The 72,089-nt window shown below is 45.2% G+C and overlaps 1 protein-coding gene across 1 annotated transcript; it reads right to left on the bottom strand.

Annotated features, from left to right (window-relative positions):
* Positions 1-36,712: 36,712 nt before the first annotated feature.
* LOC116570201 (tubulin alpha chain-like) lies at positions 36,713-48,980 on the bottom strand. Its single transcript, XM_032306961.1, has 3 exons — positions 48,971-48,980; positions 48,869-48,871; positions 36,713-37,072 (listed from the first exon to the last, which is right to left on the bottom strand). Exons 1-3 carry the CDS (start codon positions 48,971-48,973, stop codon positions 36,713-36,715), a joined length of 366 nt encoding a protein of 121 aa, XP_032162852.1. The 5' UTR covers positions 48,974-48,980.
* Positions 48,981-72,089: the final 23,109 nt, after the last annotated feature.

Here is a 72,089-nt window from a genome sequence, read left to right as displayed (position 1 = left end):
CTTTACAGTTCCTGGTAGAAAAGAGCAGGACTCATGGTGAGTCAAGAGGAGAGATACATTTAAGACTTATGTGGGGTGCTGTAGCTCAGGCAAATGAGCAGAACTCTGGGCTGGTTTTTAGGATGTCTGTGTTCCATTCTCAGTATGGTGCCTCACTAACTATGGGACCTTGGGCAAGTCCCTGTCACTCTCTGGGATCCTTGACCCTCCCCTCTCCACCCCTGTTTATACAGCCCTTGAATGAATTCAGTGGTGCTCAGCCCTGGCTGCATAGGAGAATTGTCTGGAGAGCTTTAAAAAGTACAAATGATCAGGCCCTCACCCCCTGAAGATTTAGATTCAATTGGACTAGGGTGGAACCTACACAATGGCTTTTTTTTTTTTTTTTTTAAGTTCTCCAGGTAATTTGTAAATGCAGCCAGATTGAGAACTACTTGGTCAGATGATGTTGGAGACTTTTCACCCCAGGCAGTCTGACCTGAGAATGGCCCTGTTTGGCCCCCAGGGGTCTCCAGGTTTGAGCTGCCTCCGATCTCTGTATCCTAAGTCACTTGTACCTTAGAGTCCTGGCCTTGAACCTGGGCTCTGGGGCAGCGGCAGGGGAGGCTGTTTGCAGCTGAGGCTGGGAAGCAGAAATGCAGTCTGTGGAGAGAAGGGGGGGATGGGGCAGGAGTTCTATGAGGAGGAACAGATTGAAGCCATTAACATTTGATCAGTTTGGTATTGTTCTTCTGGAGACCACAGCTTATGAGGCTGCTTAATAAATGTCTGGTTGGGGGCCAATCCAAAGCCGCCACATGGGTGTTGCTATGGTTTCTGAGGAGGTTGTTCCCCACACAAGTTACTGCTTCCCACCCCGAGCTGTGAGAGACTGTGTCTTCCCTCCACTCCTCAACCCCGTCCTTTCCCAGATGAGCCTGGGGCGGGTGAACATCTGCCTGAGGCTGGGGCCACACACTGGTCCCGTTGGGACCGGCTTTGTGCATCCCCACTCTCCCCTCTCCCACAGGGCCCCAGTGCTCAGCTGGTGTCCCCTCCGGGCCCCTGGGGGTGTCCCTGCTGCCCCTGCTGCCCCTGGGCCAGGGAGAGGAGTGGCGGGTGAGGACTGGGGCTAGCAGACAGTGAGTGTGCGTGTATGTGGGTTTTGTCCACCTGAGTGAGTGTGTGGGTCCTCGTGACTGATTACGTGTAGGTGAATGTGTGAATGTTTGTGACTGGTGTGTGGATGTGTCAGTCCTGGAGCATACCTGTCATTGGGGGAGTGTGTGCAGTGTGTGTGTGTGCAAATGGCAAGAACTGGGAGTGAGCACCAGGCAATGCTAAGTCTTCAAAAAATGTATTATGACACATGCAAGACAAATGAACACTTATAAAGTCCAACGTAAAAACAGCCATATAAATACCACCCAGCCGAAGAGATGAAACTTACAAAATGCATCGGAACCTTTCTGTGCACTCTTTCCTGACTGTCATCCCTCCAATTCCCGGAGCTAACCCTGTGGTAAATTTGTGGTTTATCCTTCCACGCTGATAGTTAACCCCGGTTTGTTTCGATAGGTTGGCTTCCTCCACTCTTGAGTCCTTTATAAAACCTAAGTGTGCATAAGCACTGTGTTGGGTTAGGGTTCTAAGGATGGGACAGGAGGTAGGGGGAAGACTGGAGAAACCTTGTGAATCAGAAACACTTTACAGTGCACAGTGACACCTAGGTATGTGAGGGAAGGTGAGCTTCCCAACCTCTCCCAGCCTCTTTCCCATCTATGAAAGGAGATGAGGATGAAATGATAGGCTATGATCTATGCCAAAAGAAATGGCACCTAGTTAGAACCTGATCATCTTTAATTAAAAAAGATTTTTTTTTAACTATTGAAGAGGAGGCAAGAAGGTCAGGCAACTTTGCAGAAGGAAATAAACAGACACACAAACAAATGTTTAGATCTAGATTATTCAGGATGATTAGAAGTATGCTAGATCTTTGTGCCTCCCATTTTTTCCTTTTCTCCCTCTCTCCGTCCCTCCCTTCTTTTTCTTTTTGAGTTCCTGGAGTGTTTTCCTCTTTTGGGGTGGTTCTGGTTCTGTGTCTGTGCAGTGGGAAATTCAAATAGGGGCAGTTTTTGCCCTAGTAAAGGACTTTAGTTGAAGGTCCCCTGTCTGCTTACTAAGAAAAATAAAACCTCAGGTAAAGATCATTTGAGATGGGGCTGATCTTGGATATATAACCAATGTAAGTGAGATTTCAAACAAACCCTGTCAGACAATACCTGAGCTAGAATAAAACCAGACAATCAAAGCCATGATCCAGCCCTCAGATCCTATAAGGGAACAGGAGGCCTTTGGTAGTTTGTTCATCCATCCACTCCTTTACCCAGTTGTATCCTGGGCTTATAAAGGTGAAAGGGATCCTTCTAGTAGGAGAGAAAGGCAAGTACAAAGGTAAAGATAAGACATTTGCTGGTGTCACTGGAAATATACAACATGGCCAGCATTCCCTTAATGCTGTTCTGCGTGTCTCTGCATGTCAGACGGTACTAGACACCATACTAGATACCATGAAGAACTGGAAACCAGAAGACGTGAAGTGCCAACAAGGTAGTATAAAGACAGGACAAATGTGAATAAGTGGCCGGCTGAGGGGGCAGAAAGACACTGCCATTTATTGAGCACTTATTTTGGGGGAGCCCTGTTGGGCACTTGGCCTATAGTAATTCTGTTATCCCACTTTACAGGTGGATAAACTGAGTCTTAGAGAGGTTCATGTATTTGCTTGGTAAATATCAGAGCAGAGAGTCAAACTCGGGTCTTTCTGACTTTCCAGCTCAGTGCTACTTTTTGAAAATAATCCTGTGGCAAGAACTATAATATGACTAGTCTAAGGTAGTTTCCAGTGAATAAGAAAGCAAGAATCTGATCCTGACTGGAGTATAGAGAAAATCCAGCATAAGATAAAATATTTTGGTTAGCATTTGTCTCAGAAAGCTTTGGAAACAAGTTGTATATTTGATTTTGAAGGAGTGGTCCTTTCGTATTCCAGGAACTTTAGCTTTTTTGTTTTCTGAGGCTGTGGTTTAAATCATATATTCCTGGTGTGATGTAGAGGGAAGATTTCTAAGACAAAAGAAAGAGGGAAATAATATAATCGGTGATGGTAGAGGAGTTGAAGTCCAGGTTTTATAATCCTTTCTAAACAGTTCTGAGCTCTTATGACTTGCTAGAATCACAGAAAGACTTAATGTAGCCCAAGTGGGGAGAGAAATGCCTTGATTGCTAAGACTGCAAAGAGATTTTTCAATTACCTTTTAGTGTTGTTGTTTTTTTTTAATTAAAAATTTTTTTGAGCCCTACATGATCTCCACAGTTTCCTTAGAAGGGATTAGACATGAGTTTCAAGTTTTCAAAGTTCAACTGGTTTGGAGTTTCCTGTGTCCTAAAAATGTCTTCAATTATAAGCAAGAAAAAAATGTATTTTTTTTTCATGCTCATCAAACTAAAAAATGGCTGAAGGGATTTTATTCAAACTTTCCCCCAAAATTCACCTTTTGCCAAGACCCAGCATGGAAAATTTCAGCCCAAAAGGATCACTCTTTGGCAAGTTACCCGAGCTAATGAAAACAGAGGGGCATAAAGGAAGTCTGTGTGTAGCTCCAACTATAGTGGTCACTAGAGCCCACATTGTATGAGAAGAAGGGCCCCATTCAATAGCCCACTTTTAAGTCTTTCTTATCATCAATATGGATGAGACTTGGATTTGAAGTGGTCACCAAACAGAAAGCACTTACTTTGTGAAGACAGTCTGGGTTGTGACATTATTTCAAGTGGTTTTGCTCACTTGTGATTGACTTTAGAAAAACTTATTGTACATGGAAAAGGTAAGAATTGTTCTTAGCTGTGTTGGTTGATGATCAATTGATTCATTCAGTCATTTCCTCACTTAATTTACAAGTGTTTTTTGAGGGCCTGCAATGTGTGTTGCACTTTAATAGATGCTGGGTATGCTATGGTAGGGAAATAGATGTGGCTCCTGGGCTCCTGAATTTATAGGAAAGGGAAAGGAAACACATTCTAGAGGCAACAGAATGGGTGTTGAGATAGACAGAATCAGGACTGGTGGTGATAGGGGGCCTGTACCGGTGGGGAGGCTAGTGGAGGTCCAATACACATTCATTGACTATTTTTTTAAAAAAAGATTTTATTTATTTATTTGACAGACAAGAGAGCACAAATAGGTAGAGAGGCAGGCAGAGAGAGGGGGAAGCAGGCTCCCTCCTGAGCAGAGAGCCCGATGTGGGACTCGATCCCAGGACCCTGAGATCATGACCTGAGCGGAAGGCAGAGGCTTTAACCCACTGAGCCACCCAGGCGCCCCTCATTGCCTATTTAGTAAACCTCATTGCCTATTTAGTAAACATTTGCGAGCAGCCATCATGCCCCCAGTCCTCAGTGGAAGTACAGAGATGAACCAGATCTTGACTGTCTTCAAGGCACTCCCAGCCCCCAGACGGAGCAGGCAGGTAAGCAGTGTGTGACTGGCGCTCTAATGCAGTCACGTGTAGTCATGTGCGGTGTCCGTGGGAGGGTTGGGAGGAGAGCGGGATATACCAGGCTGGCAGTGGTCAAAGAAGGCTTCAGGAGGAACAGTTCAACACACGTTTGTGCGAGGAGATGTTGGGAAAGATGGGAATACAGAGATGAAGGAGATCTGAGGCTGCCCTCAGGGAGCCTCCAGTGAGTGCAGTCCTGCTTCCTGACTCACCTGCGTGAGGATCTGGAGCCTGAAGGTGTCTGATCCACCTTTCCAGTAGCAAGCATGGAACCTGAGTTGGAGGGAATGCTTAGTAAATGGTGGGTTCCTTTCTCTGATGTCTCATTGGGGCACGTCCTTGGATTAGCCTGCTAAGGGCGTGGCTTTTGGGGTCAGACTGCCTGGGTTCAAATTCTGATGCTGGTACCTCCTAGACTGTGTTACTTTGGGAGGGTAACTCTCTGTGCGGTAGTTTCCCTCTGTGCAAGGCAGTGGTCTTGGTGATGCCTACCTCCGGGGGCTGGTACTGCTGTAAAGACTAAATGTCATCATGTTTCTATAATCCCTAAACGTGTGAGCAGTTCCTGTCACCTGGATGGGCCACTGAGTGTTGCCCCTCGCTTTCCCACCACCCATTGTTCATTCTCTCTGACAGTTACGTGTTGAGCATTTCCCATGTCAGGCACTGTGCTGGGTGGGGATTTAGCCGTGACTATACCAGACCCTGGGGTCTCCACATGGGTGGTTAAATTCCTGAATCTCTCTAAATGGAAGTCCTTTGCCTCTTCCAACCCAGAAAAATAGCTATTTGTTATCTCTGTAATGCCAAAAAAATTAGGGGTGAGTGTTGATTCATTTTTCGTCAGCACATCTGGCTTTTAGGTGAAAAGCTCTGCCAGAAATTTTGAAATATCTTGTTACTCTAAACATCAGAAGGCTCGGAGATTTCCCATTATTAATTGGAAATAAAAACTTCTTTGTGGTCCAGAGCAAGGGCAAAATTGTGATTTCACAGGTCAGCAGAAAGCTCACCATCACTGTTTTTGCTTGGTATTAATTTTGAGGGAGTAGGAGGAACAGAAGGAAGGTGGTTTCCAGAATGATAAATCAACGTGGCCATGTAAATGCAGTCAAGGGAGGCAACTGATGTGGTGGAGAACATTGCTCAAGTGTGGGCTTGGGCAATCATTTCATCTTTGTGAGCCTCAGTTTCCCTGTCTGTAAAGCTAGACTAATAGAACTACAGTGTGGTGCAGTTTGAGGTTTAAGAGCGAGCAAGAAAATGGAAACCAGTTAGTACTGTCCAGGGTAAAGTGCCGTTCATCATGGTGTGTTCCCGAGACCAGGGATGTGCACTTATCCAGGGGACAGGGAGACTTCCTCCTTTTCTATGTTCTGGGTCCCTTCATAGGTCAGAGGTGGTGGCAGTGGTCAGGGGCTCCCAGGAAACCTGTAGGCGGCTGGGCAGCATGCTACTTGGGAAATCTATATTCTCTCTGAAATTGCCAGATATTTGCGAGGATTTTCCCCCATTTTCTTTGATGAGCTAATTCTTGTTTCTAGTTTGCAGATCTTTGCAATGCGCTGTTAATTCCAGGGAATAAAGGGTATGGACAGGGGAGACTTGATTTGAGTGTGTGCTTGCCGCTATGTACAGTGGTGTGGAGACTGGGGGCCTTGCTGGTGGCAGCTTTTTGTGGCGGCATTTTGGTGTGTGCCTAACTCCCTGCCTGGCACCAGGCTCCGGGCCACCCTCCGTCTGCCGACACATAACTTCCTCCCCATCTCCAGCGAGGCAGAACGCAGAACCCAGGCCCGGCCGGCGCGCTGCAGCCAGGCCGCCGGCGACCAGCCTGGCCTGGCCCTCTGTGAGGCTCCGGGAGGATCGGAGGGCCTGGGTGCTGGGCCCCGGGGCCCAAGGTCGCTGGTGCTGGCACTGGCCCTGGCCCCTGTGCACTCAGGAGCGCGCCGCCAGCCGGCCTCGGGAACTGACCAGGCCGCGTGTGAGCGCCGGGATTCCTGCTCCGGCCTTAAATATGCCGGTTATTTTTATCTCCCTACGTCAGGCGGCGAAGGCCATCCCACCAGTGGCTGCGGCGGCTGCTACACAATGTTTCCCTTTAGTCGGGAGGGGAAATGGAGGGAGGCCAGACTTCCTGATCACATGGTGCTGAAGTCAATGAAAAAAAATTAAGGGGGACCCCTCCCTTTTTCTGCGATGCCCGATCCAGGCCCCCCACCCGCTCCCCCCACCCAGCCCCGTTGGGCTCCGTGCGTCGGGAGCAGCACAGGCTCCAGGCCGAGGGCCAGAGAGGCAGGAGAGAGAAAACATAAACATGAGATTGTTGCAGTAATTGGTGGCTCCGAAAACACTGAGGAAATGAGAGGCTTGTACGAAACATCAGCAGACAAGAAACGGGGTGATGTCAGACAGCCTTCCAGGATTAGAAACCCTTAAAAGCTCCGAGCCCGCGGCCGCTTGCGGAAAGGCGCTCGGCGCTCTCTGGGTAGGAAGCCGGATTTCGCCGGACTCCAGGCTGGCGCTTGCCTGGCCGGCGCTGGCTGTCCCCTCTTCCTCTCCCTGTCTCTGACTCCCCTCCTCTCCTTGTCCTTCCTTCTTACTCTTCTTCCTTCTCTTTCTCTTTTTCTCTTTTATATCCTCTCCCTTCTCTATTAGAAAGAAAAAGAGAGTCCATATCAAATGACTTGCATTTCTAACATACCTGGTCCTTTTAAATCTTTCCCTTACTTTGAAACACGAAACCAGACTCAACGCCCCACACCCCCCACAGGGGCAAATGACACTGGTTGTCCCCTGCCCTCTGAGTTTGCTCTTTCTCTTCTCAGTTCTCGCCTGGACACCCTTTTCTGGGTTAGCCCTATACGCGGCAATAAGGCACAAACATGTGCAAAGGCTGGGAATACACAGGCGCATTTATTAAGGACAAATTCACCAAGAAAATGGGATTAAATCCTTGCAAAAATCTGGCAGTTTCGGAGCAGAATGTAGATTCCCCAGTAAATTGTCACTCAGCCACCCTGTGAATAACCCACTTCTGGGACCTCACTTTCTTTTCATGGGATGATAGACATTAAGAAGAAGACACACACAGCGTGTACACACACACACACACACACACACACACACGCACGCATGCCACCCATCCACCCCTTACTCTCCCCTGTGCTTTCCCAGTCCCAGGGCAGCATAGCTAAAGCCAGTGAACAGGGTCTCTTGCCAGGTCCACTTGGAACCTTCCTGTGTCTTTAAGTTGGAGGCCAAGTCTCATCTGTTCAGTAACACTAAAGGTGCAGCCTCTATGGCTTTCTCTTCTGGTGTTTGCCAGGATTAATGAGGTGATGTTTGGAAAGAGCTTGAGCCCCTACAACCAAAGGCACCCATGACACCTTTTCAAAGAATGATTTATGTCCAGCTTTACCCAAATAGGAACCAAAAGAGAGTTCTCTATTTTCTCATCTTTAGAGCAGATGAATTCAACACCTGGGTCCTTGGTTTGGGGCATTTCAGAAGCTTTAGAATCTGCCTTATTAATTGCTCTGTCACCCTATACCACGAGGGCCAGTTCCCTCTACCCCCCTTCCTGAGATGCAGAAAAAAGTGTCACATCAAGGTCAAGTCTGTACACCTTTGGAGGAGTGGGACTGCTTCCAGAGACTTGGGTTCTCCTTACCGCGGCTCATGGTGAGAACAGCATTCCTTAACCCAAGCCTCTTCCCTACACTCCCATAAATCTTGTGATTTAACCCCCCCTCCCCCATTCTTGATGCTTCTAAGCTGTAGTAATTTGACCCAAGTGTACTTTTTGGTCTGATCCAATATACCTGTGGCTATACCACCCACCAAGAGGTAGATAACAGCCCTGCTTTCCAGTTCTCATGGGCACATTTTCTATCTTCGATGTTCCCTTATGCTCTGCACATCCCAGTGGGAAGCCTTATGTCTCCTTCCCAGTCTTCTCCTGATGTCCCTGTGTGAGGTAATGGTGTCCCCACGCCCTCTATTTCTCAACCCAGCAAGCTTGGGGGCTTCCTTTTCTATTCTTTCTTCCTCCCCATACATTTCAAGGTCAACAGAACCTGCTGTTTATTCCCAGAAAATCTCAGGTTCTCCGATGTTCCTCCTCAAGTCCTGGAATGAAAACCAGCAAAGGGCCGCTGTGGCGGAGGGCTTCTGGGGGGGCATGGACCTGGGCCTTTCACAGTTTCAGTTTAAATCCCAGATTTGCTGCTTAGCAGCTTCACAACTTCAGGCAAGTTACTTTGTCTCTATGAGCCTCAGTTTTGTCACCTATAAAGTGGGGATAATGACAGGCCCATCTCATAGGCTTATTGTGAAGATTGAATCAGATAAAACATGTAAAAGACTAAGCCCAGTGCCCGCCACAAAGTAGGTGTTCCATAGGCAGGAGCCGTTCATTACTATACTCTATGCTAGTGCTTCTCACGCTGCACCTTGCTGCAGAGTCATCTGGTAAAACACAGATTCCTGGGCATGACTCCATAGCTCTTGATTCAGTGGCTGCAGGGTGGTGCCTGAGAATCTGCATTTCTAACAAGCTCCTGGTGCTGCTGCTGCTGGCTTACAGAGCACACTGAACTGCAGTGTGGAAAATTCAGGTCTGCTTCTGTCTCTGGCTCCCTTTGTCCATGCTCCTGACCCAACTCACCTCTCTAGCCTACTCACACCAAACTTCTCCCCGTTTGCTCTGTTCACACCCCATAGCCTCTCCACTGAAATGTCCCTTCCCTTTCTTCACTGCCGTGTGAGCTTCTCCTCCTCCAGGCCTAGATGCAAGCCTTCCTCTTCTCTGAGGCCTTTGCTGCTTTTCTTCTCAGGGACAGCTGCCTCCGTCCTCTGTGCTCTGCTGTCTGCTTAAACTTCACTGGACTTTAAGCAGTGATCCGTGGATGTGCCTGCCTCTCCCACTGGTTAGTGGGCTCCTCCAGGCGGGGTCTTGCTGTTTGTCTTTGTTTCCCAGGTATGCATGGCTCCCCATTATGGAGTGGTCTCAATGTCTGTAAAATGAATAAGAGAATGAATGAAGCAACAGCCCATCCTCTGTGGAAACCACAGTCCATCCGACATGTTTGTGAGGTGCTCTGGGCCCTCAGAGATGTCCCCCAGCTCTGAGCCTCCAGGACTCCTTCCTTCCCTGTCCCTGACATGAAGAGAAAATGCAGTTACTAATATAATCCTATGCTTGCTTGACATCACTGAGTCATCCTACATTATTCTCCCTGCTCACCAGAGGGTGATCGAGCCTGGGGGAGAGGAAGTGACTAGCAGAGGTTTTGTAGCCAGGAGTGAGAGGGCTAGGCTCAGGTTAGCCTGGACACAAAGATACCCCGACCCCACCAAAAACACATGTGTACGTACGTGCGTGTGCGTGCGCACATGCACACACACACACATCTGCAGATTATCTTCTTATAGAGGTTAATGCCAGCAGCCTGGTCTAGAAGGGCCTTGGCCAGAATGTTCCCTTATGGCAGTTGAAGTTGGTTTGGTTACTTGTCCAGAGTTCAGCTCTTGGCTTGGAGTTAGAGCATCTTCCTAGTCTCAGCTCAACCCAAGAAGCCCAGAAAGCAGCAGAAGAGCTTCTCCTAAGTCAGCCCTGGAGACCTAGGAAGGAGATCAAAGGGAGCAGCATAACCTGTAGGAAGATTTGGTGGAACTGCGTTTGAGCTGCCATTCATGTGGAATAAATTGAGGGCTAAGAGCCTCTGGTAATAATGATTTATTTGGGTGCTTTTCACATACCTGCCACTGTGTCCTGGACTCTGCATACATATGACTCTATTTAACTCTCATCTAATCCAATAATATGGATATTGCTATTGTTCCAGTGTATGGATGAGGGAACTCAGGCTCAGAGAGGTTAGATGATTTGCTCAAAGTCACACAGCTTAGCAGGAAAAGCTAAGTAGGAAATACACCTCCTTACTGCCATCTTATTGATGTGGCAAGCAAAGAAACCCAGCCTTAGGAAGCAGCAGGGTGAGAAGTCTTAGACTCCCGGCACCCAGCTTCATCCCATCTCCGTGCATCATTTCAGACAAGACAACATGGAAAGACTAGGCCAGCATCTTTGTCAAACCTGCTTTGCCCCCGTGTTGCTGGGTTGAGGCACAGAGAGGGCTTGATATGCGTCTAACGTCACGCAGCTTGTGAGTGAGCATCTGAGCTGGGCCTTCAATCCAGGCAGAGCTTCCTCCTTCCCTTTTCCTGCAAAAGTTTGTTGTAGTACCTGCACTAGGCCAGGAACTCATTGTTTTGAGATCATTTTCTGCTTGACCCTTTTGGCTATAAGACCCTGAAGTAAGAACTTCTACTACGAGTTCATTGAGACATCAGTGGAGGGGTGAGGTGGGCAGGTGCCCTGACACAAGCTCAGCAATTGCTGTATTGTCTGTACTTATCCTCTGGCTGGTAGCAAAGGCAGGGGTGGATTTTGACCTTTGGCAGGAATGACATTTCTTGGGCATTCTTGTCACCTCCAGGTGACCCGTAGCTGGGCATCGTCACCAGGGTCACCCTCTGCTCATACTTTAGAACTTAGGGAAATTGAGTAGCCTCATTTGGTATGCCAGTTACTAGCTGAGTAGGTCTAGCAAATGATACAACTCTCTGAGCCTCCATATACCCATCTGTAAAATGGGGATAAATGAAGAACTTCCCATGTCTGCTTCATCAGCCTTTTGATATGAGTCAGATGGGTCTGTATATGAAGGAGGGCTTTGTGAGCCATGATCACATATAGGTTGTTAATGTGACCATTACTGGCTTTGGGCCAGCAGGAAGCAGCCCACTGAGGCCAGATTCCCAGGATGGGGAATGAGGCAAGATGGTGACAGAGGCAGAGGAGAGGGAAACCACATGTCTACACTTGCTGGGCACCCTGTGCCTGGCATTCTACCAGGCACCTTCTGTTGGTGACCATAGGATGTATATATATATAGGTGTTTGTAGTGCATTCTGTGTTGGCCCCCACAAGAGATGCCAATGTCTCAATCTGGGACCTATGAATATTACCTGACTTAAAAAAAAGGGTCTTTGCAAAATATAATTAAGTTGAGGATATTGAGATGAGATCATTGATCATCAGGTGGCTCCTAGATGCAGATGAGTGATGTTCGTGTAAGAGGCCCATGGTTAGAGGAGAAGAAAGCTGTGTGTAGATGGAGGCAGAGAGATGAATGAGGTAGGGAAGCCAAGGCACACCAACAAGCAGTTGGCAGAGGCAGGGAAGGATTCCCCACCGAGCCTTCAGCAGGAGCGCAACCTTGCTAACACTTTGATTTTGGACTCTTGGCCTTCACAACTGGGAAAGACCATTTCCGTTTTTTAAGCCACCAGCTCGTGTTCTTTTGTTATGACAGCCCTGGGAAGCTAAGAGCATTATCTTTGCCCCATTTTACAAACGAGGACATTGGATCAGAGAGGTTAACGCCTTCTTCAGTGCTGTCCAGCGAACAAGGAGCCCCAGTTTGAGTGCAGGCTCGTGGGATTCCAAAGCCAGCACTCAGGCCCGCATTGAGTGACCAGTGGGGGCGCTCATGAGCACAGCTGCCAGCCTTTTAGGAGGAGAAAACTGGACTCCCTAAGCCAAGGAAAGATGGGAAGGGGTCCTCTTAGTTCCAAGGCAGATCTTTCCCGCCAGAGAATTCCTTAAGAGAAACGACTCTGCCACAAATCCAACACAGGTGGTAAGGGGAGGGATTTAAGGGGAATTTTGGTGGTTGGATTTTTAGAGATGGTTCTGGAGCCCATGGTTTTGAGAAGCACTGGTTGAGCAGCTTATTCCCAGGGGGGCTTGGGCAGCACTCTGCCAGCCCGACCGAGCTTGGAAAAACACAGATTTCTTTTTCTCCCCACTTTCTTTCTTTTTTAACAGAAGCCAGGCTGGGAGGGGCCTCCATAAGGAAGGAAATCAATGGGAAATGCCTTTAGAAAATGAGATTTTTCAGAAAGCATGTCATGTCATCATTCTGATGCAAAGGCTTGGGCCCTGCAATTTGAAACAGGAAATCAGAGAAATCAAAGGCAGCCAATGAGAGGGCAGTGTGCAGGCCTCCTCTGCTCAGAAGCCAGCTGTGGCGAGAAGGCTGGCAGCTGTGGGTGTGGAGCCAAGTCACATGGAGGCCAGTCGAGTGAACAGGGGATGTCACACTGGAGAAGCACACAAAAGTCCTCTTTACACAATTGAAGGGCTGTTGTGGGGCAGAGGACCCAAGGTGAGGCACTAAAACTCTTGGGCTGGGTACATCACAGGAAGCGATTAGAACAAAGAAGAAACCCTCCAGAGCCAAGGGCTCAAATGCCAATCTCATCTCTTACTAAGTTGGTCCTCGTTTAAGCTTTCTGGGCCTCTGTTTCTTCATATTCTTTATCTGTGAAATGGGAGTAATAGTCATACTTTCCTTGTAGAGTTATTGAGAGGATTAAATTTTATTAAATAAATTCTTAGAACAGTACCCAGAATAGAGTAAGCACCCTATAGATGTTAACTGTTTTTATTTCTCCTTGGAGAGGTGAAGGAAGGCTTTCTAGAGGACGCTGTGTGGTATTTAAAAGATGGGGGTAGGCATTTGATACCTGGAGGCAGTGGGCAAGGGCACGCCAGACAGAGGGACAGCGAGCACAGAGATGAGAAGACACCCACCTTGGTGTGTTTGTTCCATGTGCTGTAGGATTCTGCAGGGAGAGCAGTGAGAGATAGGTCTAGAGGGATTGATGGGGCCAGTGCATTGAAGGCTGGGGTGTCTGTATTAGGAGCTTGGACATTGTCCTGTGAGTGTGGTTCTCAAACGTGAGCCTGCTGCAGGATCACCTGGAGGGCTCACTCTGTAGAACACGCATGGCTGGGCCCCTCCCCCAGAGATTCTGTTCCAGTAGGTCTAGCATAGGGCCTGAGAGTTTGCATTTCTGATGAGTTCCCAGATGTTGCTGTGGCTGGTGCAGGGACCACGCTTTGAGAATCACTGTTCTAGACGGTAGGCTGGGGTGGGTGGGCAAATTGGAGAATTGAGGAGGGTTTCAAGGTGGGGTTTAAGAACAGTTTTCAGGGGGGAAATGGACAAATCTCATTGGCTTTGAGGTCATACCAGTGGCCACCTGAGACCAGAGTAGGAGATTATTGGAATCAGGGTATCAGGAGCTGGCATCTGTTCTCCAAGGACAGCTGCAGCCTGAGGCTGGCCAGCCTGGGGGAAGGAGCGTGCAGGAGGCCTGGTCCCTCCGCAGGCAGTCGGTATCGCTGGCTGGCTGCCATTCCAGGCAGCTTCACACTTTGCCTTCCTCTACTGAGGGTGGCCCAGGGATGGGTGACCTACTTCCTGGGGATCCCAGGGGTATAGAGAGCAAAATCCAGAGAGCAGAGGAAAGCCTCACTACTGCGCTCCCTCCAGACCCACTGCTGCCGCCCACCTGGGGCTCTGTCAGTAATTGCTGGGGCTGCACGCGGTTTCCTGGGGTCGCTGAGGAAGGGAGGACAATTATGGAGGCCGCATCCCACCCCCTCTCTGTCAGTGCTGGGGGAAAAACAATATTTAGCTAGTTAAACACCCGGCTACAGTTTCGTTTGAAAAGCTGGCTTTGATTAGGAGGCGGCAGGGATTGATTTATGAGGACAGATGAAAAAAAGAGCAAGCATAAATATGTAGAACTCACCCAAATGATGACTAAGGGGACACAAAATATACAGAGTCCTCCCAAGTGGAGACGGTAATGACTTAGGAAATTCTTTGGTCCCAACTCGGCTTCATGCAGTCAGAGTTCCTGATGGTATTCTCTCATGCTCTTTGTCTAGACTGGTTGGAAATCCGGGGCTGCGTCGATCAGAGGTTGAAGAGCACCCTTCTGCGTGATTCTCACTACTGAAAATAAGTTTTTCCCTAATATGCACACGTACATGTTTCATATAGGCATATATGTGTATATGTATGAAATAAAAAATAATACATATGACATAATAGTTTGCTTTCTGGTGACAGGTTTGTGAAGGGATGCTCACTAGAGCTTTGCTTGAACACGAAAAACTGGAAGCAGTGTATGGTGTCCATTGATGAGGGCTTGAATAGATAATCCCTCACTCCCCCAGACCTTGGAATTTTATGGGGGGTGGCGGTTACAGAGAAGTTGGTGTTTCTGCCATGTGTGTATGTGCAGCCATCTCAAATAGTAAGATTGAGAAGTGTGAATGGTTGATTCCTTTCCTACAAAACCACACCCACAGATGCATATTTCCCCTGTGAACATATTACGGATACAAACTCACAGACAAAGGCTTGGAAGGATGTCTATCAAAATGAGCCTCTGGGGAGGGTAGTAGGATGGGGTGGATAGCAAGGGAGGTTTCTGCTTTGTCTGTCATATTTGCATTGTTGGCATTGAGAACATATTGACGCAGTACTAGGGTAATAAAAACATCATTAGAAACACAACCGAGTCCTCACTGAGAGCTCCTATGAGGAGAGTGTGCAGAACTATAGCCTTGCCCTTCCTGCCTTTTCTCAGGGACCTGGGCAGTGTCCTCCAGCTCTTCAGTTCCTTGGTAGCCATCTCTTTTTTTTTTTTTTTTTTAAAGGCTTATTTATTTGAGAGAGAGAGAGAGTGAGAGAGATCACAGAAGGAGAGAGAAAAGCAGACCCACAACTGAGCAGAGAGCCTGGTGTGGGGCTCGATCCCAGGACCTGGGATTATGACCCAAGCTGAAGGCAGACGCTTCACTGACTGAGCCACCCAGGTGCCCTGGTATCTGCCTCTTGTCTTGGGGCCCTGTTGGTGTTCCCTGCCCTGTGTGTACCTGCTCTACACCTGTGTCTCTCCTGAGATTGCCCCCCAAGACTTAACCTTGCCTCAGTGTTACCCTTGTGGCTGGTGATGCCTTGTCTCAATTGCCCTGAGGATATCTGTCCCCGGAGCCCTGTGTCTGAGAGAGGCCCTGTGCTATGGTTCTCCATTTGCCACACCCCCCTCTCTGTCTCTCCTCCTTCCTCTTTTATGCTGGGGTAGGGGTGTGACACTATGAGCCACGCTGCCATAGTAGGGGATACTCCAAAGGGCCCGGCCAGATCTCTGCATAGAACCACCTGGTTCTCTCTTCCCTCAAGATGGAGCCCTCTTCCCCCCTGGCCTACTGCCTAGAAGGTTCTGGGTAGTTGTTATTTCTGCACTGATTCCAGAGTCTCATTCCTGGGAGGTCTGGCCTGGTGATGCCCACAAGCCCATGGTGGGCACCCAGGACAGGTCTCCTTCTGAGACACTCACGGGATCATGTTTTTCCACTGCCCTAAGTAACTTAGCCAAGGAACACGCTAGCTAAAAGCGCCTCAGTTTTCTAAATTGTAAATTGAGAAGATTGGTTTCAATGGTTTCTGAGCTTGCTCCCAGCATCAACGTCCCGTGTTTCATTACATGCCTTTGTTGACACTCACCTCTCCTATGTGGCCCTTGGACCATCTTATTCCATTTCCACAAGTCTGTGGAATATACAGGGCAGCTCGTATTTCCTCTGTTTTATAACCTAGGAAAACAGGGCTCCGAGATGGCGAGGATGGCCAAGCTTGTTCAGCTGGCATTGAGTCCTGAGCAGGTGTTTGCATGTACAACATTTGCAAGGAGACTCACCAGGAATAAGAGCTTTTCTGCTAGATAAGAGGAAGAGTCTTTTCAGCAGAGGGCAGAGGGTGGAGGGCAGAGGGCAGAGGGTGGAGGGCAGAGGGCAGAGGGTGGAGGGCAGAGGGCAGAGGGCGGAGGGCAGAGGGCAGAGGAGCATATAGAGGATGAGTGGAGTTGCGCCTTGATTTGCACAACGAGGCTGGAACAGGGGGTGTGGGAAGGAAGTAGAAGGGGCGGAGGGCACCTTTCTATCCCCTTAGAAATGAGTGCCTCAAGTACTTCCTCTTCTGGGCAGTCCTCTGGGCCATGACATGTGGGTAAATGTTAAACAATAGTCCAAACAAAGAAACAAACAAACAAACACTCAACAGCAACCACCTTCATTTACAGCTGTTACCAACTACTCCCACCATCGCAGATTGATTTCAAGTTCAGTGTGGTCACCGAATGCTTGGTTAGGAAGAGAGGGCTCTGGGAAGCTGAAGAGCTACCTCCAGCACACCATTGGTTTACTGATTTTTCTCTCTGCTCTTAAACATCTGGTTGCCCCTCTGACTTAGCAGTGATCACTTTGCTGAAATTGTCTGTAACTAAATCTCTTATCCTGGACTGTGCCAGTTTTTCAAGGGCAGTGTCCATGTTTGATTAATGATTTACCGATGATTAAGTGAATTAAGTCTACTATAAAGCATGTAAACACACATAAAGTACTTGGAATAGTGCTGGCACTTGGAAGTGCTGTATTAGTGAAAGCTGTGCCTGCTAGCTGTCATCTCTCTTCCCGTTCCCTAGGGAGCACTGACATCTGTTGAAGGGATGATGAGCTCCTAACCCAAATGGGCACACAGGGCCCCATTTTTAAGATTCAGCTTGTCTTTATAGACTACCACTTAACCCACACTTATTTAAAATCCTATGTAACCTTTTGGTTTCATGTGGGAAAACCCTCCATTCAATCCTTTTGGACTGCAAGGGGCCTCCAGGTCTATTCTGTTGATGCTTGGCATGACTGAGGCTGTTGAGACAGTGTGGTGAGTTGGGTTTGGTTCCAATGGGGGAGGGCTCCACCATTTTTTTTTTTTTAGCTGAGTTTCTTTTTTTCTTTTCTTTCTTTCTTTCTTTCTTTTTTTTTTTTTAAAAAGATTTTATTTATTTGACACAAAGAGACAGCAAGAGAGGAAATACAAGCAGGTTCAGTGGGAGAGGGAGAAGCAGGCTTCCTGCTGAACAGGGAGCCCAGTGTGGGGCTCAAACACAGGACCCTGGGATCATGACATGAGTCGAAGGCAGATGCTTAATGACTAAGTCACCTGGGCACCCTTCTTTTTTTTTTTTTTTTAAAGATTTTATTTATTTATTTGACAGAGAAAGAGAACACAAGCAGGGGGAGTGGCAGGCAGAGGGAGAGGGAGAAGCAGACTCGCCACAGAGCAGGGGGAGCCGGATGTGGGACTCAATCCCAGGATCCCGGGATCATGACCTGAGCCAAAGGCAGTCGGTTAACCAACTGAGCCACGCAGGCATCCTTTAGCTGAGTTTCTAATGATTTACTGCACCTCACTGCACCAAATTCCATCGTCTTGAAAAAAGAACATCATGACTCCCACTTTCTTAGGGTTAATGAGACCAGTTAAATGAATTTGTGTGCCTAGACTGCTGTTCTGTTTGCTCTCTCGCCAAGTTCACGATCCTTGGCTCTATCTTCTTGGTGACCAGGAGGCTGACTGTGATAGCACTCTTTGCCCTCCACCTTCCTCTGGAGCTTAGCCAGTGGGAAGTCATGGCAGAAGATTGAATGGCATGTGGGGTGAGTTGTGTGTGTGGGGGTGTTCCCCTAACTGCTTGCCCTGCTTTTGCTTGGTTCTTGGCCAATAGTGCATGCCTCACTCCACACTGTACCTCCAGCTCTCATAGGTGATGGCCAGCACCCTTGGACTCTAGCTTTCAGCAAAGGCTGGGTAGCAGGGGTCGGGGTGGGGGGTGTGAAAATTAGGGCCTTAATGTTGTTAGTTCCTGGGTATCTCAAAATCCGTCATAATTCCCCCTCATCCTACCCAGACCTCAACAAATAGTCTTTTTGTTTATTTATTTTATTTTTAAAAAGATGTTATTTGTTTATTTGACAGACCGAGAGAGAGAGAGAGAGAGAATATACAAGCAGGGGAAGCAGGAGAGGGAGAAGCAGGCCTCCCACGGAGCAGGGAGCCCGACGCGGGGCTCGATTCCAGGAGACTGGGATCATGACTTGAGCTGAAGGCAGACGCCCAACAACTGAGCCACACAGGTGCCCCCAAATAGTCTTTTTAATAAAATGTATTTTGAGTGTGTCATCTGCTTCCCTGTGCCAGCATTCAGACAATGTCAAGCTTAGTACCTGGGCACAGAAAAGAGGCTTAATAATATTAGCAGCCAGCATTTATTAAGGGCTTAGCCTGGGCTGGGCACTGTGCCAAGTTTGTTTTTTTCTTTTTCCACATGTATTATGTCATTTAATCCTCACGATGACTGCAGGTAGAAGGTACTAATTATTATACCCATTTTGCAGTTGAGAAAAGTAGAGCTTAAAGTTGCTAGTGATTTGCCAAGTCACCCAGCTAATAAGTGGGGGAGGCAGGATTCAAATTAATTAATGTTAATTGCACTATTATTTGGCGAGCAGCGACCAAGTCTTAGACCTTCTCTGAAGAGTTGAGTACCAGGAAGTGCTCCACCAACACTTGCTGGGGGATAACGGCCCCTTAGTTTGGAGGCCTACAATCTTTTTTATCATCTCTCCTGGGAGCTCTCCCTCTGGAATCCGGGCCACTCTTGCTTCCACAGACCCTTGCCTCTGGTGCAGAGAGTGTCACTGGCCTCCCTTCTGTTCCCAAACAAGCCCCAGTGAATGGAGTTTCCTTCGTCACCTCTTGCCCATATTTCTCCCGGCTCTGAGCGGCTGGAGCAGGCCATTGTGGCCCCTCCACCCTCCTGGTCACCCACACCCACTGGTGTTTACAACATGTCTCCAGCATCTGTGAAGTTCATTAGAACCAGAGCTACACCCTCTTCCTGCTCATCGGTGCAGACTGTGCATGAGGCCAGACTGAACACGGCTCCCCAGGGTGCCTGCCAGACACTTCCACCATTCTCCAGGCACCCCTCCCCTCCACCAAGCTCTAATCCAGGTGTTTCTGTGGGAGAAACATTCCCAGTGGGTTACCAAAGCCTCATTCTGTTGTAGTTTATGGCTACAGTAAGCACATTTTGGGCAGTGGCTGAGAAGGAGCATTAGTTCTGGAGTTGGGAACACCTGCCTCTTAGTAGCTCTGTGATCTTGGTCCAGTTGCCTAACTTCTCTGAGCCTGATCTGTACAACTGAAGATAAATGTTGCTGAGGATGGGGTTATTGAATAGAAAGCATCTTTTTATCATCTTTTCTGGGAGCTCTCCACGTTAGGTGCAAAATTCTCTCTCTCTTTCTCTCCTAAACACCATTTTGAGGGTACCAAAGACCAAATAGTGTAGAGTACCTTTGTCATCTATTGTTTTATTTTTGGAGTGCTCTCTCCTAGGTGTTGTCAGAGGTTATAAAGATAATTATGCTCATTTTATAGAGGAATATTCTAAGCTTCAGAGAGTTCAGTTTTCTCATGGTCACCCAAATAACAGATTGGGTTTGCAGTAAACTCTAATTTAAGCTGAATCTTTATTTTCAGTTTTCTCTTGTCATTTTTTTTTTCCACAATGAAAATAAACAACCAAGTGGTATGAGCCAAAATGAAATCACTTGTATTTCTTGTAAAAAGATAGTTGCCTTTGCTCTTTGTGCTTACTCTTTTTCTATCCAGAGATTCTCTTGCCAAAGCAGGTGTCATTTATGACTCGGTGACCTCATTACCCCGTTCTGTCTGCTCCTTGGGTGAATGGAGCTTTCTCAACCCTACTTGAGGTATCATCTAATAAGGGTGGGATGCCGGAAGCTGCCCTGACAGTGGCTGATACCCGAGAGTTTCTTCCAGAGGAAGTCAGTCAGGAGTTGGGGCTGAAGATGATGATGACCTGGATGACAAAATGAGTCTGAAGGCCATTGTCATTATCATGCATTTTCTTTTTATTAGGCCCAGAAGTTCACAGATGTTTAAAATTATTTTTTCCTATGTCGTCTTTTTATTGAGAATAAGAAAAAATGGAAGCTTTGGGCTGTGAACTTGCACTCACCACCATGTTGTGAGCTCCCTGTGGCACGCTGGGTCTCCCTGATCTCTGAACCTTTTGTGGTCCTTTCCCGTCATGGTTTGCACACAACTGTGGGCAAACATGAATGAGCAAACATTGATTGAACACTCTGTTTGTTCTCTGTATTATGCTGGGTGCTTTCACATGAGAAAACTGAAAATTACTTGTCATAGGCCATGCCAGTGGTGGAGGCTGGCTGTGAACCCAGGTGGACCTTCTGACTCCATGTTTGGTGTTCTTGCCTGTACGTCTCAGCTGTCGTTTAATATCGCCATCGGGGATGGTTGTTGAGCAAGATTTCAAAGTCTTTTCTTTTAAAGGTTGCCAGCAGTCTTGTATATGCTGTTGGGGGGAAGGAGGGTGAATGAAGAAGGCCTGATCCCTCTTCATAGAAAGGATTATAATGAGCCTCAGCTGTCTGGGTGGTTCACTTGCCATGTGACAGTAAGAGGATCAAAGAAGCCAGTATGTCGCCATGGGAACTGTCCCAGTTTTATAATCTTCAGTTTTCAAAGGACTGAATATGAACACATGGAAAGCAGGGAAAATTCACTGAATGGGAAGGGATACAGGCTAATGATTTAAATATAAGTTTCGAAGAAGGAAATCAGAATGGAGGAGGAGTTTGAGTAGATTTATAAATAACTGCTCCACTCACTTTTCCAAGATGAATAACAATTGACTGCAGGTGAGAAGAATTATGGTTCTGACTTTGGAAAAGATGTTTGAGATTGTGCTCCTTGACCCAAAGATATTGCAACAGACTTGCTCAAGGAGAAGTGGAGGAGACTTGGATAGCCACCCCCTGAGTGGGAGATGCCTGGAAGGGCTTCTGGAAGGCCATAGGACTAGAGTTAAGATTGTCAAGGGACTCTGTCAAATTGCAAAAAATGGTCACGACTTACTTTCCACCCTGTAGGCATAGCCCTTTGCATATGACTGCAGTTTCCCTCCTCAGGAGTTAGGACCTCCAACCCTGGAATCTGGACTTGGTTTGGTTAGTGAGATACTAGCAAGTATGATGTAGTCGTCCGAGGCTTCAAAAATTCGTCACATTAGGGATAGCCCCCTCTGGCTGCTCTTAGTTGTTCGAAGTATAACCTAGTCAGCATACTAGGTGATGAGAGACATGGCTCCTTTACTTCCATCACCCCTGCTTGCCAGCCTGCCAGACGTGTGTGAGGCTGTCGATGGGCAGCTGACCTCAGATATGTGAGTGGGCTCAGTCAATCCCAGATGGAGTAGAGCTGGGCTGTCTTAGCCGATTCAAGCACAAACTTCTGACTCTTAGAATCTTAAATGAACAAATGGTTATTCTTTTTGGTTGCTAAGTTTTGAGATGCTTTGTTATACAGCAAAAACTAATTATTACAAGCTATATGTGACAGATTGCAAACACCAAGTAGGAAAAGGAAAATGCACTTTTGATGTGGGTGGAGAATATGGGTTGGCAAGCTACTGCCCAGGAGCCAAATTCAGCGTACAACCTATTTTTGTAAATAAAGTTTTAATGGAACACAGCCAAACTCATTTGTTAACATAGTTTAACTGCTTTTGTTCTACAACACAGGAGTTTTGTAGTTATAATGAAGACTGTCCAGCCGACAAAATCTGAGGTATTTACTCTCTGGCTCTTTACAGAAAAAAATTAATGTAGGTTATAACAGTAAATGGGGCTTTAACTATAAACTATCATTTGCATACAGGTAGAATAGCACATCTTTTAAGAATCCCCAGATAAATATTATTGATAACCTAGTTATTAAAGAATGACACAGGATCAGTATAGAAAATGTAGGCACTATGGAAAAGCATAATAAGAGAATGAAGGTTATCTGTACTTTACAATTTAGAAATAACCTCTTGAAACTTTGAAACCTGTCCTTTCAAACATTTTTCTTTTCTGTATATCTTTTTCTTAAAGAGAGTTTGAACTAATCATACTTTTTTCCATTTAATGTTATTAATATCCATATTAACAATTATGGTACCGTGCCATCATTCTTAGTGTCTGTGTTCTATAAACTGTCATACGTTGATTACCTGGTCCACTGCTTAACAGTTTGCTTTCAGTTTTTTAAAAACTTAATTAATTAATTTTAAAATTAGTTTCAGAGGTAGAATTTAGTGATTCTTCAGTTGCATATAACACCAAGCACTCATTACATTAATTGCTCTCCTTAAAGCCCATCGGCCAATTATCCCTCCCCCCGGCACTGACCTCCCCTCTAGCAACCCTCAGTTTGTTTCCTAGAGTTAGCATCGCTTATGGTTTGCCTCCCTCTCAATTTTCATCTTATTTTTTCCTTCCCCTATGTTCATCTGTTTTGTTTCTTAAATTCCACATATGAGTGAAATCATATGGTATTTGTCTTTCTCTGACTGACTTATTTCGCTTAGCATAATACCCTCTAGTTCCTTCCAGGTCATTGCAAATGGCAAGATTTCATTCTTTTTGAATGGCTGAGTAATATTCCACTTCATATGTGTATGTACACACACACACACACACACACCCCACATCTTTTTAATCTCTTCATCTGTCGATGGACATCTGGGCTCTTTCCATAGTTTGGCTCTTGTGGACATTTAGCTATAAATATTGTGGTGCAGGTGCCCTGTCAAATCACTATGTTTTTATCCTTTGGATAAATACTTAGTAGTGCAATTGCTAGGTCATAGGGTAGCTCTATTTTTAACTTCTTTGAGGAAATTCCATCCTGTTTTCCAGAAATGGCTGCTCCAGTTTGCATTCCTACCAACATGCAAGAGGGTTGCCCTTTCTCCACAACCTCACCAACATTGGTTGTTTCCTGAGTTGTTAATTGTAGCCATTCTGGTGTAAGGTGGTATCTCACTGTGGTTTTGATTTATATTTCCCTGATAAGCGATATTAAACATTTTTTCGTGTCTCGTGGCCGTTTTTTTTGTTGTCTTTGGAGAAATGTCTGTTAATGTCTTCTGCCCATTTCTTGACCAGATTTTTTGTTTCTGGGTGTTGGGTTTGATAACTTCTTTATAGATTTTGGATACTAGCCCTTTATCTGGTAAGACATTTGCAGATATCTTCTTCCATTCTGTAGGTTGCCTGTCAGTTTTGTTGACTGTTTCCTCTGCTGTGTGAAGGCTTTTTATCTTGATGAAGTCCCAGTTGTTCATTTTTGCTTTTGTTTCTTTTGCCTCTGGAGATGTGTCTAGTTTGCTTCCAATTTTTAATCATCTTAAACACTGTGATGATTAATAATGAACATACACAGATATATAAGATGCTTCTAGGAAGTTATACTTAAAAAATTTTTTTAAAGATTTTATTTATTTATTTGACAGAGTGCATAAGCAGGGGGAACACAGGCAGAGGGAGAGGGAAAAGAAGACACCCCACTGAGTAGGGATCCCAATGTGGGGCTCAATCCCAGGGCCCTGGGATCATGACCTGAGCTGAAGGCAGGGGTTTAACTGACTGAGCCACCCAGGCACCCCTCTAGGAAGTTATCCTTAAAGTCAAGTTACAGAATTAAGATAATGCATGATGAGACATATGTAGAAGCGCAGTTTTAGTTTCAAAGGTTATCTACATTTAATGTTTATTTGCACATCTTCTGGTTGCCTTCCTGAAATTCTGTATCAGCCTTCATTCCTACCAGTAATGGACTGGAGATAAAATACACTTTTGACTTGCAGAGTAGTCCATTTCATCTAGCAGGGCATAGAGAGAGCAGCTCAGGGAATCCATCTAAATTTGTTCTATGAGGAGGAACTGGGATAGCCTTGAGAGAAAATGACCATGTCATTTCAGAATTCTCAGTTGTTCAGGGGGACAACAAAGGCCCTGGTTGGGTGACTCAGGCTCATAAAGCTCTTTACAGGCTGAAAAGATGAGGCCAGTGTAGGCTGATGAAATGTCAATGGAGATAGATGGCAAATCTTGGACCTGGACCCCAGTAATCTAGCATCCCCATGTGGGTAGCTTAACAACCAGCCATGTGTGAAAAAGACCAGGAAGCTCCATGTAGATCAACACTGAGGTGTGGTGCCATCAGTGCTAATCTGGAAGTGAGTGGCATTACACTCTGGGCAGGACAGATCACATCTACACTACAGTATGTTCTGTTCTTGCTACTGTGCTTAAGGGGGATCTAGGTAACCTGGAGGTAGGGGCTTTTGAAGAAAGGAGAGGCTCCATTTCCTTTCATCTAAAGAAATATTGAAGGACTTGGGAAGGCTTAGCTGAAAAACAAAGTTAAGAGGAACATTTAAAGTGTTTTTCAGGTATTTTCAGAATAAAAATACCTCTTTTATTTTTTAAAGATTTTATTTATTTATTTGACAGACAGAGATCACAAGTAGGCAGAGAGGCAGGCAGAGAGAGAGGAAGGGAAGCAGGCTCCCTGCTGAGCAGAGAGACTGATGCAATGTGGGGCTTGATCCCAGCACCCTGGAATCATGACCTGAGCCAAAGGCAGAGGCTTTAACCCACTGAGCCACCCAGGCGCTCCACCTTTTTTGTTTTTTAAATTATAAAATTATAGATACTTAATGCAAAAAGGTGAGCACAACCAAAGAGGATAAAGAAGAAAGGAAAATCACCCTGAACTGTATTATCTAAGAGGAGTGCCATTAATGTCCTAATGAACATGCTCTAGAGACTTTGCAAACACATAACAATATGCATACACTTTTACATAAAAGCTATAATAGTAATCTTTTTCTCATGAAACACTATGTAATGGGCATATTTCTGTCAACTAGGTCATCATATTTAATGCCTGTTTAGAAATTCATTGCATGGTTTTAGCATATTTTATGTAGTTTTACTACTATTTTTTGTTGGTAGAAATTTAGTTTATTAAATATATTTGTTGTTATAAACACCTATTTTAATCAATATCCTTGTCTTGTATGATTGTCCATTTGGCTAATTATCTTCTTAGGATAAATTCCTGGAAGTAGAACTTCTGGGTCAGCAGAGTTTCAAAGTTAAAATTTTGGTATTATTAAATTGTCCTTCAGAAAGATTGAAAAACAGCATTCTGAGATTATCTCTTTTTTACTTACATTCCTTAGATTACTTTGGTGCATTTGAATATTTGTTCAGATGTTTGTTACTGTTGCATCTATTATAATTTGCCGGTCAATATCTTTTGCTCATTTTTCTTTTGAATAAATTTATGAGTTCCTTGTATGTGTAATATAACACCTTAACTCTTATACCTGTCACACATATTTTCTCCCCCAGTGTGCCAGGTAAACTTCTTTATGGTGGTTTGCTTATTTTTGTTGGTTGTTTTGCTAACTGACTTTTAAGGTTTTTATGTAGCCAGTTCTACTCATTTCTTCCATCTTTCCATATTTTTAATGGTTGTCACATGGAAGAGGATTAAACATTTACTCAGTGTATGAAGAAGACAGAACCAGCCCAATGGGAGAAAAGTTGCAGCGTGGCAGACTTCAGCTAAACATAATAAACAACTTTCTTCCGATTAGAACTGTCAAATGTAGAATGTGCTGCCTTGAAGGTAGTGAGATCACTCATAATTAGGGACTTTTGAGATGGAGTGCATGACCATCTGACAGTGATGCTGTGTGGGTGAGAGTAGATTGCTTCTGGCATCTTTAATTATTTACAAGGCAGATTTTTTAATGGGATAACAATAATTTAATTCTCATTTTTTCCAAAAGAATTTTTCTCAAAACTGTGATACCATCTAAAATTTGGGCTTTCCAAGAACAACTGGACCAAAGTTGATGTAGCAGAGCTGGCAGCAACGAATTAAAATAGTTCTGAACCACTGATTGTTTTAAGAAAGCATACCAGGGGAATGTTAGGGGTCACATGTTGTCATTCATGAGTTTTATTTCATCACCATGCATTACCTCGCAGCCACAGATTTTCCACAAAACCAGATGAAGCCATAGTAGCTGATCTTCCACAGATGGGAATGCAGTTGGGTCTAAGCAGAGCTAACTTCCTAACACGGGTTGAGCTAACTTCCTAACACGGCCTGGCTAAGTCCTGTGAAGGTGCGGAGCAATGGTACCAGGCAAGGTTATAGAATTACTCTGGTATGATGCTGCTATTGTGCAACTGGTGAAATTAAGTTACAGAGGGAGGGTTGGATATCCCAACAAATAACTCCAAGAACAGTAGAGAATTTGTACCCTCTTAATCCATTTGATGTACAGGGTCTTCCCTTTTTGATCTTACCAGGTTTCGGTAGACCCGATGGGTGAGGAACAGTTAGGGTTCAACTTAGATTTGGAAGAATGCTGTTAGTTTCCATCCATCCATTCATTTACCTGTATTTCATGAAGTCCTATTATGTGCAAGGCATTGGGAATTCTGCAGCGAACCGGAAAGATAGCAGCTCACAGCCTGGAGGGGAAGACGGCTTGAAACTATTAATGACCACATAGGGTGTTGGAAGGTCTGAGGTATATGGAGCTTTGGTTTCTCATGACCACAACATCAAAACTTGTTCAGAGAATGAGAAAAGGCCTTTTGGAAAGACTAAAATTAAAGTTGAGATCTAAAGAAGGAAGAGGAATTCGTCATGAGGATGCGAGATGGGAGGAGAGAAAAGTTGGTGGTTGTGTAGTGTGGTTCAGGGCAAGGAAGAGCATATGCAAGGGACCAAAGCCAGAGACAAATTTAGATTTACACATCTCTGGAGTTGTGTAGGACTGTTTCTGATGCGCGTGATGTAGTGGAAGGAACCAAAAAAAAATAATAATAAAATAAGGGGTCAGGTGTTTGGCCCCAGCCTTGCCAGTTCCTGGCTACATGACCTTAACAAATAGCATAATCTGTCTTAACCTTAGTTATCTCATCTGCCAAATGGTGGTAAGAATACTTACTTCTCGGGGCGCCTGGGTGGCTCAGTGGGTTAAAGCCTCTGCCTTCGGCTCAGGTCATGATCTCAGGGTCTTGGAATCGAGCCCCACATCGGGCTCTCTGCTCAGCGGGGAGCCTGCTTCCCCCTCTCTCTCTGCCTGCCTCTTTGCCTACTTGTGATCTCTGTCTGTTAAATAAATAAATAAAATATTAAAAAACAGAGAATATTTCTCAGGATTATTCTGAGAATGGGATGAGCTAATGGATATAAAATTGGCCAGCATGGCACTAGGTTTTATATATCTTCTTATTGAAGCTGTCAGTGACCAAAATTGATTGATTTTACCTAGCCCAGATCATTCTTGCTGTTGTCGACACATGCTGACTGCATCAGCTCAGCAAGTGTTTACTTTCTCATTCAGGTCAGTATGGATTCAGGTACCGTGAGAATATGAAGGAGGCGTGAGGCAGGGATCTAAACTGGGAATTTAGTTGGGAAAAGAAGGTTAGTCAGAGGTGGTGTCTGTCTTCTATACGGTCTGTCTGTCTCCATCTCTTTCTAGTCCATGGGTTTTACAGGGCATATAAAATAGGTCATCTCCTTATTCCCAGTGATAAGATTTCCAAGTGCCTCACTAAGTAAGTGTTCAGCACATACCAGTTAGACAGAACCAAAGTTTGAGAGCTTAGAGAAGAATTTAAAGAGCAGTAAACTCATGATGTAGATCAGAAAGATTATGGAAGGAAAACCTGGTAGGTCGGGGGAAGTGAGTTTGGAACGTTCAGCTTTTGTGGATGTGGCCAAAGAATCTTCGGAGTGGTTGTACTGTTTTCTGCTTCCACTGGTGATGTATGAAAAATCCAGTTACGCTACCTCCTTACTTGATATTGACGGTCTTTTTGATTTTAGCCTTTCTGGTGGGAGAGCAGTGCTATTTCATTGTTGTTTTATTTTGCATTTCCCTAATGACTAATGATTTTGAGCACCTTTTTATATGATTACTAGCCATTTGAATATCCTTTTGGTTAGTGCCTATTCAACTCACTTTCTCATTTAAAAGTCACTTGTTCTCATCGGTTTGGGGGAGTCCTTTATATATTATGGACTTTATAAGTCTTTTTTTGGATATACATACTGCAGTTCTCCTCTCTGGGTCTGTAACTTGCCATCTTCCTCTTCATGGTTTCTTCTGATGAAAGAAATTCTCAATTTTAATGAAAATCAGTGTATCAGTTTCTTTTTCCTTAAGGTTAGTTTTTGTGTATGTGTGTGCTGTTTAAGAAATCTTTACCTACTCCAAGGTGATGAAGATGTTCTCCTATTTGTTTCTTTTCCTTTTTTTTTTTTTTTTTCCTTTAAAAGACTGTATTTATTGGGACGCCTGGGTGGCTCAGTTGGTTAAGCGGCTGCTTTCGGCTCAGGTCATGATCCCAGCGTCCTGGGATCGAGTCCCACATCGGGCTCCTTGCTTGGCAGGGAGCCTGCTTCTCCCTCTGCCTCTGCCTGTGCTTGCTCTCGCTTCTCTCTCTATGACAAATAAATAAATAAAATCTTAAAAAAAAAAAAAAAAAAATAAAAGACTGTATTTATTTATTTGACAGACAGCACAAGTAGGCAGAAAGGCAGGCGGAGAGAGGGGAGGGGAAGCAGCCTCCCTTGCTGAGCAGTTAGCACGATGCGGGGCTCGAACCCAGGACCCTGGGATCATGAACTGAGCTGAAAGCAGAGGCTTTAACCCACTGAGCCACCCAGGCACCCCCTATTTGTTTATTTTCTAGAAGCTTTTCATAAAATTTTTATTTTGAAACATTTTCAAACCAGCAGCAAAGTTGCAAGAATATAGTATAATGCATTATGTATGTCTTTCACTTAAATTCATCAATTAAGAATTTTTTGATAACTGTTTTTTTTTTAAATAACTGCTTTTTTTTCCCCCTAAAGAAATGCCTGCATGTGGTTAAAAAAATCCAAGGGGTCTGAAGGATAATGAAATGGCAAGTGAATCTTCTAATTGCCCTGACCATGTTTTCCTCCACTAAGGCAACCATATTACACTTTCTTACACATGCTTATAGATTGCTTACACATGCTTATGCTTTTCCATAGATATATATCACTATATTTATGAACATTCCTTTTGTTTATTTACCAAGTGGGACATATAAACGAGGCTGTTCTGAACATTGCTCCTTTACTGAACAATGTGTCTGAGTGACCTTCCCCTATCAGCCTTTTTGGGAAATGACCTTACTCCTTTTACAGGCTATAGATAAATGATTTGTATGGAAGCTTTTTAATTTAAAGCTACTGATTCCTCCTGAAGGGATCAGTTAGGTTGTGTTTACTCTTTTCTTATCACACACAGTGCTGCAGTAAACATCCTTGTGCATAGGACTTTGTGTGATTAGGCAATGAAATGGTTCATTCCAAGGGTATGGGTGTTTACAGTTCTGTTGCTTCTGGCCAAATTACCAAAAAGGTTATATTGGCTTAAAACCTCCAGTAGCACGTGATTGGGCCTTTCCTCTCCCTGGAGGGGTAGGATTTAAATAAGCAGAGAAGAGGAAAGAGAACACTTAGAATGGAAGAGGCAGCATAAACAAAGACTTAGAGTGAAGTTTCTTAACCTCCCCATTATTGGTATTTTTGGCCACGTAGTTATTTGTTGTGGGGGCAGTCCTGTGTGTTGTAGGATATTTAGCAGCGTCCCTGGTCTCTACCCGCTAGATCCTGGTAACCAGCCACCCTTTCCCCATATGAGGTGTAACAACCCAGAAGTCCTCCCCACATTGCCAAGTGTTCCCTGGGGGGCTAATTCCCCTAGGATGAGAAGCCTGACTTGGAGGAAGGGGTGCTTGAGCATCAAGGTACAGCGGGTGTGTGCATATATGCGTATGCACATGCGTACACGTACAACACTGAGAGGACAACGTGGAAATTGTGTTCTTGAGGGCTTCAGGTTTAGTCTGAGGAGAGATACATTTCTTTTATTGACTATCTCATCTTTTTAAAAAACCCACGTTGTGGGACTCCTTTTTCTAGGTGTTTTTGTTCGGTGAGGTGACAAAGTCACAAAACAGTCCCTCTACCTCTTTATTAATAATGAGCAACACAGGGCCGGTGCTTCCAGTGCCCACACCTTGATCATGACCTTCAATATCATTTGAATCTTGCTATGACCTGCAAGGGCACTGATTCCCTGACCAGGGAACTGAGGCTCAGAGAGAGGGGTAGAAGCTGGTGTTGTCCCCTGAGCCGGGGTCACTGCACTTGCCACTGCTCTGCTCCAAGAGGCTATACCAGCTGACTTAGCCTCTGCAGTTTCTGAAAGCACAGTGTAGAGCCATTCGCATATATTTTAGTCATTATTTCCACTCTCCGTTGAACCTTAGAATAGGCTCTAAGTCACCGTTCTCTCTCTCTCCTCACGTTTTGGTTTATTTTTGGAAGTGAGATCGATGCATTGCCCTTGGCTTTCTTTCAGGAACCTCTCTGCTGCTTTTCTAACCACACCCAGGGGTACAGCGCATGGTTGGACCTTCATGGAATATATGACAGCCCCTTTCCGGCTCAGTTTCCTGATCAGCAGAATGATAGCTATGCTCCCACACTCTGCAGGTCTTGGTGTATTATTATTAAGTTTGCTTCTTGATGGAGATAACTTGCTGTCTCAAGCAATAAATAACGATAAATATGTAACTTCATCTTCATAGTAGATGCTCAGAAAATGTTTGTGGAATGACAAAATGTATAATCACATGGTTACCAAGGAACAGTATCGCCTGGGCAAGTATGGAATCTGCCTGGGTCCTGGGCCTCAAGGGCCCCTGAACTGTGGAATGCCGTCCCCAATGTTTTCCAGGCCCCTCCGGTGATCACGATTAACCAGGGTTAGCTGTGCCATCCAAATGGTGCTGTTGAACCCAACTTGAACCCACTTCAGTACTGGTCCTCTTTTCTCCTCTTTAGCATGTTCTGCAATCCTCTAGCTAATGTGTGGGGTTGACCAGGTACCCCAGAGGAGTACCTATGGGATGTGTGCCTATGGGGTTGTCCTAGGGACTCCTGACTTGGCCCAGTTCCAGGAGGGCTGCTAGTTAAAGCATCTTTTCTTGCTGGCCAAGGTGTATTTCTTTTGCAGAATCACTTGAAATTGGGCTGTCAGAATGGTGCTGAAACACTGATTTTAAGTGACTCAGATTGTGTATGTGTATGTGTGTGTGTGTGTGTATGTGTATCTCCATCTGTGTGTGTGTGTATGTGTGTGTGTGTATCTCCATCCCACAAAGATATCTTCATGGGCCTCCACATACCCTAAGGGTAACCTTGTCTAGTAGGCCATCATTAATTCATTCATTTGGGAAGTCATTCAATGGAGTTCAAGCCTTCAAATGACCCCCAATTAAGTGGAGTAGTCTTTTCAAGGGCTATATTGTTATTGTTATTGTTATTGCTATTGTTATTTTTTAAAAAAAGATTTTATTTATTTATTTGACAGACAGAGATCACAAGTAGGCAGAGAGGCAGGCAGAGAGAGAAGGGGAGGCAGGCTCCCTGCTGAGCAGAGAGCCCGACTTGTGGCTCGATCCTAGGACCCTGGGATCATGACCTGAGGTGAAGGCAGAGGCTTTAACCCACTGAGCCACCCAGGTGCTCCACTATTGTTATTGTTATTATTAGTGTGAACACAGGCACGGGACCTCAGACAAAGACATGGTTGTTACAGTGGGCACATGGCGTAGGGTCTTGGCATACGAGAGGTTACTTTCATGGAGGGAGCTCAGCCTTAAAGAATTACTAGAATTTTTTCAGGAGGAGTATGCCACGTTCAGGGAGCAGAAAATAATTCTGTGGAGCTAAAGGACATGGTAGGACTTGGAGAGAGATGGGAGGTGAGCTAGAAAGGCAAGCGGGACCGTAACAGGAACGATCCTGTTACCAGACTGAGGTTTCTGAACCTCTCTTCTGAAGAACATGCAGAGTAACTGAACACTTTTTAGCCAGGAAAGAGACGGTCATGTGTCTCGCTTAGGAAGTTCATCCTGTGCGCTGGCTTTCTGGGAGAAAAGCAAAGCAAGAGTCAAGGATACCCTTTTGGCAGCTCCATGTGAGAGGCAAGCGGCATCTGACCGAAGGTGGTGACCATGGGGAGGGAGAGTCTGTAAGGCCTCAGCTGGTTGGTCCTCAAACCCTAAAAGACTGGGAGAATCAGGGTCATCATTCCCTCTCCATTGGGTTGGCTGTGTTTTTTTTTTTTTTTTTAAAGATTTTATTTATTTATTTGACAGACAGAGATCACAAGTAGGCAGAGAGGCAGGCAGAGAGAGAGGAGGAAGCAGACTCCCTGCTGAGCAGAGAGCCCGATGCAGGGCTCGATCCCAGGACCCTGGGATCATGACCTGAGCCAAAGGCAGAGGCTTTAGCCCACTGAGCCACCCAGGCGCCCCTTTGTTTTTGTTTTTTAAGATTTGTTTTATTTATTTATTTGACAGACAGAGATCATGAAGTAGGCAGAGAAGCAGGCAGAGAAGGAGGAGGAAGCAGGCTCCCAGCTGAGCACATAGCCTGATGTGGGGCTCAATCCCAGAACCCTGAGATATGACCTGAGCTGAAGGCAGAGGCTTTAACCCACTGAGCCACCCAGGTGCCCCTGGTTGGCTGTTTTTGTAATGAGCCCATTTTCCTTTCTTCCTATCATTCTCTTCTGACTTGACTCTTCTCCCCTTGTCAGGTGAAATGAAAAATGCGCCGAAACACAACCATCTCCTGGATGTGAGGGCAGCTGAGAGCCATGATATCCTATGCAGCCCACACTTAGGAAAGCCTTCCAGAAAATCTTGCAAGAGTAGAGAAGGAAGGAGACAGATGGTTTTAGCCTGATAGAAAACCTTCCCAAAGCCTTCCGATTTATCCTGAGGGCCTTCAGGTAGGCTCATCAGATGCCTTCGAGGTGGCACCAGGCAGGGGTCCCAGCTCCTCCAAGAGCTCAGGTAAGGGGTCTGTGGCCTCTGCTTTACACTGTCGTCCAACCTGCCACTCCGGAGCTCCCTTGCACAGTCTTCTTCGCCCAGCAAGGTTATGGATCCCCATCAGGACCTGTTGCATCTCTGGAAATGACCTCAGTCTTTAGAATATTTGTTCTTTTTGGCTTTTCAAACAATGTCCTCGTTTTGCCAGAGGAAAAGGGAAAGAGACTCTCTAAACGAGCAGGCCACCCTTTGTTCTGGGCCCATAAATCTGGCGCGAACACATGTCCGGCCTTCCCGCCCCTCCTGCATCATTGTCCCCGCTGCTGATTAATAGGTCAGAGCTAACTTTAAACTGGCATTTCCTGACCAGCCCATCTCCCAGCCCCCCTCCTTCCCCTCCTGCCCAGTCGTTCTTTAAAAACCCGCCGTATTTTAGAGCATGATTTCACTCCTCCTTGCAACCTCTTCCTCACAGTGGGCTCCCATGCGACGGCTCTAACTTTGGCCAGTGCTGTCTGCATGGCTCAGGAGCCGGCCGGAGGCAGGGCTCTGGCTGAGGGGTGGGCATACAGCGTGTGTGGAGGGAGTGTTGTGCCACATCTGGCCTGTCTCGTCTTAGACAACTCTGCCTGCACACCACCCTGGGGCCTCATGCAGAGAGGCTGTTCTGTTTTGCCTTTGTCTTTCTTTAATGTCCTGTGAGTTATTGAATTATATCTCATCCATGAAAAATGATGTTGTAGAAGAGAAGGTACCGACATGGAAAGATGTTTTTGGTGTTGACCGAGTAGAGAAGGGTACAAGAGTGGAGTGTATCTGTGCACTTCTCACAGTAGCTTTCTTTTACCTGCTTAACGAAGAGGTAGATACATATGCCTCAAAACTGGCTTCTGTTTTGAGAGCTGTCCTGTAAATTTGGGATAAGCCAAATGGCTACAGCCTCCAACTTGTTAATAACTCAGTTAATAAAAATTCCAGTGGCATTTCCAGCCTTAGCCAGCTCATCTAACAACAGTTTCTGTGGATTGAAACCTACTGATACTGGGCTACACCTAGGGAAGGCCACAGCATCTCACACAGCTTAGCTCAGTTAGTGGTCTGAACAACCCAGTGTTACCCCCATTTTATAGGGAGGACGTGGAAGTCAGCAGAGGGTAAGAGGCTGGTGGATAGTCACACAGCTCGTAAGTGAGAGTGGACTGGCAATCCAGGTGTTTCTGATGCCAGAGGCTTTATTTTTCTCAATATTCTACCTCCCTTATAGTCAATTTGGGGTTTGGAAAACATGATTACCATGTAAAAATCTCAGTAAGTTTAGCAAGAGACCTTCTACAAGTCCACATCTGGGGGTAAGAGAACTTGGTTGGAAGATCTGGTGGGGAGGTCAACTGTGGAGCTTCAGGGGCCTCCCTTACACTCCAGTGAACAACTCCTTCACTTCTTGGGTTCGAGACAGCTGTGCACCTCTAGACCCCAAAGCCTTTCATGATAGTGACATCGAGGATAATAAAAGTGCACAGAGCTGGTGGTTGGCTTCTCTGCTTTCCCCTCATTATCAGCCAATCAGGAAAACAAATTCATCATAAATAAACAGGGCCTAGGAGCATCCAACAGAAATAAACAATGGGGAACATTGAGCAAATTCAGTTTGCATCACTAAAAATTCTGGCTTTGGAAGACCCTAATTCCTTCCACATTTCAATCATTGGACTCTTCTGGAATAAATAATGCTCTGGATTAGTGGTGATGAAAGACCGAGATAATCTTAACTCACTCACAGGACATTAAAAAAAGGCAAAATAAAACAACCTTTTGTGCTTATTGTTGTCACACACCATCTCTCAATGTGATCCCTACAGTTGTGTTCAGGTATGCTCTTTCAAGGCTAGGGAGGCCGTAGTTAGTGTGAAGACTTTAGAAAATGTGGATTGGAAAAATAATAATACAGGCCACTCCCAGTTTCATCACGAAGGTTTGCCCATTGTTGACATTTGTTGTATTTTTTCTTGAAGGGGTGTGTGTGTGTGTGTGTGTGTACCTAGCTATATGGCTAGGTAGTAGGTGTATTGAATAGGATTAGGCTGTACCTTTCTGTAGCCTGCCTTGCTCATCCAACAGACAGAATATCTTTCCATGCCAGTAGCTATTCTATAATATCATTTTGCATGGTCAAGCAGAATTCGTGATCTGATCTGCCATGAAAATGTTAACTTATTTCCTGTTTTGTCCACTGCTTCTGATTTTGGTAGTTGTCGGGGAATTATTTATTGAGACCTTCCATGTGCTGAATTCTTTGTGAATCTGTCCACATAGGTGGCAGTGCCCTGCAATGGAGGGACCTCGGTTCCAATCACATCTCTGTTCCCTACTATCTCTTTGACTTTGTGTAAGTTAATTAAGTTCTCTGAGCCTCGATTATCCTCTGTGGAAACAGGGATAATGAACCTTTCCTCAAAGGGCTGTTGTAAAAATGCAGTGAGGTAAGATACACAGAGACTCTGGAAATTATATGAGCAGGCGCGCAGCGAGCGGTTGCTGTCACTGTTGCAGAGTGGGGTGCCCCATCCAGCCTGAGGGAAAGAGGTCAGGGTGGTGTCTGTGTGGGGCTGAGGAGACTGGGTGAGCCCTGAAGGGTGAGTTGGGGTGAGCAAGCAAAGGGGAGACTTCAAAAAATTCCTCTGGGCCTCTACTTTAGTTATGCAATATGAAGCCAGGGGTCTGAGGGAGGACACCTTTCCTAATTTGCCCCTGGATGTAGGGGATGGTAGTGAGAGAGTGCTGTTGGCATATTTGTTGCTATCTGGCCACGTGAGAGCAAATAGGCACTGTGGGCCTTGCAGGTGTGGCTTGCTTAGGACCCTGGAGGGCATGGAGATTGAGGCTGGCCATGGTGGTGCCTTGAGAGCAGCTTCCACTCTCCCTTCTGCTAGGCATTGCACTGTAGGAGTTAAGGGCTTAGGCTGGCAAATCTCAGATAGATCTGAGTCCCAATCCCTGCTTCCAACATTTGTCTGATCTTCAAATCTTATCTGTAAAATTGGGACAATGATATTAGCCTCAGATGGGGTCGTGAAGATAATGAGAGCTAATATATGCAGGGCTGACACCTGAAAATCTAAATAGGTAGTGACTGTGGGTTTTCTTCTCCACCTGTCCTGCCTCCCTTACCTGCTCAGTGACTCTACCTCCTGCCTCTACGTGGCCTGAGGAGAACTGACAGTGGCCAGGTGTTTACAGAGGAGAGCAGACAGTGAGGGGAAAACACAGTGGATGGGAGCTGGGTGTGGACACTAGGGGAGAAGGGTTGAGGGCTGAACCAGAAGCTTCAGATACACCTTGGGATCCAACGTTCTGATCCAGACTGGACAGAGGTGGCTTCCTCTGATATTACTGCAGCCTCTAGGCTTCTGTTTGAGTTGAATTTTGGAACAGCCGTACTAAAAAGCCAAATAAACTACAAATTTGTTTAATGAAAAGAAAAAAAAAAATAGAAGTGAGATAGTCCCAAGACAACAGAGTGTAAAATCATAGCAGGTTAATACTCTTTACCCTCAACCTCTCCCTCTGCACTATCCCCTCTAGCCTCCTCATAATCCTTCTTAAGGACAGCCATGTCCTCACGGGCCTCAGAAAACTCCCCTTCCTCCATGCCCTCACCCACATACCCGTGAAAAAAGGCACACTTGGCATATATCGGGTCAAACTTGTGGGCCAGGCGAGCCCAGGCCTTTGCAGTGGCTGTGGTGTTGCTCAGCATGCACCCAGCTCGCTGTGCTTTGGCCAGGTCTCTACCAGGTACCACAGAGGGAGGCTGGTAATTAATGCCCACTTTGAAGCTAGTGGGGCACCAGTCCACAAACTGGATGGTATGCTTGGTCTTGATGGTGGCAGTGGCAATGTCGACATCTTTGGGAATCACATCGCCCTGGTACAACAGGCAGCAAACCATGTATGGGGTGATTTATGCCCTCCCTGCTGGGGTGAGGCTTTCAACAGATGCTGTTAAGAAGGAAAGAGAGCCCAGCAGCACTGGGGATTTCCCATAACCTTGCCTGGAAACAGGAGGCAAACCTAGAGGACTTTTTGAGATCGATCTCTGGGATATATGGATGGCTTTAACTATAGGACAGTACTAGTCAAAATGTGGTCCACAAGGCTGGTCCATGGTGAGATATAAAACTGAGAGCAAATGCTAGGGAAATTTTACAAGAATTTGACAGAGGAATGTTGTGTGTGTTGACTCTAATGGAAAAAAAAAAGTTGAGTATTTTTGTATGTCCTTTAAAATTTTACATTTTTAGTAATTTATTTCTATTATGTTTCACAAATGCCACAGTCTGTGATACATTAATGAATTAAAACAAGACAAAACAAAGTGGGTTCTCCCCAAAGATGCTTTGGGAAGCACTGCTCTGGGCTACTCTATAAATGTCAAGCATTATTCTTCTCCAGGGAGTTCCTGGTGTTTTCACTTTGGAAGCAGATGTAGAATGATGGATCAGAAAGAGGTCTGGATGGGGTCAGGAAGCCCTTGGTTCCCGGCCTCACCATACACACACTAGCTATGTGGTCTTGTAAAGCCTCTCCTATGATCAGTTTCATTATCTGTGAAATGAGGGTAATAAAACCTGCCACATGGGATTTGTGAGATTTAGTGTAGGTAAAGAGCCTAATGAGATCTCTGGCCTGTAGTAGGGACTAAAAATATTTGTTCCTTTTCTCTCTTCCCTTTGCAGTTAACTTACATGTATAAGAATTTCAATGTTTAGCTTTCTTGGTCCCTTGAAAAATATTTCTATCCATCCTAGTCTTTGGTTGTCCTAGGTTCATGGAGGTTCTTTATATCTCCATAATAATAGTCCCAGCATTTTATGTAAATTTGCCCTTCGTCACAATAAACCTGCAAGGTAGAGATTCTTCCATTCTGAAAGAGAGGAAACAGAAGTCATAGAGGTTGAATGCCTTGCTTAAAGTCATACAACAGTGTTAAGGACAGCTTGAAATTCCGACTTGTCCACCTGCTTTCAATGGATGAGCGTTCCTTCTGGGGCCTTCAAATTTTTTTTTATTTAAGATTTTATTTATTTATTTGACAGAGAGACACACAGTGAGAGAGGGAACACAAGCAGGGGAGCAGCAGAGGGAGAGGGAGAAACAGGCTTCCTGCCAAGCAGGGAACCCGATGGGGGTCTGGATCCCAGGACCCTGGGATCATGACCTGAGCCAGAGAGAGACACTTAATGACTGAGCCACCCAGATGCCCCCAGTTTTTTTTTTTTTTAATATTTTATTTATTTGTTTGAGAGAGAGTGAGAGAGAGCATGAAGGGGGAGAAGGTCAGAGGGAGAAGCAGACTCCCCATGGAGCTGGGAGCCCGATGCAGTACTTGATCCCAGGACTCCAGGATCATGACCTGAGCTGAAGGCAGTAGCTTAGCCAACTGAGCCACCCAGGCACCCTGGAGCCTTCAATTTTAAAGTCATCGACTCTCCTTTCCTCTTTTATAGGTTTATTAGGTATATTTTCTATTTTATAGGTTTAGTGAACCATGTTCAAATGTCCAGTAAACCCGGGGGGCCAGGGATCCTTGATCAGAGCCAACGGCTATATGGGGAGCTAGCAGAGTTGTACTTTGGACAGTTTTTTATAGCAGAAAACAGCAGAGAGGAAGGGCTGGCCGTTGCTTCAGCCCATCTACCTCTGAGAAGGTCATGGAGAATGTTTTGGGATAGGTGTTTTTCTCTTGACTCTGGAAATGAAACTCCGTCGTGTTTAGCTGTGGACACATCTGCCAAGGCAGCTGTTCACATTGCACAACTTATGCTTCTCACCAGCTAGCTCTGGCCTCACCGTAGGCAGAGAACGTGACCATTGTTCTTGCTCAAGGATGGACTGCGGTGCTGAAAGTAGACTCCAGGCTTCCCCCCGCCCCTGCCGCGAGTGAAGAAAAAAGTGGTCCCACCATCTGTGAGATGAGGGTGAGGGTGACCAAGTGGGTTCTGGCTTCATGGTGAGAGAGACTTGAGTTTCAATTCCAGCTTTCTGTCTGGAATTGCTGAGTTTCTGTTTTCTCATTGGTAAAGTGGAGACAAGAATACGACTTGTTTCATGGGGAGGATTTATATCAGAGTCTGGTAATCGTGGTGGCAAACCATTCTATGAGGCAGACTCGGTGCCAGGACTTTATTCATTAACTCATTTCATCCTCATCACAAACCCCATGAGCAGATACAGTTGTCCCTGCTTTGCAGAAGAGGAAGCTGAGGCAAGGGAGATTATATAACTTGTCCAAGGTCACATAGTAAGTGATGAACTGGGATTCACTTGGGGGAATCTGGCTCTCAGTTATCACTTGATACTGCTTCTCAGTACAATATTCAGTCAGCTTGTGCAGGAGAATTCCCTCTATTCCCCTTATGTAAGTAATGTTTTCTTTACCAGAAAAAGATCTGTGCTGTGAGATTTGAGACATGAAACTCAAATACAGTTAATAAGAGTAGAAATTTATAAAGTCACTTTAGAAAAGAGTCTCCTAGATTGGCAGGACTTATCAATGACAAGATTGAGGTATTTAAGATTGAGAAGATGGAGCTGAACATTCTGAAGCCATCCATGCAAATGAGGATTAAGGGAAGTCAAAACAGTGTCTGGGCAGAGCCCATCTTGGCATTGGCCAAAGTCGATCAGTCAAGCCAAAGTCTTGACTGATCGACTTTGAGAATTAAAATTCCATGGACACAACTATTCCCATTGAGTCTGTCTGCCAAGAGGAGAAGGATGTTTGATGAGGAACATCAAACATGAGTTTCTGGTTTACCTGATGGCTGAATGTAAATGAGTGCATTGACATTCTGGTTTGTACAGCCATCTTTTTGTGCTTGGTTGATATAAATCTTTGTGACAGACTAACCTATTCATGTTCTAATCAGAATAGGTTTATGAGCTAGAAAATCATAGACTGAATCTTGGGGTAGGAGGATTTCACAAAAATAATAAAATAAAGACAGTTGTGGCTCTTTGGGGATAGCCAGTTGGACTTCTTCAGACAGTACTGTTCCTGCTGCCATGCACATTGTCCTCTTTCTCTCTTGGCTTCCAAAGATGGCATTGACTGTAGTCCAGGTGGTTGTGAAGGCCTTCCTTAGAAGCTCTGGACAGTTTTAATGGTTAGAAAGTTCTCTCTGGTCTAGCTTGAAAATCAGCCTGCCAGTTGTTCCAAACTTTCACTCCTGTTTTACACTTAGTCTGCTCTTCTGCTTTGGAGATAGCCATCTGAGATTTGTGATGAATACGCTCACTACTCCCAGGCTCTTTTCTTCTCTAGACCAAGTGGCTTTCATTCCTTTCTTACACCGTGTTTGGAATCTTCACAGGCCTGGTTATTGACTCCACTTTTCCACAAGGTCGGAGAATTTCTATAGGCTTATCTAAGGGCAGAAGAGAGTAGACAGGGATAACACAAGGGGTCTGAGGCATAGCTCAAAGCCACTGAGCACAAGCAAGACTTTTCATGGATGATTCATGTTTTACCATAGTGATGGTGATGCAGACTCTGTCTTTTCATTCCAAATTTAATCTGTGGTTGTGTAATATAAATACAACACTCCTTATCATTCTTTCGTCGTCTTCTGTCAGATAGCTGCAGGAATGGTCATGTCCTGATGGACAAACTCTCATAAGGTCTATGGGTCCCAGGCTGCAAGTCTTGAGTCTCTTGGTGTGGTTTATCTTGGTGTCCAGAAGGTGGCTTACACTGCTGTAGGTGTTGTCCAAGAAGGGTTTGTGGTGAAGGGTGGCAGGGAGAGGAGCTGTGTGGAATTTTGGCAGTGTCTGTCACCATGTTAAGTGCCCCAACAGTCCTATTGAAGGGATGTCATGGTGGAGATGTTACAGTGTGCGTGCGTAAGGGTGGCTACTACAGCTTTGCTTAGAAGAGCATCTGTCTCAAGTTTTGGTCAAGTAAACTATGTAGGTTGGGGACACACAGAGGTTAACTAGTAAGATGAGGAAGAGTAGGGTGGCAGGGATGGAGGTACAACGTATATTTTATAAGTGAAAAAAATATTTTGTATAGTCTGATCCTATTTTTAGTGTAAGGAAAATTATATATGCTATAGAGTCATACAGAAACAACTAGAAGAAGATATACACATGACTGTTAAAACTGGTAATCTGGCAGGGCAGAGTGGGTGGGAAATAGATTTTTAAAAAATATTAGGTATGTATTTTCTACTTTTTTCTTTATAGATACTTTTTGTAGCTATCTTCTTTTTTTCTTTTCATTTTTCTGTGTTGTTTGAATGAAGGCATTTGGTTTTTGTAAATAAACATTGCATGGAACAGTGGATGTTATACGCAGACAATGAATCATGGAACACTACATCAAACACTGATGTACTGTATGGTGACTAAAATTACATAATTTAAAAAGAAGCAGTGATTTCTAAAAAGGAACACCGCACTATGCTTATCTTTATTTTTTTTAATAATAGGTTTTAAGATGATAAAACTAGTGCATTATGGTAAAACATTCAAAAATTGTAAAAAATATATGCAGTGAATAGTAGGTCTGCTTACCATTTCACTCCCCAGAATTCCCTCTGTGCAGACTCAACCATGTATATAATATATACATGTCCTTTTAAAACAACCCACATACAAATGGGATCCTATGGTATTCTGCACTCTGCTTTTTTTTTTATAATTTATTTTTTATTTATTTTCAGCATAACAGTATTCATTATTTTTTCACCACACCCAGTGCTCCATGCAATCCATGCCCTCTATAATACCCACCACCTGGTACCCCAACCTCCCACCCCCCTGCCACTTCAAACCCCTCAGATTGTTTTTCAGAGTCCATAGTCTCTCATGGTTCACCTCCCCTTCCAATTTCCCCCAACTCCCTTCTCCTCTCTTTTAAAAAAATTTAATAATATATCTTGTAGAGTTTTTCCTATAATGACATATACAGATGATCATATGGTCGTTCCATAATTTGCTTACTAGACATTTAGGTTATTTTTTTTCCTATTATAAGCAATGCTGTAAGTGATGTTTGTAGTAAATCCATATAACAGCATGTTAAAATGGGGCTGTTTTAGTCTCAGTTTCTGACTGAAGCTCTGAATCCCTAGAACAAGACAGTACTGAGCATCTGCTTCTGCAGTCCTAAAGGAGGGGCAGGCCCACCTAGACAGCACCACTGAGATTGCACAGTCCCTTTTACCAGCATGGACCATCACTTGACCCCAGCGTTCAGGAGGTGGCAGAGATTAGAGAGGCTGGGAAGAGTGTGTTTCTTTGGAGAGTGTTGTCAGTGTGTCCCCTGTCCCTCCCTCCTCCCATCTCTGATGGGGAGGCTGAATGAAACCAATTGAGAAAGGCTTAGACAGAACCCATGAAGAGCATGGCGTCAGTCCTTGGGACCTGAGTTTGGGAAGGAGAGGCTGGTCTGGCCTGAGTTGGGAGAGAAAAAAAAGAGAGAGAGCACCCTGCTGGGATCCAGGGACCCTCCACCTACAGAGGCAAGGAAAAGAACGAGTGTTCCACAGTTCTAGAAATGGGCCAGCAGGAGAGGGACAGACAGGCCAGCAGGAGAGGGACAGACAGCCACCTGGAGAGAGACTCTTCCCAGCAGGGTTTTCTGAAACAATAGAAGAGACGAGTGTTGAAAGCCCACAGCTTAAGGCAGAAGTTGAAAGTAGTGGGACAGGGGAGTCTCCAGGGCATCTAGGGCACGCCAGTGGAAGCTCCCAAAGTGGGATATGTGGGAGACCCACACAAACCCCCCAGCCCAGGGAGCCGCAGTGCCAGCCATGGGAAGCCCCGCCTCCTTTCCTTTGTCCTCTTTATCTGGGTCCTGTTCTCTGGGGCCAGTGAGGTGAGGGAGAAGAAGAAGACAACCTTGTCTCCCTTTCCGACACTAGCATCCAGCCTTGAAGCAGACCTGAGCTGAAGAAGGGAGAAACTTTCAAATGCAGTTTATTCAGGGGCACCTGTGTGGCTCAGTCATTTAAGCATCCAACTCTTAATTTCTGCCCAGGTCATCATCTCAGGGTCATGAGAGTGAGTCTCTACGGAGCAGGCTTAATATCCATCCTGCTCAACCTATGCGTGCTCGCTCTTTCTCAATTTTTTTTTTTTTTTTTTAAGATTTTATTTTTTTACTTGACAGACAGAGATCACAAGTAGGCGGAGAGGCAGGCAGAGAGAGGACTGGAAGCAGGCTCCCTGCGGAGCAGAGAGCCCGATGCGGGGCTTTATTCCAGGACCCTAGGATCATGACCAGAGCCGAAGGCAGAGGCTTTAACCCACTGAGCCACCCAGGCACCCCTCTTCCTCACATTTTAAAAAAGATTTATTTATTTGACAGAGAGGGAAAGAGCACAAGCAGGGGGAGCAGTAAGCAGAGGGAGAGGGAGAAGCAGGCTTTGGGCTGAACCTGATGTGGGGCTCCATCCCAGGACCCTGGTCTCATGACTTGAGCTGAAGGCTGATGCTTAAGTGATGGAGGCACTAAGGTGCCCCCCACCCATTTAAAAAATGCAGTTTGTCAATTTGTTTAGAATTGGGTTAAATATACTGGAGTGTGCTTTGAAGTCATAGATTTTGGGTGTGTGTGAGTTTAAGGAGCAGGTGATTAGTTTACAGGGTGAGAAAAATGAAATAAAATTGCGTTATATTGCCCCATATTGAGTCCAGCTCATTTGACATTCCTGGTAAACGTGTAATTTTACTCTGTATCATGAATTTCTAGAAGTAGAATTTCTGTGCGGACAAGAGTATATTTAAAATTTTAATAAATGTGAAAAAGAAAAAAAGTTGTTAATAGATGTAGTCAAATTGCTGTATAAATTATCTGATCCCATTTACATTTTCCCAGTGATGCATGAAAGTGGTATTTTCTCGACACCTCCTTTCTACTCCATGAGTATCAAATATTTTCATCTTTGCTACTCTACCAGGTTAAGAAAATGGTATTCCATATATATACATATTTTCATTATGAGAAAAATTAAGATATTAATATTTCTTTTTCTGTCAACACCATTGCAAATGCCCCTTGCTATCCATGTTTTCCCCCTATTGGGTTGGTCTTGTTCTCATTAATTTGTAAGAACTCTTTATATATTAAGGCATTAGCCGTTGGCCTATCACACATGTTGCGGATATTTATCCATGTATGTTATTTTATTTTATTTTTTTTTAGTTACTTGTTTTTTGATGTAGGTTAATGTGCAGTAATGAATTTTCAGGCGTGTGGATACTATTGCATAGAATGAATATAAATTTACTCTAGAGTGCTCCTGAAGTAACAGCAGAATTTTTTTTCTTTTTTTCTTTTCACAGTTAGTAGACGTTACAAACCCAAGTAAAACTATGGACACTGGGGAAGGTATGTGCTCTGGTGAGTGATATGAATTTTGTAAGACTGATGATTCACAGACCTGTACCCCTGAAACAAATAATACATTATATGTTAATTAAAAAAAAAAACAAAAAACAAAACCAAAACCCATGGCAGGCAAGGGTTAGCCTTTGAGGTCAAGTTGTTGGGAACCACAACTCTTGGCTGTACTTGCTCCACCTCAGTGAACCCAGCCCTCCTGGGTTGAAGTTCAGCACTTAAGTCTCTTGTGAAGCCAGAAATCATTAAATTGTTAATTTCTTTCTTTTTTTTTTTTTTTTTAAGAATTTATTTATTTATTTGACAGAGAGAGAGACACAAGTAGGCAGAGAGGCAGGCAGGTGGGGGGGAAGCAGGCTCCCTGCTGAGCAGAGAGCCCAATGTGGGCTCAATACCAGGACCCTGAGATCGTGACCCTAGCTGAAGGCAGAGGCTTAACCCACTGAGCCACCCAGGTGCCCCAAATTGTTAATTTATTTTATTTTATTTTATTTTTTTAAGTATACTTTTTTTTTTTTTTTTAGATTTTATTTATTTATTTGACAGAGAGAGATCACAAGTAGGCAGAGAGGCAGGCAGAGAGAGAGGAAGGGAAGCAGGCTCCCTGTTGAGCAGGGAGCCCGATGTGGAGCTCGATCCCAGGACCCTGGGATCATGACCTGAGCCGAAAGCAGAGGCTTAACCCACTGAGCCACCCAGGCGCCCCCCAAATTGTTAATTTCTTATAAAACATAAGCAGCAGCATTTCAAGGTGGGGCCAAGAAAAAAAAAGGGAACTGGAATGTCCCTCTTCCTCTCCTCCTTTCTCCCTTCTCCCTTTGAACACCCTCCCTTCCTCCTTTGCTTTTCTCTCTTCTCTAGCCTCCTGGTTGGACAGGAGAAGCCGAGAGGAGAACAAGTGGAAGCGGGGGAAGGTAACAGAAGAGGAAGGCTCTCAGTCGTTAAAGATTAAGCCTGAACTCTGGTGTGGCATTCAAGGCCCTCATTCAGCCGCGCCTCCCTCCTCTGTGACCTCCATACCCTGCATCCTAGCCACACTAGTCTGTTAGGAAGCTCTCCCCAGGGCAGCCTTCTGGCCTTGCCACCAGCTGGGTTCTCTACCAAGAGCTTGCTTCCCCTTCCCTGCCTGGTATGCTTGTACTTTTCAAACGTCACTTCCCCAGGAAGCTTTCCCTGGCCCCGTCTGAGTTAGTCTTTCCTCCCCTGGCTCATGTCTTTCTTACAGCATTTCTTACAGCAGAGTTACTCCATAGATCTCTGGTCTCTCCTACCAGCCTGGGAGGCCCTTGAACGTAGGAACTTGCCTAATTCATCTCTGGATGTGACCTGGTTCTTGGTAGTGGCTTAGTCAGTGTTCACCGAAAAAACGTGGTTTAAAGAGCAAACGTGTATGTTGGGAAAGGTGTCACGAGAACGTAACTGGAACAATATTTTTCCCAGCGGTGATGGAGCACCCCAGAGAGCTTCTCCCATGCCAGCTTCCCCTTAAGTTCTAAGTTAGAGATGAGCAGGCTTGACTAAGTCCTGTGGATTTATAAACAGGCGATGCCCCTGATAGGCAGAAGTCAACCACTTACCTCTACTGGAAGCCTCATGCCCTTTATCATGCCAGGGAAGGGGGAAAATTCAGAGTCACTGGCTATGGAGTTTCCGTCCTAAGAAGAGTCTGCTTAGAACAGCATTCTTCAAACTTTGGCCAGTATCACCTGGGGAACTCTGGTAAAATACTAAGGCCCAGGCCATATCCTACTTCAAGGAGCCTGGGCCTCTGCATTCTTCACTCTTCAGGTGATTCTGCCAGCCACCGAAGTGAGAACCACTGGCATACAGCAAGTGGGCTAAGGTCCTCTTCTTCTTCTTCTTTTTTTTTTCCCAAAAGATTATTTATTTATTTATTTGACAGAGACCACAAGTAGGCAGAGAGGCATGCAGAGAGGGAGAGAGGAGGAAGCAGGCTCCCTGCTGAGCAGAGAGCCAGATGCGGGGCTCGATCCCAGGACCCTGAGATTATGACCTGAGCCGAAGGCAGAGGCCTCAAGCCACTGAGACACCCAGGCACCCCTAAGGTCCTTTTCTTATCCCAATAGCATTCTTCTGTCACTGGCAATGGCGACGAGTCCCATCTCTCTAAATGCTGTTTTATGCTTGTGTTTCTTCCTGTACATTCAACCTGAAATAACCGTGGGCTCTTGCTCTTTCTTCTCCCTACACCACCTGCTTCCAGGTTTCAAGCAGAATTTAGTTTGCATATAAATTCTTCATTGTCCTCATGGGCATTTATGGGGTGCCCATTACATATGTGTGGAATGAATACAAACAAGGTAGTTTAATTAGAATGCACTCCCAAGCCTCCACTTGGAGCAGGAGGTTAGGTGGTAAGAAATGGAAGACACGGTCCTGCCCCAGGGAGCTTGCCATCCTGCTGAGTACACGAAGAGTGGTGAGTGCGGAGTCAGGAGTCACGGTCCTGCTACAAACTGCATGTCATTGTGGGCTGCGGTTTCTCCCCCTCCTGAATGCTAGCATTAACAATCGCAGTAACACTCATCTTCAATGGCTTCGCTGGGGACTGTGGAATAATGAGGGTTGTGTTTTCTAAAAAAGACCCATGGGCAGAAGATACTGTCACAAAAGAAAACTAATCTGGTAACTAATTATGAATAATACAGAGATCTTGTCCAGCTCTCTCTAGCCTACATTCTTCCCCGCTAGAGACCCATTTTTAATTGGAGGTGGCACATTTTAGATGTTGAGCTGTTCTTTCTGCTCTTGGTTAAGTTCTGGTAGAGATGTGACAAGCCCTTGAGGGCTTCTTTTGGAACCTTCTGAGAAATAACCCATGAAAGTGTTCTCTCCTTGCCTCATGGTCTGCTCCATCTGCCGTCTGCCCCTTCGGAGCATTGCAGATGCTGCTGGGCTGTCCTATGTCGCTGAGTGGCATCGGGAAGACCACACTCAAACTTTCCAGTGTGTCTGCCATTAGCAAATCGTCACTTCCCTTTTGAGAGAAGAAATTACTTTCTATCAGGAAAAAAAATTGCTAACACTTTGGATGATTTGGACGGAGACCACATTTTTCTCAGAAATATGGAGAAATAATGTCAGGTACAGTTCATGGCTTGTAAAATAATAATACTAACCCCCAACATTTATTAGTGCTTCTTAGTTTCCTGAGAAGCTAGTTTCACATCCCTTTTCTCATCGGTTGCTCACAATCACCTTTCAGGGCAGCTTGGATAGTAATTTCTATTTTATAGATAAGGACAGCAAGCCCAGTAGGGCAGGAGGGCGGCTGTCCGAGTGTCACAGCTAAGAAGATACTGGGATCACTCCCTTCCTAAGGGGCAAGAGAAGCTTTCGGGATGTTTGGGGAACCCAGCACGCTTACACAGCAACAGCTAGGACGTTTCAAGAATGAGTCTCACCTGTTTTCCTAAGCGAGCCCTCCAGTTGTCCCTCTCTGAGGGTTGCTGGGAACACCCGACCCATCTGTGTGCACGGCTCCCATTACAGCTCATAAGGAAGGGCCTGTTACGGGGTTGTTAGTCATGCACGTGCTGCTCTGGGTCATTGCTGCGGTATGAACCTCTGCCAGGCACCCGGCTCTCCTCGCCAGTCTTGTAGCTCCTGTAAAATGTGGAGGGAATGTCTCTGTGGTCGAGTTTCCCATTCTCCATAACTCCTCCTTGACTCTAGAGTTTGCCTTAGTTCCTTTGAGAAGGCTGATCTCTTTGCAATTCAGATCGCCTGATCTGATTCCACTTCATTTAGTTCATGTTCTCATTGGCTCCTCTCTCTCTGAGTCTGCAATTGTTTTTCTGCAAAGTAGTGCTCCTGTTGATTCCTTTCTTAAAGGTCTATGGAGTGGTCCCCCCTCCCCACCTTGGCATTCACTGTCTTAGGCCACGTCTTCTTCATATGTGTCCCAGACAAAGGTAAGGGCAGCCACCTCTGAAGGATCTCCTAGCGCCTGATTTCTCTCTCTCTCTCTCTCTCTCTCTCTTTTTAAATAAAGTTTTTTTTTTTTTAAAGATTTTTTAAAAATTTACTTGATAGAGGTCATAAGTAGGCTGAGAAAGAGAGGGAAGCAGGCTCCCTGCCGAACAGAGAACCTAATGAGGGGCTCGATCCCAGGACCCTGAGACCATGACCTGAGCTGAAGGCAGAGGCTTAACCCACTGAGCCACCCAGGTACCCCTTTTGGCACCTGATCTCTTGCCTGTCATTAGCACACACTTACCTTGCTGGAATGTGAGTCTGACCATGTCAACCCCCCTGTGGGGGCTCTCCATGGTCCACTCCTTCTTAGCTCCAGCCCAGTCTATGTAGTCATCATTTCCAAATCTGCCATGTTCTTTCATTCCTCCTCACTTTTGCTCACACCATTGCCTCTTTTGGGGTGCCTTCCCCTCTCCTGTTTAGTAGGCACACTTCTAATAATTTCTCAAGGCTCAGTTTTCATGCCATCTTCTCTGTGTAGCTTTTCCTGATACCTGTGGTAAGGATGAATCCTCTCTTCGTTGTGCCTGCATCATCACATGGATTATTTATATCCACGATTCTATTTTGTATCCATTATTCATTCATTCCTTTTTATAGTGATTGCTTTATCAATCAGCGTTGAGCAGAAAATATATATTAAGTAGTGATAATTTCAGGGAGAGGGCGCATCTGTTAGGGAAGTGAGAGATGTCCACCAACATATTACTCCTAAGGAACTGATAACTGGGCCATGAGACACATAAATCAGTAATCTTAGTACTGTGTAGTATATGCTCTGATGAAGATGAGCAAAGGGGTATGGAGAAGGCAACAATTAATTCTGCTCCAGAAAATCAAGGAGGGCTTCACATAAAAGGTAGACAATTGAATTGTGCCTTTATTTTTTTAATAAAAATATTATTTATTTGAGAGAGAGAGCGCGCAAGAGAGGGAACACAAGCAGGGTGAGTGGGAGAGGGAGAAGCAGGCTTCCCGCTGAGCAGGGAGCCCAATGTGGGACTTGATCCCAGGACCCTGGGACTATGACCTGAGCCAAAGGCAGATGCTTAACAACTGAGCCACCCAGGAGCCCCTGAGTTGGGCCTTTAATTTATTCACTCAAATTTTTAAAAAGTTTTTATTTTAATTCCAGGTAGTTAATATACAATGTTGTATTAGTTTCAGTATTCATTCCGGTTTATTAGGGACTTGCTAGCTTGTGAGTGATACACAATGAGCAAGAGAGAACTTGCAGTTCCAGCAGAGGAAGGAGCATGAACAAGCACACAGACTTGTGATGGGCCCCAGAAAGGGAGGGATTCTGTGCAGCTGGAGCTCAGGAAGCGCTGGGCAAGTGAGGGGAAATGAGGCTAGAGGAGCAGGCACTACACCGCGAACATTCGTGTACAATTATGGAAAACAGCTTGGAGCGCATCCCTGAAAGACTTCCTTTGCCACATGTCCGTGGGTCTCACCTGTAGTCACGCCCTATTCTGTCTCTTCCATTGCATGGTGAGCGCGCTGCAGCCAGAGGCTGTAGCTGTGAGAGCCTCACGGCCCCGCATGTGCGGCATGTAACAGGTGCACCGTTAATCTTGTTGAATGAGTAATTATAACTCCATAACTCTGCTTAGTAGGAGTTTGGTGTCATGTGTTTTGAGATATATTTATATTTTGGCTGCTATTCTTGATGGCCTGCTTTGCTGTATGGGACCTGCCTGGACCTAATTTGTAGGGCAGAGTTTCAGGGGTTAAGTGGACCCAGAATACATGTTATTTAAAGCACTTCGTTTTGTTTGACAGCCTTGACAACCACCTAGAACAAGGGTTGACACTCTGGCTCATGAGCTGAATCTGTCCAGCTCCTGTTTTCTAAGTAGAATTTTGCTGGAACCCGGTCATACCCATTTATGCATTGTCACTGCTTTTGTACTGTAATGGTAGACTTAACCTAGTTATGACAGAGATTCTATGGCTGCAGAACTTAAAATAATTACTCTCTGGTCTTTGACAGGAAATATTTGTGATGTAGGGAAGGATTCAAGGTGGGCAAAGGCTGTTGAGAAGAGCTTTGTTAGGAAGCCATACCCAAACCGAGAGAACTATGGCAGGAGCCTGATCTAGGTAGGGGCAGTGGGGCTGGAGAGAAGGGGACAGTGTCAAAAGATGTGAAATCAACAAGACTTGATGACTAATTAGATGTGGAGGTGGAATGGCAAGAAGATTCTAGAACAACTCTCAGTTTCTAGCTTGGGCAACTGGGCAGGTAGTTGTCCTGCTTACTGAGATTGAGATGCCAGGAGGAGCAGGTGTGGGGATGAAAAGGATAGCTCCAGTGTGGACACGTGGCTTTGGGACATCCAAGTGGAGGTGTAGATAGGGATGTGGGCCGCAAGCTCGAAAGGGTGGTCTGCTCTAGACACATCAAGGTGGGTGTGGTCAATGTGTGGCCACACAGTTCCCTGGAAGACTGTGCCAGGACAGAAGGAGGAGACAGCTAGTTGGTGGAAGCCCCAGAAACACCAGTGGTTAGGGATGGACAGAGGAAGAAATGGAGAAAGAGGTCCCAGAGGGGAAGAAGAACACTGAGAGAGTATTTTCTGGACAAAGGAGCCAGATGAAGTGAAAGTAACCACCAGTGTTCCAGCAAGAGAATGGGCAGCTGGTAGTTAGGGGCAGGAGAAGGAAATAAGAGGTGAGGAGGTGAGTGAGGCCCGGAGGGAACAGCCTCTGTTTAACAGGGACAACTCATATGTGACCCTCAGGTTGTGCCGGGTGCTGCTTTAGAGCCCTTGTATGTATTAACACTGAATTCTCACAACACATTTCCAGGGAGACATCTGGTTTATTTCCATTTCACAGACAAGGAACTTAGGCCTGAGGAAGTTAAGTTGCTCGAAGGGCTCACAGCTCAAACAAGTGTTAGCTAGTGTTGCTAGCCCTGTCACCCCATTCCTGGTCCCATCAGAGTTCGTGCTTCTTTCTCCTGCCCATCCCTCAGTCACAGCCCTCCTCACATCACACTGTACACTGTGTACTCGCTTGTCTGGCCCACAGAACAAGCAGGGATATGCCTTACTGCCTTAGTCCCCTTTGTAGCCCTAGCAACAAGTCATGATGCTTGACACTCTGTACTCCAGAAGTATTTCCTGAATAAATCAGTGATTGAGCAAACCCACATTGAGATCCTAAGTTGACTCCATTTTGTCTTTACAACCTGTCTGCACGGTGAGTACCATTGAATTCTACACTGGGGCACTGCAGTCAACTCTGGATGCCTGGCATTAGTAAGTTTGGTTTTGCATTACAGGCACTACCACTGTCTAAGCCAGTAAAACCCCATGGAAGGGCTGGTACTGGGAGACACGTCTTGGCTGCCCGCCCCCCCCACCAGACCTGACATCAGTGATTCTGAGAGCCTCACAGAAGCTTCCCAAATGCATTTGCAAGTCACATGAGAAGTCAGACTTGTTGCTTTTCAGGCTCCCTTCCATTGGGGGCACAATATCCTATCCCAGCTCCGCCGTGCACCTTGTCTTCACGCCCAGGTTGCTTTTAGCTCTCTCCGAGGCCATCCTCCTTCCGCCCTGTGGGTGATGGCTTGCTCCCACCGTGCCTCTCAGACAGTCAGACTCCCCTATGGCTTTTCAGGGCAGAGGCAAACATGCTACAAAGGTGGCTTCATGAGCCGCCTGTGGGAGCACTTGGCTGCCCCACTGGGTTGATTTGGGCGGAAAAGTTCTGCCCTGATGCTTGGAGCAAAGCCGTAGGACTCTGAAGCCAGGCGGCTGGCTCCCAGCCTCTTCACCTCCTGGTGCTGGTGGTGAGGGTCGGGGGGTGGGTTCTCAGTTTACCTTGCACTTGTTGAGTGATATTTAATTTCTTTGGAAGGTACCTGGGCTTGGGAAGACTAATGAGGGTCCATGGGGCATGGCGGGAGAAGGCGGCACTTGGGAATCATCCCTCAGGTTCTAAAGCTGAGAAGTGCCGCTCGCATCTCTTCATCCAGTCTGTCATGGAACGGCATTGGCCCGACAGCTGTGCCACACGGCTGCGTGATCTTCTGCGCCTTTAACCACTCGGGACTTTACCATCCATCCAAAAACGGCTTTCTTAGCAGGGATTGTAGAATGAACAGAAATGTGTATAAATGTGTATGCTTAAGGATTTTTTTTTTTTTAAACTCTGGGGCTTCAACTGTATACATTCCATTTTTGTGAATATTAGCATAGGATTATGTTCATGGGGCTGTGAGCCTGTGTGCATGTGTAATGTATTTGCTGAATGAATGAACATTCCTGTGCCTCAGTTTTTTCTTTCGTGAAATGAGACGATACTAGTACCTACTTTGTAGTGTTGCTGTGAGTTTTAAATATGTTACTGCCTGTAGAGACTTTAGAAGAGTCCCTGGCATGTCATAAGCACACAAGAATTATTACTGATGACAGGGAATACGGTCTCGTTTATTTATCGCTTATGCCTAGACGTGCCACACCATGGGTTCTCAATAAAAATGTGTGTAATGAATGAGAGAGAATTAAAAAAATGGCAACAATGAAAACCCACCTCCGTATCTTGTAGGCAAAGCTCTCTTTTTCATTAGCAGAGCTAACTAAGACTTGGGTCTCAGTGTCCATAAGGATGTGATAGGGGAGTTTTCAGGCACCATCTGGCAGATGCCCATGTCTTGTGTGCCCTGTGCCCCCACACACCTCTCTGTCCCTCCTTGTAGGGATGCTAACCCTTTGGAGCTGGAGAATGCAGACTTCCACTCAGAGGTACAGCTCCTAGCGAAACGGAGATGCCTGGAATTTGGCAAATGCTGGTGGGAGTGTCCTCACAGCAGTGGCTACAATCCAGACAAAGCTACCTGCTGTGCCCGATGCTCCTCAGGCCCTGTGTACCTCCTCCAAGTTGAAGAGCTCTGAGGGAGGCTGTGGGGTCTCCGCAGGTCCAAGTCAATAGCTCCAATCCCCTGTCTCAGCTCATGGGAAGGGTGTGCTGTAGGCTTCGTGGCCCATCTCTCTCTGTTCTGTCCAAGGGCTTCCAGGGACACTGTCTGGGATCCCCGCCTCCCCGGATGATGAATCGTCTCCACTGTAAGCAGTCATCTGAGAAAAGTGGTTCTGCTCAAGTGCAGATTCCTTAGACTGATAATCGTGTACAACAGTTTCTAGATTCCAGCAAGAAAGGCAGTTGTTTCTCACCCAGACAGCCTTCCAGGAAGCAGCAGGGTCTATTTCTTGTGCTTTTATTGACAGGTATAAAGAAAAGATGGCCTTTGGAATCACACTGACCTGGGTTTGAATTCCACCACTGGCTTTCTACAAAATTGTTACCTCCAGTCTTGGTTTTCTCTATCTGCGAGATGAAGATAATATTTCCTTGGTAGCTCTGTGCAAAGTTTGAAGCTCACACACAGCTCACTCCCAGTGTAGGGGCTAGCGTGGAGGTAATGCATGAGAAATGGCAGCTGGTGAACAGATTTAGTCTAGTCTCAAGCAAGGTCAGCACACTTTTCTGTAAAGGACCAGATAGTAAATATTTTCGGTTTTGTGGGTTCAGACAGTCTCTGTTGCAGCTATTCAACTCTGCCACAAAAAAGTAACCATAAACCAGTCTTAAATTACTGGGCATGGCTGTGTTCCAATAAAACTTTATTTACAAAAACAGGCTGCTCACAAGGTTTGGCCCCTGGCCCCCAACCAGGGTTGTAGTTTTTTTTCAGACAAGGAAACTGAGTCCTAAAGTATCTACACATTTCAAACACTGGTAATGTTTTATCTTTTTAACTGTTTTTATTTTTATGGTGGTTTTAAAATTCTTCCTTGCACAATAGAAAGCCTCAGCTTGGAAGCCTAAATTGTATTTGTACCTGAACTCAGGCATACCTTGCCATATCTGCAATCCATTTTACGTCTGGAACCAAGGTTCTGTGTCAGAGGGAAAAGACAGTGGAAGTGTGCTAACTTAGTTCAGGTGTGATGGTGCAATGTAGCAAGGAGAAGTGGTTTTGAGTGTATTTCTTTCTGGAAGGCAGGGGATGTATGATTCATCTGTGGGGTCTGGTCTTTTGTGAGTAAATTTAGTAAATGGATATCCTACATCAGTCTCTGCAGTCTTCCTAGAACAATAACATGTCCCTGAGGAGTATGGGACTCTTGCTAATTGAATGGAAATTGAATGGAAAGTTCTGCATCTGAGATGCAGAACACAAAGTTGGGTAGCCTTTTTGGATTCTATGTTAATGCACTGCCAGTGCCTCATGAGCTTAAGATAGTTCCCACACTAGCCCATAATAGCAGAGGGCGGTTTCCTTGAAGAAAATCATGGCAGGTATTTTCCAAATATGGCCACACCAATGTATATGTCATTCCACATGTTCCTGTTACAATGTGGCATTAGTTTTATCAGTTAGTGTAGTGGGTTCCATGTCCCCTTCTCTTGGACCTGGATGGACCTTTATAATGGCCTCAGTCAAGAGAATGTGGCAGAAGTGATACTGCACGAGTTCCAAAGTTATGTAATAAAAATACATAGTTTCCACCTCTTCTCCAGCCCCCCTCCCCCTTACTCTTAGGACATTTGTTCTTGAAATCCACCCACCCAGTTGTGAGGAAGCTCAAGCCATACGGAGAAGCTACATGGAAGTGTTCTGGCATTAGCTAAACCCCAGCTGACAATCAATGTCAACATGAAAGCAAATGAGCCTTCGGAAAATCCCAGCCCCCAGCCTTTGAGTTTTCTAGTAATGGCCTCAGACATCATGAGGAAGGGATAAGTGCCCTTTTCAAATTCCCTATCCACAGGGAGATCATAAATGATGATTGATTTTTAATCCACTAAATTTGAGGAAATTTGTATGGCACACTAGAGAACTGATGAAAAGATACTGTAATCCTTCATGACCCTGTCTGGGCCTATTATGTCCCAGAGGATCTGAGAGGACAGTAATCCTGGGAAAAAGTAGTAGGCACCCTCAGTTCATCATTCATTCATTCATTCCCTGCTCTGTACCAGGCTGTCTACTAAATTCTGGGGAAACATAGATGTACATGCTGCTTAAGTTTCTATACTTAAAAGAGTACATGATTTTTAGGGGAAGACAGACACTAACCAAATAATTAAATTTACAAATTTGACAAAGGCTTAAAGAAGTCCATTGGGGGGCGCCTGGGTGGCTCAGTGGGTTGAGCCGCTGCCTTCGGCTCAGGTCATGATCTCAGGGTCCTGGGATCGAGTCCCGCATCAGGCTCTCTGCTCAGCAGGGAGCCTGCTTCCTCCTCTCTCTCTCTGCCTGCCTCTCTGCCTACTTGTGATCTCTCTCTGTCAAATAAATAAATAAAATCTTTAAAAAAAAAAAGTTCATGGGGTAGTACAGCAGGAAAACAGAGAGAACAATTATTTTTACCTGGAGGATTTTGAAAAGGCACTGTAAGAAGGCGACACCCTGTCGGGTTCTGCAGGAAGTATGGGGGTTCACTAGTAGCGAGGTGGGGAGCAGGAATTCCAAGTGGAGGTAACTGTATGCATTGGAGTCTGTAGATGAGAAGGACTGGGGGCCTGGGAAAATAAAGGAGTTGGAAAGTAGAATTTGAAGCAGGGCTGGCAGGAAAAGAAGCAGAGAAGGTCGGATGGAGTCCTACTGCCACGAGCCTGCCCGTGGTGGTTCTGAGAATATTAAAGTTTATTCTGTAAGCAACAAAGAGCCACCGGGCTGTGTTTAGCAAGGGAATGAGTGAACTGCTTAGACCTATATTTTAAATGGGCCATTTTCCAACTGTGTGGAAGATAGGCAAGGGGAAGGATTTGAAGCCAACGAACCCAGTTTGGAGGCTCTTATGCTCCTAAGAGACCCTGTAGGCAGGGCCAGAACTGAGGCAGTGTCTGCAGTGAAGGAGAGGAGAGGGTGGGTATATGAGATGTTTTGGAGGTGACCCTTGCATGGGAAGAGCAAGGACAAAGGGGGCATCCCCAGTCTCTGGCCCAGGTAATGGGGAAGATGTGGTGCCACTTGCAGAGATGGGGAGCAGGGAGTGGGGAAGATGGTGACCTCACCTTCAGACCTGCTGGCTTTGAGACTCACAAATGGAAACATCTAGCTAGCAGTCCATGCATGGATCAGAGGTTCCATAGAGAGATCTGGGATGGAGATAGAGCTTTGGGAGTTGTTGTTTTAGGTATAATCGAAGCTGTGGGAGTAGATGAGGTTATTGAGAACAGCATTTCTCAACCTTCAGTGCAACGCTCATACTGTTTTGGTAAACATCCTCCCCACCCCCGGCACAGAAAGAACTAGAGAAAGAAACTGATGGAATTCTGGGGATCACAGGTGTAGCTGAGAATCCTTGCCTCATTCTTGTGCCTTCACAACCAAGGAGATTTTTCTGAGCTTTACCTTCAAGGATTGTAGGGGGGGGGGGGAAAAAAAAAGTAGACCTCTATTTCCTTTATTAAATATTAAGCAAAACTATTGAATATACTTTTTCAAAATCTATTTACCCTATCTCCGGGCTTCTGATATGGCTGGCATTTTGTTCTCCCTTCTCTTCCCTGAGGCCTGGGTCACACCAGCTTTTTAAAGGGAGGACTGAGAAGCCTGATGAGAACCCCCAGAATGGGCAGGGCTGGAGAGGTACAAGGGGAGGGGCAGTGGAGTGGGGAATAGCCCAGGAAGGAGAGGGTTTCAAAGGGTGGGCCACTGTGTCTGGTGCTGCCTGATGATGTGAGACCAGAAGGGAAGGCTGTGGGGGGCCCATGCTGTACCTAGATGGAGCCAGATGCCGGTGGGTGGGAGGGTGGAGGTCACCTCCCCACCTCCAGGGGCCCTTGGCTGCATGACTTGGTGGTGTCACACAACAGTTATTTCACAATTGACCTAGCTGATTTCATGCTCTTCTGAAAGTTCTGCCGCATGTCTGGCAGTTAAAGTTGTCCTATCCCTGGGCAGTCAGAGAGGGGGGTGACCCCAAGACATTGCCACTGGTCCAAGGCAGTTTGGAAGAAACGGTGCAGGTAGAAGTCAGATTGCAGGGGGCAGAAGGGCTGGTGGTAGATGGCAAGAGAGGGGAGGCATGTGGACTCCCTGCTAGCTGGCTGCGAGGGCACAGCCACTGTCAGCTCGCCTCTGGCAAAGATCAGCACTCTCCAGCCTCTGTGCTTGTGACGTCCAGCTCAGTGATGGAGAACTGTCCACTAGAGGAGGGGGCTTGGACTGCACAGCTGGATTTTATCTGCATTTCACCTCCGTCAGAATTTCTTCTGGAAAAAGAAAACCGAAAAACAACAAGAAACGTACTGTTTGCACATACGTTGGTGATTTTTTCAGCAAGGATGTTAAATCAAGGCCAAAAAGAGTCATTAAAATCAAACATACAGTCACCTTCTGTACTCTCTCAATATCCGGGAACAATTAAGCTTAAGCAAACAAAATTGTCAGTGGCTTAAAAATGAAACATAAATCCCTCTATCTTGCCTAAGTGGGGTTTACAGAGAAACCCCAGGACTCTGGATATCCGAATTGACCCTTTTGTGCTCTGTAGACCTTACAGAACGTGTCTCCACATCTTGTTGCCTGATTGTTTTTTTTTTGTTTTTGTTTTTAACCCTACACATGACCAGTTGCAAGCATTTCAGTTTCCAGGATTGTCCTGGGCAGTCAATAAGTACATTTGTTTTCTGAAAGGGATGTATTTTGATGAAGAGCAGAAAGTACAATGGGGAAAATGTCAGGAGGAATTAAGTCAAGGAGTGACATAATTCCCAGGGGGAGGCAGACGTCAGCTGCATTCCCTGTCTCTTGCTCTACCTTGGAAGTCTTTCAGAACTCATTGGAAAATAAATATGTATGTGATGGAGAAGTGGGTGGGTTTAATAGCTACAATAAAAGAGGGGGAATGAAATGCAAACACACCCTGGGTTGGATTATTAAACTGATTTAAATTCATAATCCACAGCTGTATGTAAAGCACTGTTTCCCATTGCGTCTTCCTCTCCGTAAGGAAAACAAAAAAGGTAACTTGGGGTTTATTCTTCCAACTGGGAACACAGTGCTAGGTAGAGTAGGCTGCCAGTAGGTAATTGTCAAACAGTAAGTGCAGAAATGAGTGAAAATGAGTGAGTGAATGGCAGATGTGTCCAGTTTGAAGTGGGAGAAGTTACGTTAGGGTCAAAGGAACTTTGTTGGGTTATATAAGATTGAATTGTTGTGCAATTAAAAACAGAACAAAACCCTTGTGCTCCTATGCCAGTCATTCTATAGGCAGGTTCATGCCCATTATTGTATTGAATTCTTCCAACAATACTGTGAAGTAAATATTACGATCTCCATTTTATATTTAAGGAAACGAAAGCTTAGGGAGGGCAGGCAGTCACCAAAAAGTGGCATATATTTAGGAAGCAGCGAAAATGACATTCAGACTCTGGATTGTCTTACTCTTAACCAAGTTTTCTTTCCACACATTATGATGGATGCTGGAAGGTTACAGGTGGGTATAGATGTCCAACACAGCCTCCAGGAGGACTGCCTCTTCCAGAAGACTCAGCAGTAGAGGGTCATTTTATATTACTCACATCCAGTGTGGAGAAACAAAGAACTCTCATCTGTTTGGAGAGTTTAAATGGAGTGTGCTTTTGAAGCTGTAAGACAGGTCAGGATTTTGGTTATTGATTTCATAAACTTAGATTCCCCTGGTGCTTGCATACTTACAATTTTTTTTTAAAAAAGATTTTATTTATTTATTTGACAGAGAACACAAGTAGGCAGAGAGGCAGGCAGAGAGAGAGGAGGAAGCAGGCTCCCTGCTGAGCAGAGAGCCCGATGCGGGACTCGATCCCAGGACCCTGAGATCATGACCTGAGCCGAAGGCAGCGGCTTAACCCACTGAGCCACCCAGGCGCCCGCATACTTACAATTTTTTAAAAATAAATTTTATCTTGAAATATCCAAAAACTTACAGAAGAGTTGCAAGTGCAACACAAAGAACGTTTTTTCCCCCATCTGGATTATTTAGAAATAGGTTATCAAGCTGATGTTCTACGACTCCAGAACACTTAAGCGGGGTTTCCTGCAAGCCCTCAGACTCCACTCCAAGTTCACCAGCTGTACCAATCATGCCCTGTGAGTCCTTCTCAAAAACTCCACTTTAGAATCACTGTCCCTAGTTGTCATGTCTCTTGATCCTCCTTTCGCACGGAACTGTTTCCCAGACTTTCCTTATTTTCATAACCTTGACACTGGTGAGGATTACAGGACAGTTCTTTCACAGAATGTCTCTCCGTTGGATTGAGTCGCTCTAATGTCCCTCTGTGATGTGATCCCCGTTGTGCATCTCTGGAAGCAACATCACCCTTACTCACTGCATTCATCACGCGGTGCACAGTCCCAGTTTGTCCCATCACCCATGGGTTCATTATGGTGACTTCCTGCAGCATGATTGGCCAGGCTTCTCTATCGTCAAGTTGTCCTCTTTCTTCTCTCTGTAATTTTGTGGGGAGCTACTTGGAAACCATGTAAAGACCCTATTCTTGGTCAGACGTCCAAGGCAGATGCCTTGTTTTCTGGTTTATTCAAGGAATCATCATCCTTTGTTCTCATTATTTATTTGATGTTCAAAGTGTCCCAGATTTGGCCAGCGGGAGTCCTTTTACTCTGGCTTCTGTGTCCTTTTAGCATATTCTCATCATCCTTTGAGCCTTTCCTTATTTTCTGGCACAACAAGATGTTTCAGGCTCATCTTGTACTTTCCCTTTCCCGGTCCTGGAATCAGCCATTTGTCCAAGGAACCCAGGTTCCTATTAGTACAGAGCATTGTTTGAAAGCCAAGATTTGAGAGCTAATTGTGCTCACTGAGGTGTCACTGTTCACAGGTCCTTTGTGTGCGCAGAGCCAAGACACACACACACACACACACACACACACACACGCACGCGCAGATTCATATTTACGTGTACATTTTCTATATTTACATATATATTGAAAATAATGAGTTTACACTCATAGTTCTATTACAGACTAACATCATAATATTTGTTTTAGTTTTCTCCTCTTCTATACTGTGACTCTCTTCTCCCATAGTGAAAAGCCTGGCTTCCCTTATTTATAACATACTTACTTATATATTGATCCGGGTGTGACCTATCTTCCATTTCTGCCTCTTCCCCCTCCTCCTGTGTAGATGCCTTCTCACCCCAGCTCAGGCTGATGCCCTGCACTGCGACATCCCCCAATCTGGATGTTCTCTTCACTTTTCTCGGGCATTAACTCCGCCTTTTGGGCCGTCCCCCATATGGATGCTCTTTTCTCCTTGCATAAGACTCTGACACCCCACCCCTGTCTATGTGCCCTTAGGGAGCTTTCCTGATCCTGCTCAGGAGCTGACACCTCTTGCCAGGCTGCCCCTCTGCAGGCTGGGCTCTGGTACTCTCCTCTTAACCACCATGGCTTTCTCACCCCAGCTGGACCTGCGTTGTCCCGACTAGTGGGTTCAGACTGACTCATTCAGAAAGGAAAGGGAAGAGAAAGCAAGAGGAGGAGGAAGGAGAAGGGGAAAAAGCAAGTACTTCTCATTTTAGTCAAAAAATAAGGCTACTAAAAATAATCTTTTTATTTCTTAGAAAATTGCACCCAGGTTAGAAGGACGTGATTTGTTTGTTTGTTTCCTTTTTGTTTCCTTTTTGGATGCATTGGTTTTTTTTGTTTTGTTTTGTTTTGAACATACTTCATGTGTTAAGCAGGGAGTAGTTTAAATTATCCCTTAATGTACTGGGTATCTTCAGTCAGAACCAGGCATCCATTCCCATCCCTTTTTAAAGGATCTTTTCTTTTCAAGATAATTTTATTTATTTATTTGACAGAGAAAGAGAGAGAGAAATCGAGAGAGCACAAACAGGGGGAGCAGCAGAGGGAGAGGGAGAAACAGATTTCCTGCTGAACAGGGAGCCCATCCTGGGACTCAATCCCAGGACCCCGGGATCATGACCTGAGCTGAAGGCAGATGCTTAACCGACTGAGCCACCCAGCTGCCATCTTAGGGATCTTTCTTTACCACAGGGGCTGGAAGACTAAAAACTATTATTTCCCTGACTCCCTTGCAGTTAGGGGTGCTGGAAGCAAATTAGGTCCCACGAATGACATAAAATTGCAAGTAGACTTGCAAGTTGGAGGTGAGCTAGAATCCATAGTCGTGTTGTCATTGCTCCCAGTGAGTGGGGTCATAGACACACGTGTTTCTGCAAATTGACTCCGATTTATGGCATGTGATGTGGTCATTGGCTCTTTGAGAATGAAAGGTGTTAGAAGTTTAAGTCCAAAGCAACACTGCTCTGATTTCTGAACCCCAGCTTTGGAGGTGTGCACTCGAGCCAGCAGTCCTCCAGAGTGGCTCCTCTAGCCTCTAAGGATTATATAAGCCCTTCATTCCCTGTATTAAATGCCCTTTGGTTTAAAATTCCATAGAGAAACTTTTTCTGGTGTTAACTCTGGACTGGCACGCTGACTCTCTATAAAGGGCGATGATAGGCAACAGATATTAATTTCTGGGAGGGTATCCTGGCTTCGTATTTACTCCGGAACTTGTTTTGTGCTTATTATGGATAATATGCTAAGCTAGACTTACAGATATGAATAAAGGTAACACACACACACACACATACACACACACATCCTGGTCTCAGGGATAACAGACTAGAAGAAGGAAGTGGGAAAAAACCCATATTAAACAACCAAGTCTAAAATAAGACCAGTGGAGATAAGTGTTATGAAAGAGAAACAAGCGTAGTATTCCTCACTGACCATGGGCCATGGCTTCAAAGTCTCCAGTCTCAGCCTGGCCCACCTCTTTAGTGTCCCTTCATGCTACTAACCTCTTGGCCCTACACACTAGATCCCCAGCCGTACAGGACTCCTTGCAGTACCTTAAATGCCACTTTCCCTTTGAGACCTGGAAAGCTCTTTCCCACCTTTTCTGCCTGTGGAACTCATGCACATTCTTCAGAGCTGAACTCCAGTATCACTTACCTTCTCTGCAAAGGAATCCTGTAGAGTCCTCCTGGACCTCTGATTAACTGGAGAAACAAATGTCTGTTGAAAGCATCTCTCCTTCCCTTAAGTTTTGTTTTGTTTTGTTTTTTTGCTTGCTGTTCATTCTAGGGAATGTGGTCTCTAAAAGGGGAAACTGCACAATTAAAAGCCATTTCCCGGGGTGCCTGAGTGGCTCAGTTGGTTGAGCGACTACCTTCCGTTTGGGTCATGATCCTGGAGTCCCAGGATCGAGTCCAGTATTGTGCTCCCTCCTTGGTGGGGGGGGTCTGCTTCTCCCTTTGACCTTCTCCTTCTGACCCCTCTCATGCTCTCTCTCAAACAAATAAATAAAATCTTAAAAAAAAAAAAGAATATTCTTAAAAAAAAAAAAAAAGCCATTTCCCTTTTCCCTAAGGGAATTGCTTTATTGTTGGAAAGAACTTAAATAAAGCAAAACTTTTGAGGACTAATCCTTTAAACGATTTAAGGCACACGTGTCATGCATAGCCACATTTGCATAAATGCATTTCCGATTCCTGACAGTTGCTGCATATGCTTGGGAATTTTTCCTCAGGATCCAGTGTGTCTCTGATCTCCCAGAACAACTGTCAAGCAGAACTCCAGGCAAGCAGAGAAAGGATTGTGCAGTTGCATTGGTCTCTGTGGAAATGGATCTTTTATTGACTTCTAAATTAATTTATGTGCTGCACTATCCTGCCCCTCGTTTAGGGTCCAGGGGGTGTTCAGCATTACTAGTGTTATTATGGCACACTGATGGAATGCTGGATGTTTGGAAAATAGTTTACAAGGGTCTGTTAACCAGCACAAGCTGAGAACATTTCAGCAATGGTTGATTCACTTTGTAAAGCACTGGCAACAGCATACAATATTTATGGGATTGCAAAATCTCATTAAATGAATAACGTTCCATTTTCCTTCCTTGAATTCAACCAGCATTTATTGAGTGTCGACCAAGTGCTATGCACTATGCTTAGGAATCCACTGAATGAATGAACATTCATTAAGCAACTACTATGCCAGTCATTGGTTAAATATTCCATTGAGAGAATAAACATTTATGACATTCCTCCTAGGGACTCAGATATAATGTTAGGATTGAACAGAATGGATAACATCTTATTAAGTGTGTGTATCATGCTAGATGCCACATGTGCATTCCATCAAATGGATGAATATTTATTAAGCACTTTCTATGCGTGATGCATCAAAACAGACACTATAATATCTGTGATCCCACTTAATTACAATGGATGGGGCAAGTATTACTTTTCCATTTTGTACAAGAAGAAACAGAGACACAGGGGCTAAGGGTTCATAGGGACTGAGATTTGAACCCATGTCTCCTCACACGGTGTCCAGTCCACTTTCCATGATACCATCATGGCTCTCTCTGTGGAACTCAGCCAAGTTCTGTAACATTGAAACACATGAGAACTGTCGGTATATTGAATATCATTAAGTGGAATTCTATTTCTGCAGTATTCTCAGGGCAAGAGAATTTGAACTTACTTGCTTAAGAATAGTCGTAAGCACTAGATCAGAGCACTTAAACTTCTTGGTGTTCTTAAGCTCCAGCCTCTCTTCTCTGAAAAGGTTGTTGGAGTCACTAAAACTCATGTAAATTGCAGTAAGGTGCAACAGGAATGATCCTGCCTGAAGACCAGAGAACCGTACTGGATTGCTGGATTATGCTGCTGGGTTTTTAGACCACATGCCATCATTCCTTGTTTAATTCACCTGCAAGTGCTTGTTGAGTGCCTAGGGGATGCTGGGCGGCGACATGTAAGTGCAGGGTGTATGAGGGGATGAGGTCAGTCATTAGCTCTGTGCTGATGACTGCCAGTTAGCTACCATCTCTGAGTTTCAGGTCCCTCATCCGAAATGAGAATGTCATTACTTCCCCCTTTCCTTAACTTCTGACATTCAATTTCTCAGGTTACAAAATGAGCTTCATATTACATGCTGCAGTTTATCCATCTGTTTACCTCATCTGTCATCTGTCCTGTGTCTAGCGTCTATACGATATCTAACATCTATTTATCAATGTATCCTCTATCTCGTCTGTGTAAATGTTTTACTACTGCTTTTTCCTGACCCATTATTTCTCTTCATCTTACCAGCCTACAAAATAGGCATCCTTTTAAAAAAAATTTAAATTCAGTTAGCCAACATACAGGACATCATTACTGTTTGATGTCGTGTTCAGTGATTCATTAGTTGCATGTGACACCCAGCGCTCATCATAGCATGTGCCCTCCTTAAAGCCCACATCATCCAGTTACCCCATGTCCCCACCCACCTCCCCTTCCGCAATCCTCAGTTTGTTTCCCAGAGTCCGGAGTCTCTCATGGTTTGTCTCCCTCTCTGATTTCTTCCCTTCAGTTTTCCCTCCCTTCCCCTATGGTCTTCCGTGATATTCCTTATATTCCACATAGGAGTGAAATTGACTTTCTCTGCTTGACTTATTTCACTCAGCATAATCTCCTCCAGTCCCGTCCATGTTGATGCAAAAGTTGGGTATTCATCCTTTCTGATGGCTGAGTAATATTGCGTTGTGTATATGAAGCACATCTTTATCCATTCATCTGTTGAAGGTCATCTCAGCTCCTTCCACAGTTTGGCTGTTGTGGATACTGCTGCTATGAATTTTGGGGTATAGATGCCCCTTTTCACTACATCTGTATCTTTGAGGTAAATATCCAGTAATGCAATTGCTGGGTCATAGGGTAGCTCCATTTTTAACGTCTTGAGGAACCTCCATACTGTTTTCCAGAGTGGCTGTACCAGCTTGCATTTCCACCAACAGTGTGAGAGGGCTCCCCTTAACCCCATTTTGCTATTGAGGAAATCAAGGCCCTGGGAGATTAAGTAATCTGTTTAAGGTCACACAGCTGATAAACAACAGAGCCAGGATTAAATATCAGGTCTGCCTGACTTCAGAACCTTGCTTTCTTCTTCATACTGTGTTGCTTCTAGGAAGTTACTCGTGAGGAAGATTCTAGCAATAAAATGGCAGAGGGGGTCCAGGGTAGGATTGGCCATCTAGTTTATTCTCAGTTTGTTCTAGAAGTAGCCTTTAGATATTGATTTGAAATAGAAAAAAAAAAAATCAGTCTCCTTCAGTGATCACTAAAGAAAAGCTGTGCAGGGACGCCTGGGTGGCTCAGTGGGTTAAGCTGCTGCGTTCGGCTCAGGCCATGATCCCAGGGTCCTGGGATCGAGTCCCGCATCGGGCTCCTTGCCCCACAGGGAGCCTTCTTCTCTCTCTGCCTCTGCCTGTCACTCTGCCTGCTTACGTGTGCTCTCTCTCTCTCTCTCTCTGAGAAACAAATAAATAAAAAATCTTTAAAAAAATTAAAAAAAAAAAAAAGAAAAGCTGTGCAAGCTGGCGATGTGGCTGGTATCCTTGTAAATATTCTTGTTGGCCTGAGGTGCAGGAATGACACAGAGGCAGGCCTGGCTTCCAGTGGGCCCTGTCAGTTCCTTCTGCCTCAATCTCGGCCCCTTTAAGAGCCTCAGTTTCTTCTGTCTGTAAGAGAAAACAGAATAATTTGTTCAATGATTGCCATGGAAATTAGATGGGAAATGTCGGTGACTGCCTTTGGCAGAGACATTAGTTAGTGAAGTTTACTTAAAGACTGACGGAATGAGTCTGTGTCTCAGGCACTGTCTGAGTGCCAGGGTGCAGTGACAAGTCATATGCCCCTTGTGCCATGGGCATGATGTGAGGTGTGCTGATGGCAGTTTGGAAGAATACAGGCGAGGGAGGCACTACCTGGAGGTTGGCTGGAGCTCCAGGACGCTTCCAAGGGGGACAGGCAGCAGGGAGGGGAGAGGGAAGGAAGACTGAGAGGAGGTGGAAAGAGGTGAGAGCGATCCTTCTGCCTGGACAGGAAGGAGATGTTACCGCATTGCTCTGACCTCGAGGCTGCACCCATGCAGAGACCCTCACCTCCAACCTTGTTCTTGGCACGAAGCGCTGCGGTAAGCGGTGTAGTTGAAAATACTCCCGTGGCTAACGGATCCTCTAATTAAAAAACCAGACAAAACAAAACAATGAGAAAGACCCTTAGCCCGTTCATTCCCATAAAGAGCGGGCACCGCAGGTCACTTTGTCACAGCGTCCAATCGCAGCGAACCAGGTCTCCCCTTCAGGGCCGGAATCATGGTCTTCGTATTTCTCAGGATGTTTCCAGGATTTGGTGGTCCTCACAGATGTGCTGTTTGCTGTTGCTGTGCTGATGAATCATGTCAGAAGGAGACCCCTCTTTTCCATTCTCAAGGGAGTGCTGTGATGGGGCCTTGTTAGAATCCTAGGGCTATCACGTGATAGCTCGGGGGAGGGTTGGGAGCATATTTTCTTAATAATGTATATGGGAAGTATACAAGTAAGAGAATATGTAGAGTCTCAGTTTTCCCATCTGTAAAAATGGGGCAATAGTACCTACCTTGAAGGAGTTCTGTGGGGAATCCATGGGGTCATGTGCAGATTTATGACACACAGCAGGCTCTAAGTAAACATTACTTTCCTCCTGGGTCCACACACTATATAGCTTGTAGGCCAAATCTGATCTTCACCAGTTTTTGTAAATCAGGGTGTTTTTTTTGGATACAGCTGCACTCATTCCTTTATGTCTTGTCTCTGTGTGTGTGTGTGTGTGTGTGTGTGTGTGTGTGTGTGTGTTTTAAATATTTATTAGAGAGAGATGGGAGGGGCAGAGGGAGCAGAAGGAGAATCTCAGACTCCCCGAGGAGCGTGAGGCCTAATGCGGGGCTCAATCCCATGACCCTGAGATCAGGAGTTGAGCCCAAATCCAGAGTTGGAAGCTTAACTGACGGAGCCACCCAGGCGCCCCTCTGCGGCTGCTTTTGGGTACAGTGGCAGAGTTTGTAGCTGTGACAGAATCAGATGCTCCCCAGGCCAGCAAAGCAGAAAATATTTACCATCTGGCTTTTTACAGAAAATGTTTGCTGATCCCGGTTCTGCATAACGGCCTTGGAGAAAAATGATCATATCATCTTGTCCCTTTCCTTTCAAAAGTGCTCTTTGTCAGACCAAATGCTGTTGGTGGCTTAAATCATTACTCGTATGTCATAGAGTTTGGATCCTTCAGCTCTCCTCTGAGTGTAATCCTGTTGATTACAAGTCCTTTGAGTATGACTCCTAGTACAGCACACACCCCAACTCACCCCCACCCCTGGATTTGGGCCATCCAGCTTAGAGAAGAGAGAGACTCTCACCTCCCCTGCTCTGGACGTTAGCTTGCAGTCCAAGGTAGCACAGGCTTATATATGTGACAACAGTAGCGTCCGCAAGTCTTCAGCACCATGTATACTGCTCGTAAGCCCCCGCCCCCACTGCCATCCTCTGCACCTGCAGTCCTACTTGTGCATTTCAGTGTCTGACTTTGCATCCATCCTTATGAAATTCCTCCTTGAGAAATTTTATTCCTTTTTTTTTTTTTTTCTGGCTCCCAGGAACTGTCAGATTTTGACTCTGCTATCCAGAGTATTTACCAAGCCTCCTGGCTTCACATCTTTTGAGAATTGGCTCAGTTGGTTTTCTTAGTCCTGAGCCAACTCCCTACAAAAAAAATGATTGGAGCAGCCAGGATAGGGGCTGAGTCCTCCAAGATGTGATGAGAACACACTGTCCAGCTTGGCTTTGACCCTTTGGAGACTGTGGCTGAAGTGGCTGGGAAGTCAACCAACTTCATTACTGTCCAGCACACATCTCTTTATCTTAGCTAAAAGATATGAGAGCTTGGGTCAGGGGACTCTTAGACATAAAATGGCTATACACAGGGCTTCCCAGACTATTAGCCTCTGATTCTATCACAAATCAAATAGGGTTCCTTGCTATAATTTATTTTGGGGGATCCTTTAATGGCTCCTAGAGCTCATTGGCTTCCCTCTAAAGGACTACATACTGCCTTTTTGAGAATTATGATGAAGTTTGGATGAGTTAGGATGGCATGATTTTCAGGTATTACCAGAATTTATTGAAAGGCTTCTTAACCTTGGGTTTGTAAACTTATGTGGGAATAAATTGCTTTTTATTTTTACTAATCTCTAATCTAATCTCATTTTTACTAATCTCTACCTGAAATTTAGTGTGTTTTTCAGTTATGAATGTAAGTAATGACCTATGATTTATCACCAGTGTAAATCACATTTTTCATAATCACTTTTGGAGCTATTATAGACATCTTAAAGTGTCTTTTAAGTTCAAAACTGCTTCAAAATTATAGTACTTTCAAGACTTGCCACTAGATCTTGTTACTTAATGCATTAATAAAGAAGCACAAAATAATTTAAAAAATTATTTTTACCACTTCATTTTAACCCAGATTGGTTTCCTTTGCAATCTTCTATATTTTATTTTTCACATTAAAAAATATTATTCTGAAAGGGAGTCTGTAGGTGTTATCAGATTGCCGAAAGGGTTCATACACAGAAAATGATGCCTATCATGATAGTAGCAGCTGCTTCTTGAAAGCCTTAGGGGTCAGGCCCTTACGCAGAACTCACCTTTGCTCAGACAAATCTCCAAAGGGGCCAAAGAACCCTTATCTCACTCTTGGTTCTTGTCTTCCTTTTGCTCAGACTAAGATAACACTGGCAAAAATGTTCCTTTCCACTGACAATTTGAATAGAAAGTGTTACCTCCCATTTTTTCTCCCTGGTCAGGCAGACCTGGGTTTGAATTACAATTCCCCATCTACTTTATGTGGTCTCAATTTCCTCACTTGAAAAATAAGGATATTACCACCTACTTTGCAAGGTGGTAGTGATGTTAAACAAGGTGACATGTATTTTTCAATTGGATCCTCTGGGAAACAGCCCAGGAGATGGAGTTAGGAGTATATGCAGTTTTTTGGAGGGGTACTGCTTATGAGGGGGAGGAAGCAGAGTTGGACAGAAACACCCTTTCGGCCATGATGTGCATCTCACATCTATGAAAGAAAAAGGAAGAGCAAGACAAGGAGAACTTCAGAAAATGACTGAGATCTTATCGAGTCTCTGCTAACCCAGTTGGCTGCTCTGGAGCAAAGATGACCTGTGCAAGGAGTCTCATTCTGGGTAGAAATGGCCTATGATACCCAGTCTTTGGCTTGAGGTTTCCTTTGAAAGCTGAGGCACAACCTAAAGTGTTATGATTGGAAGCTATTAGCTTGCTTCTTCTCTCCTTGTAGTTGAATGGTGAGCTCTTTCTTGAAGGGGAATCTGAGCAGGTCCTGTCCACATCTGTCCCACTTTGGAAGGCTGGGCACAACCATGGTGTTACGTGCAACACACCTCTAAAGTAATAAGAGAAATAAGCATGGCTATAGCCCAAGTCTCTAAGAGAATTGCTTACCTGGTTTTATCCACACTGAGCACCAGAATTGTGATGGTGACAGTTAGGTAGGGTCTTTCTAAGCTAGAAATCTTTTCATACCGGTACCTGGAGTGGTTCTTTGACTTAGCACTTTATGAAGTTGACAAGAGGATTTGCTGAGAAGGAGTTGGGAACTGAGTCTGTACTCTGTAAACATAAGGGCAACAGCAATGATGAAGGTGGCATGGATGCTTGTCAGCTACTCAGAAGGGCTATACGTTGGCCACTGGTGTGCGGTTCTCGCTTGTATTGTTCAGCAACTGCAGCTTACTCAGTGTGGGTGAGGAGTCAGCTCTGCTCCCATGACGGTTCTTTTCTCCGGAGTCCTCTGGCATGTTCCATGCCATCTGATCCCAGGCAGTAGATACTGAGACACCTGCTTCTGCCTTCAGAGACTTTATCACTAATCAGACAGTTCTTAGTCTTTACTTAAAGACTTCCTCAAAGGAGATTCTGAAAGTGCTTCCTCACTGATTTCTGTTGGAGATTTCCCCATCTAAATGCCATCTTCTCTGCCTGCTGACAGTGGATGTGGGGAGCTTTTTCTAACTTGAACACTCTCGTCCACCCTCTATTTGGAGGAATATGTCCTGCATCAGGGTGACTGTTCTCTGCTGTGACCCTCAGAAAAGCATTTGAGTTGCAGTTGGCAGGAAGAATCACTCTGTGCTGAACTATGGGCAGAATACCACTGCAAGCCCACTGCCTTTCCTGCGTAACATATCTGACATTCTCTGACACCAGGACGTAAATTTAACTTGGGCTAATGCTGTTTACTCAGTGATTGCCCAAGATTACATGGGCCTCACTGACACATAGTAGCTGCTTGATGTCTATTAACTTCCATTCCCCGTGCTTTCCTGCTGGATCGAGTCCATTCGCAGTGGACATGGGAGATACTTGCTTGTGTCCTCATTGAAATGACAGCCTTGGAACTTCGGATTTCTAAATGGATTTTCACAAATATTTTCTTCCCAGGATTGCCCTTCAATCCTCCAAACTCAGATCCCTTGGCAAACTCCTCCTTGGCAGTGATAAAAGTGTCATCTAGGAGATGGGCAGTCATCCCCATATCTGGATGGTGAGCCAAACAGCTAGAGGAAGGCAGATGCTCATGCCAGAAAGACCGGCCACTTGCCAGCTCCTCCTTGGCCGAGCCAGTGCATGCCCTAGGATGACGGGCAGCTACATGGAAGAGAGCTTGGCTCTCAGAGGTCCTCAGTGCTTCGCTCTCCAGACTAGGCTGAATACAGGACTTGACCTCCAATAATAATAATACCTTTCTCTCTCTTTGAGAAGCTCTTATTTTCTTGGTGTTTTCCTTACTTTATATTATTTCACAATACTCTGAGGAAAGGATGATTATTTCTGTGTTACAAATGGGGAAACAGGCTTAGGAGTCCCTTGCCCCATTGAAATAGTAAGTGGTAGACCTGGTTGTGAACACAGATGTGCCTGGCCCCAGTGCTTGCCCTGCATTCTCTCCTTTATGCATGGTGAGCCAGGAAGCAATGAACCCAATTGTATCCAGCCTTTGGAAAGAGCATCTGCTGAACAGATGCCCAGATACGCTGGCCGAATGCCAAGAGGATATGGCGTTTTCTTGGAGATGATGGCAGTCTTGAGAAAGCGCTCCATGGCAGAGTGCTTTCACCATGAGTCACTCTGCTATTTCTTGGTGAGAGTTTAGCTAAGGAGGCATGGAGATTCACCTGTGGCTCCTACATTTTTATGCCCCAGCAATTGAGAAGAGCAATTCTGGTAAGTATTATCTTCCCAGTAACATGGAGTTTGCAGGAAGTCACGTGACTCACGTTAATCAGCAGCCAGCTAAAATTCAGCTGTTTATGGGATCACGTAGACTGATTTACTAACATCTCCAGATAACCCTTTTTTTTTGATTTGGGCCTTTTAGAAAAAAATTTAATCTAAGAGTTACACAACGAATTCCTTCTCCTCATTAGTTTTCATGTTAGAAATATGAGCACTTGAGGAAGGCACTCTCAGGTTGTCCATGATCTGGCCCTTGCCTGTCTTTCTGTTAGCCTCATCTCTGAACTCTCGTCCTTGGCAGTTCACACACCAGCTGTACCAGCATC

This window comes from Mustela erminea, chromosome 12, assembly GCF_009829155.1.
Source record: "Mustela erminea isolate mMusErm1 chromosome 12, mMusErm1.Pri, whole genome shotgun sequence".
Lineage (NCBI taxonomy): Eukaryota > Metazoa > Chordata > Mammalia > Carnivora > Mustelidae > Mustela > Mustela erminea.
This window is presented reverse-complemented; position numbering and strand designations above follow the sequence as displayed.